Raw genomic sequence first — 60,948 nt, forward strand, 5'->3', positions numbered from 1 at the left:
TCTGTACCCAAGTGTGAATGTGTGTGCATAAAACTTCTCAAAACGGTGCTGAGTCTAGCTACCGCCAATGCGCTCTGGCGTTTTCTGTTGTATTTCATTTTTTTGAAATGCAGATTGCGACCCACTTTAAGTTGTTTTTGTGACCCACTGACGGGTTGCCATTCACCGTTCACGCAGCACATCTCCTGCCCCTACCGGGAAAGTGCGCGCTGTGCCACGCTCCGAGGACACGCAGATCAATAACAAAGCACCCTTTCCTCCAGCAGCTCACAGCCTCGTATGGAAAACAGGCTCACAGACGGACAGTAAGGAAGGTGCTGTCGGGGAGGAGGAGGTCTGTCCCAAGAGTCTCGGGGACTGCGAGGCGGTGGGAGAGCCCACCGTTCTTGGAGGGAATCGTGGACAGTATCACAGAGGAGGGAGCATTTGGGACGGGCCTCTGTGGCTGAGGTTGAAGCTGGAGGAGGGCTGTGCAGCGTGGAGGGGTCCGAGGCGTGGCAGAAACTGGCAAGTCCTGTTTGGTGGGGGCATGGGGTGCCCGGGAAGGAGAGGGCCGCTGGGAGGGAGGTGAGGAGGCGGCCCCAGGAGAGGCTATCCTAAGGGCCAAGACAAGAAACGAAAGGGGGAAGGAAGTGCAGGCACCGTGGCGGGCGTGGGAGGTGGGAGAGGGACAGGTCAAGGTGGCAGAGATGTCCAGCCTCGGAGACTGCTGGGCGGCGGTGCCGAAGGACAGAGATGGGGCGGCCGGAGCGAAAGCAGGCTTGGTGGGAGACATGGGGTGTGGGACAAGTCGAGGCGAAGAGGCTCTGAGGCAGCCAGGTGGAGGGGTCCGGGGGCAGCTAGCCGCAGGTCTGGGCCTCTCCTTCCTGGCCACGCCCACGTTTGTCCTCTTGCCTGGTGCCCCACACTCCGTAATGAGAAGACCCAGGAGTGTGGGGGTGGAAAGGAGGCAATAGGGCCACCCCGGGGGGTGGCCAAAACCCAGCAGGGCTTTGGGTGAAGGAGGTCAGGTGAGAGGCATAGGGCTGCGTGGGGCCAGGAGGTCATTCCCGCCCTCCTCCCGCCTTCAGCACATGGCACTCACAGACCCAGCCCTGAGGAGCCCCCCCGGAGAGGGGGACCCGAGGTGTAGAGCGATTTCCAGATATGGGAATTGTGGAAGAACAAAGGGGGATTGAGAGGAACCAGCCTTCCCGCCTTCCTGGAGATGGCCGGTCCCGCGAGACACCCCGAGAAGTGTAGCCCACTTTGCGGCAGGAAGATGAAGCGAGGGAATTTCAAGCGTCAAGCTCCGGGGGGGTCCCTAAAGCCAGAGTCAACTGTTTCCAGAGTCCCCGGTCCCGAGTTGTGATGGAGAAGGAAGAGGAATTCTGGGTTTAAAAGATGAAACTGATTGATGGTGACGGAAGTCAGGACAATGGTTAAGTCCAGGTGGGGGCTGGATATTGACTGACCGGGAGGGCCACACGGGAACCTTCTGGAGGGCTGGAAACAGTTACGTCTTGTTCCGGGTGGTGGCCATCTGGGTACCTACTCACGGAGAAACTCATCGAGCCGTGCGCTTCGGACGAGGGCCATGTAGTCACTCTCCTGTACATATGTCACACTTCAGAATATTTTTCTTTATCACAAGAGGTGAGAGATGAGAAGTAGGTGGTAAGATGGAAGGAGAGGCAGGGGTGAGGGGGGGCGAACGAAGGGAACGCAGCGCTTCCTGCACCGGGACTCCCGCACTCCTCCCCGCGGCCCTGCGAGGAGGCTGCTACCCCCACTCCCCAGCTCAGGCACTGGCTCCGAAGGCCGCCTGCCTGGCCCAAGGTCACACGGCAGCGCCAGGCTCCAACTCTGATGGCAGAGCCCGGGCCTCCCGCTCCACCGCTCCTCCTTTGCATAAGTTATTTATGGAATTCAGACTCTGCAAGACTAGATAAACGCGGAGGTCTCCTCCGGCTCTGAGGTCCTGCTTGTCTGCGATTAAATGAGAGGCGGGAGTGAGGGGCCGGGCTCCCCTCCCAGGAGGAGCAGGAGGCCAGGTGCGCAGATGGAGGGCTGGCCTCCCTCCCTCTGCACCCCTCCCACCCCGCGCTTATCTGCCGGTGAGGAGGCCGGAGTTTATCAGCGCTACACTCGATTACGCTGCCCATCTGTCTCCGCAGCTCAGGGGGACCTGACGCTGAAGCAGCGAAGGCCAGGCCATCCATCACCACCGCCGCTGCTCCTTCCGGACCCTTGGCTCCAGCTCCGGAGGCTGGGTGGAGGCCGCGCCGGAGGGAAGGGGAGAGAGGGGAGGGCAGGGCGAGAGTCCACGTGCAGCCCGCTGGCTCCGTTTGTCCGTTTGCGGTGCCGGCCCAGCCACACTCACGCAGGAGCAATGTCTTCCCTCTGGGGTCCCCCAAGTCGGGGGCGGGGGGTCGCTGTAGCCCCAAATCAAGGAATGGTGTGTGCGGGGGCCCATCAGGTGGCTGTAGGGGCGGAGGAGCTGAGGACCCAGGTCATCTCTGAAGGCACACGGGGCCAGCCCCGTGCTCTGCTCCCGTAAGGCCGGCCTGGGTCCGCCAGGCGGCAAGCTTTGGCTGGGCTGGTGGCCCAGGTTGTGGAGTCCGAGGCCTAGGTTTGAATCCCAACCCCGCCATGTGGACGTTTGCTCAACCTCTGACGAGTCATGTGACCCGTCGGAGCCTCAGTTGCTTCCCTTGCAGGATGAGACTACAAAATCCCTCCTCTGCCCACGCGCGGGCTTGATGGGGGGGGGGGCTCCCCACTGGCGTCCATCTACAAGGCCCCTCCGCGTGCTCGGCCCTGCGCCTGGTGCCGTGGGGGCACAGAAAGCGTGTGCCGCATGGCCCCCGCCACGAGGAGCTCGAAATCCAGGTGGGGAAAATGTCCACGCAGTCGTGTGAACTCCTGCTCACCCCGGAGATCACAGATAGAAGACAATTAGCTTTCTCCGCAGCTCCCGGCAGAAACTGCTAATCAGCCTGCACGGGTGGGCAGGTGCAAGACAGCCTGAGACGGCGATGGCAGGTGAGTGGGCAGCTCTGCCTTCCTCCCTGGAAGGGGCTGTGCGCTCAGCCGCGAGGGGGAGGACTCGTCTGGGCCTTTGCCAAGCCTTGGGATCAGAGGTGCGGCCGAACGTGAGTCATTGAGCCACCGCCTCCCTCTGGGCGCCGCACGCCCGCCCTGGGCTCCTGGCGGGGGAGCAGGTGCACTGCCTCACCCACCCAGCCAGAGGGGCTGCTGCGTGGGGTGGAGGAAAAGGTTTTGAATTCAGTCTTAAGTGGTTCCTTCATCCCCGCCACGCAGCTGAGCCTCCGCAGAACGGAGGCGTTAGAGCCAAGGTGGTGGAGGAGAGACCCCTGCGGCTCAGATCGCGTCTGAAGGCCAAGGGGGAGGCCCGGCCCGGCCCGGCCCGGCCTGGCGGGAGACCCCTCTCCACTCACTGCAGGCTTCTCTGCCCTTTGGGACTGTCCTGCGCTCTTCTAATCGTTTCGCAGTTTTCAGCCCTGCCGGAGTGGAGGAGGTTAATGTCGTGACGTGTTATCTATTTCTGTTCCTCGCTCCCCCATGCCACCCGGAGGCAACGCTGGGCCACGGTGGGCAAGCCCAGTAGGGGCTCGTGGAGGACCTGGATGCACTTTCTGTTCCCCCTGAGAAGTCCTACCGCTGGAGAGCCTCCCAGCCCTGGGGGAGGACCGGAGCCGAGAGGCAACTGACATTTATTGAGCTCTTTCTGGGTGCGCCCCACTCGGCTCCCTTAATCCTAACGGCAACCTCATGTTAGACGGAAGGAACAGAGGCTCTGAGAAGCCGATCCGTTTTCCCAGCGTGCTCTGGCGGGAGGTGGGAAGTCAGAGTAGGATCTCTTCGCCTGTGGGCTCTGCTCTCTCGTGCCGGGTCGAGGCAGGAGGCAAGGGCCTCTGGGATGTGTACGTGTGACAGGACCACCGGCCTAGGTCCCGTTCGGTGACAGGGCCGTCCTGGGACTCAGCTCGTTCCTGCCTCCTCTCCACCCACACAGTACACCGCAGAGTCCCCTGCCCTCTTCCTGCCCACCAGTCACTAGCTTGGGCGGCCGGGTTCCCTGGGCTCCCGCTGCACGTGTATGCGGGCGTGCGTGCGTGTGCGCACGTGTGTTTGTTTGCTCTGAGTTTTACGTGTCAGTGCACACACACCCCCACGCAAAACCTCTGTGCATTTTAAGTCACGGTTGTTTTCCCACCTTCAGAAATAGCTGCAGAGGAAGGTGGGAGGTAGTCAAATGTAAACAGGCATACCACTCTCCTGCTCAGGGGAGGGACGGCGCCTCCAGCCGCTCCCCTCCCCAGCATCCTGGAAGCAGGGGGAGGTGGGCGAAGAGCCCCTCTGGCCAGGTGAGCGGCACCTGCCTGGAAGGTGGTAGAACGCATCGCCCGGGACACGAGAATGGGCACCCGGCCCGCGGCCGGACCTGAGGACAAAGAAACGTGATGTAAATGGCACAACCCCAGAACTTGGGTGGATTCCCGTCTCCTGCCGCCTACCAGCTACGTGTCTTCAGCGAAGTTCTTTAACCTCGAAGAACCTCAATTTTTTCACGCGCAAACTGGGGGTATTATATTGGTGCTTATCTTGTCGGCTCGTTTTGACGGTTAAGTGAAATAAGATACTCAGAGTCTGTGGAGTCCTGGCAAATCTCAGGTGACGAGTAAGTGTTGGTGTGCTTCCCTCATAACCCACGGTTGGAAAACTACCCAGATCAGACTTCTACTCGTGAGGGGACCGGGCCCAGGAAGGCCCCCTTGTTTTTCCCCCATGTTCGTTGTAAACCAAGGCTGGATTTGCCTCCAGGGTGATTCAGCCTGGCCTTGGGGTCTGTGGGAGCCTGGATTACCCATACCTAGGAGGTGGGAAACAGTGGCTTAGATTCTAGGCTGTGTGGGGTGGGGGGCAGGGTGAGCGACCTCCTGGGGGAAGGGGCTCTGGGGCCACAGAGATTGATTCGTAGAGTACACATTCACCGGGCACCTGCTGTGTGCTCTAAGCCCAATGATGACCAAGACAGGTCCCCAGCTGGGGAGATATTTCCATGTGGTGTGGTCCAGGCTATGACAGAAGGGAGCATGGGGCACTGTAAGAGCGTAAGGTGGGCCCCTTAGCCAGCCGGGAGTTGGGGAGGGGGATGGGAGAAGCTTCTGTAGGAGGTGACTGACCTTAAGTAGAGGCTTGGAGAACCACTAGGACTTGTCTAGGAGGCCATGAGGAGACACGAGAAGGGGGGGCACGTCAGGGTAGCTTCAACTCAAAAGTGTTGCTGTGCATAGTTGGTAAGTGGGAGGCAGGAGGCAAGGGCCTCTGGGATGTATACGTGTGACAGGACGTCATAGAAGGAGAGGCAAACAGCAAGAGGACAGCAAGAGAAGCCAGGAGATCGGCAAGGGACAGGTCCTGTAAGGTCTTACCTGCAGGGTTGAGGAGCTCAGACCCAGGCTCCCTAACCCCACCACCTTCCTCCAGGGAGCTCAGTCAGGCTGTTGGCAGGTCCTGCCTCCGGGCGGGAAAGTTGGCAAAAACCAAAGCCATACACTAGGAGAGCCTATGCCGACCCCAGGCTGGAGCACCAACTTCCCCAGCCTGTCTGGGTATAGGGTCAGAGACCATTGCCTTTCTACTTCCAGAGTCCTGAGAGCCCACGCTGGAATTTCGAATCTGTACTATTTCCACAACCACCGCCGTCCCCTCCACACACACACACACACACACACACACACACACACACACACACTGCTCAGAGGGATGCCTGGAAACTTTACCCAGTGAGCCAAAGAGGGCAGGGGAGATGTGAGAAGGTAAGAGAATCTACTCCACATCTCTCGGCTCAGAAGGACTGTGGAGATGACGGTCATTCTAGCATCTCCTCTCCTCCACACACGTGCACGTACACCCCTTCCCGAGTTCTCCCGGAAGCTTCCCAGTTCAATCTCTCCCCCCTTCCCTGAAGACTCACAGTTGCTCCCTCCCCCAGCGGATGGTAGAAAAGGACACCCAAGCCTCAGGGCTGTAGGACGGAACCCAGGAGCCCTGGCTGTCCCCGTCTCTCCGTTCCTTTGCCCTCTGGAGTCAAGCAGGGGTGACACGGGAGGAGGGAGTAGATTCTGCTTCTCTGCCACCTCCTGACTGTGCATCCTTTTCTTCCAGGGCTGCCCCGATGGGGCGTGGCAAGGAATGAGCAGGCCCCGCCCCAGCGGACGAGGATGGAGAGCCGTACCCAGGAGGGCAAGAAGCGATGCCCACCCATCCCCACGTAGAATGACCGTCCCGGGAGGGCGGTTCCCCAGGCCCTGGCAAGGCTGCTGACCCTCGGCCTGCGAACCGCTAAGAGTAGGACTCCAGACTCTCCTTGCGGATGGTTCCCTACCCTGCGGCTCCATCATGAGGCTCCTCGTGGCCCCCCTTTTGCTGGCGTGGGTGGCCGGTGCCGCCGCCGCCGTGCCCGTGGTACCCTGGCGTGTGCCCTGCCCCCCTCAGTGCGCCTGCCAGATCCGGCCCTGGTATACGCCCCGGTCATCCTACCGTGAGGCCACCACCGTGGACTGCAATGACCTGTTCCTGACGGCGGTGCCCCCCGGGCTGCCCGCGGGCACGCAGACCTTACTGCTGCAGAGCAACAGCATCGTCCGCGTGGACCAGAGTGAGCTCAACTACCTGGCCAACCTCACAGAGCTGGACCTGTCCCAGAACAGCTTTTCGGACGCTCGGGACTGTGATTTGCGCGCCCTGCCCCAGCTGCTGAGCCTGCACCTGGAGGAGAACCAGCTGAGCCGGCTGGAGGACCACAGCTTTGCGGGGCTCGCCAGCCTGCAGGAGCTCTATCTCAACCACAACCAGCTCTACCGCATCGCCCCCAGGGCCTTTGCCGGCCTCGGCAACCTGCTGAGGCTGCACCTCAACTCCAACCTGCTGAGGGCCGTTGACGGCCGCTGGTTTGAGATGCTGCCCAACCTGGAGATCCTCATGATTGGCGGCAACAAGGTAGACGCCATCCTGGACATGAACTTCCGGCCCCTGGCCAACCTGCGCAGCCTGGTGCTGGCAGGCATGAACCTTCGGGAGATCTCCGACTACGCCCTGGAGGGGCTGCAAAGCCTGGAGAGCCTCTCCTTCTATGACAACCAGCTGGCCCAGGTGCCCAGGCGGGCCTTGGAGCAGGTGCCCGGGCTCAAGTTCTTAGACCTGAACAAGAACCCGCTCCAGCGGGTGGGGCCTGGGGACTTTGCCAACATGCTGCACCTCAAGGAGCTGGGTCTCAACAACATGGAGGAGCTGGTTTCCATCGACAAGTTCGCCCTGGTCAACCTCCCCGAGCTGACCAAGCTGGACATCACCAACAACCCCCGGCTGTCCTTCATCCACCCCCGCGCCTTCCACCACCTGCCCCAGATGGAGACCCTCATGCTCAACAACAACGCTCTCAGTGCCTTGCACCAGCAGACGGTGGAGTCCCTGCCCAACCTGCAGGAGGTGGGTCTCCATGGCAACCCCATCCGCTGTGATTGCGTCATCCGCTGGGCCAATGCCACGGGCACCCGCGTCCGCTTCATCGAGCCGCAGTCCACCCTGTGCGCCGAGCCGCCCGACCTCCAGCGCCGCCCAGTCCGCGAGGTGCCCTTCCGGGAGATGACGGACCACTGCCTGCCCCTCATCTCCCCCCGCAGCTTCCCCCCCAGCCTCCAGGTGGCCAGCGGAGAGAGCCTGGTGCTACACTGCCGGGCACTGGCTGAACCGGAACCCGAGATCTACTGGGTCACGCCAGCCGGGGTTCGACTGACGCCTGCCCGTGCTGGCAGGAAGTACCGGGTGTACCCCGAGGGGACCCTGGAGCTGCGGAGGGTGACGGCAGAAGAGACAGGCCTGTACACCTGTGTGGCCCAGAACCTGGTGGGGGCTGACAGTAAGACGGTTAACGTGGTCGTCGGCCGGGCCCCCCCGCAGCCGGGCCGGGACAAGGGATGGGGGCTGGAGCTCCGGGTGCAGGAGACCCACCCTTACCACATCCTGCTGTCTTGGGTCCCCCCACCCAACACAGTCTCTACCAACCTCACCTGGTCCAGCGCCTCCTCCCCCCGGGGCCAGGGGGCCCCTGCTCTGGCCCGCCTGCCGAGGGGAACCCACAGCTACAACATCACCCGCCTCCTTCAGGCCACGGAGTACTGGGCCTGCCTGCAAGTGGCCTTTGCCGATGCCCACACCCAGCTGGCATGTGTATGGACCAGGACTAAAGAGGCCGCTCCTTGCCGCAGAGCCTTAGGGGACCGACCAGGGCTCATAGCCATCCTGGCTCTGGCTGTCCTCCTGCTGGCAGCCGGGCTAGCCGCCCACCTTGGCGGTGGTCAGCCCAGGCAGGGGGCGGGTGGGCGGCCTCTCCTTCCGGCCTGGGCTTTCTGGGGCTGGGGGAGTGCCCCCTCCGTTCGAGTGGTATCCGTGCCCCTTGTGTTGCCCTGGAACCCTGGAAGGAAGCTGTCCCGGTCTTCGGAAGGGGAAACACCATCACCACTATTGCTACAAAATTCCTGAAGCTCGGCCCGCTCTCAGCAGTAGACAAATAACGAGGACTACTTTTTACCAAAAGGGAAGCGATCTGGGCCAGATGCCCTGCCAGGAAAGTGACATGGACCCGCGTGCTTGAGGCCTGGCAGCTGGACCAAGACAGACGGGCTTTGTAGCCTCAGGGGGGCGCTCCCACCGCCTCCAAAAAGTTGCCCTTACCTTCCGGGAGCCTGTCCGCTGACATTCTGACGAGCATCTCCAAGGGACAGGAGGGACTCTGGCCAGAGCCTCCTCCCACCCCCCCTAGTTGTCTGTGTGCCCAGAGGCTCCCGGGCTTCTGCTTGGATGTCCCCTGCCTGTGTCCCCAGGCCCTTGGCCCACAGGATGCGCCCCCTCCTCTTCTCTTTCTTTGCACAGTCTCAGTTGCTTGCTCTTTCCCCTCCTGGGCAAGGGCTGAGGGAGGCCTCTCCTCCCCACCATGGGGTGACCGCTCCCAAAGTGGGTCCCTGGTCGGATCTGAAGGACATCTGGGGAGAGGGATGCCCAGGAACTCCTGATCTTGGCAGCCGGTTTGGCACTCTGAGGTTGACTTTCTATAGGCAATTTTGTACCTTTGTGGAGAAACGTGTCACCTCCCCACAACCCAGTTCACTCTTTTCTCCTGTTTTGTAAAAAATAAAAATAAACAAGAATAACAATAGTAAGGGGGGAAAGGAAACCAAGGGAGGATAATCTTTGAATACTAAGTGTAACTGAAAAGCTCTGTGCTCTGGAATCTCTTCATACGCAGGGGGGTGGTTGGAGGGAGGGGCTGGGAAGGGACTGGAGGGGAGAGGGAGATGGTGACAGAGGGCACAGGTGTTCCCTGTAGGTCTGAATTCGGGCCTGCTGGGGTGGGGGTGGGGGGTGGTTGGGGGAGGCTGACAGGAGAGGGAGGAACCACAGGAGGCAAGGAGAGGGTGGGAGAGAAAAATGGAGGAAAGCACAGAGAGAGAGAGGGAGAGAGAGTGGAAATTTCCATCACCAAACATTGTCACCCCTTCTCTTTCCCTGATAAGCAATTAACATGCCAGTGCATAGGAAGCACTTGCCGGCCTATTTCTAATTAAACAAACCCAAGAGGCAGAGTCATGCAGAGAATTGCAAATCATCAAGACAGCAAGAACTTTGGCTCACTGGGGCAGAAGGGGGAGTGGGGTGATAGGGGATTTGGGGAGGGGAAGGCTGTGGGAGAAAGAAATTGCCGCATGGATCTTTCCGGTCCATTTCGGTATCATTTGCCATGAGCCTGGTTTGGTTTGCGGTATTTTTTGGTGGGTTTTTTTTGGTTTTTGGTTTTTTTTGCTTTTTTGGTTTTTAAGACAGATTGACTTGTTAGGACCAAATGCGAAGAGGGGTCTCTGTCGGAAAGGCAATAGAGCCCAGGGGAGGGGGCTGCCGTGCCCGGTCAAGGGGGCCGCTCCAGGGCAGAGGCCGCTGGCCACAGCTTTGGTTTTGGAAACGGGCTGAGACGGCCCTGGGTTTCCTGGGACTGAAGAAGCAGCATCGGAACCTGAGCCCCCCTGTGCTACAGACCCAGAGGGCAGACTCATCGCGGGTTGGCTCCCAGCCGCCATGGGGATTGCAAACGTATACGCAGGTGGAAGCCAGGCCAGGAGACGGAGCATCGGGCCCCACGGAACCTAGAAGGAGGACACTCACCCCAAGCCAGAGGGCAGCGCTCCTCTCTGAGTCTCGGGACCACACTTGGAGAACCACGGAGTCCGGCCTGCGGGGGCTAGAAGGTTTCGCTCCCTCCGCTGCCGGCCCCAGTGTGTTTATGGGTAGCGGTAAAGGTTCTGGGACCAGGAGAGTCAGAAAAGAGGCAGGAGGATGGTGCCTCTGGCCCCCTCCCCTCCACTGGTGGTCTGCTCAGCCCCCATCACGAAATGACCACCCTCTGCCCTGATTTGTGCATGTTTTTTCCCACGGGCCAGTTATGTGCTATTTAGGGGAGGGGCTGGGAAAGCAGAGATCTGACACACTGGCTCCCCTTCCCCTTTGGGCACCCATGGCCGACACTGCCAACGCCTCACAGTGTCCCTACCTGAGGAGCTCTGGGGTCACCTCAGCTACTCCGGGCAGCCCTACCCACTGGCTGGAAATGGCCTGTGGGATCTAGCTGGTTCTCTCCATCGGTGAGGGTTGATCCAGAGCTCTGTGGGGAAGACGTGGGGCAGGGTCCGTGCTGAGCGTGGAAAACGGGAGTTGGAAATCATCACCCGTCCTTTCCTCTAGGACAGCAGGCGCTCACTGCCTTCCTTGACAGGCCCACACGGCAAGGAGAGTCAAGGTGCTGTTCCCTTGAATAAGCCCCCAGAGCCCTGTGAGGCCTGGGGAGCTCTGCAGCCCCGTCCCATTGCTACCTCTGCTGCCACCCCTAGAACATTCCTGTGAGCCCTGGGCCTGGTCATAGCAACTCAAAAGAGTGGCCATCCGCACAGCTGGGGGCCCAGGGCCTTGGAGCCTGCTGGTTCAAAGTACCTGTAAACGTGCCTGAGGTTGGAAGACGGGGGGCGGGGGGGGGGGAGGCTGGGAGGTGGAAGAACCCGCTTTGCTTTCGCATGGACTCCGCAGTTACAGACGGGAACCCTGCGGGAATCATACAAGCCGTGGGTCCCCAGGAAAGGGGATTCGAGTCAGGCTCCTGGTCTCAGGCATCCAGGCTCTCGCGGCAAAGCCGCCTCCCCGTTGCCACGGGGCTTATACTGCTTGCACCCTTGACAATGAATCCCTCCTTCTTGGGGGGAGAAACAGTCACAGGGGTTTAACCTGTCTCTCCTCTGAATCCCAGTCCTAAACGTGGTGGCCATCCCAGAGAAATTAGGCGAGGTGGAAGAGGATGGAGCGAGTGACCTCCTTTCTGTCACAGAGATGCCACTAGAGGGACATCCGTAGCCAGTTGGGGACAGGGAGGAAGAGGCACCTTGCGGGTTGCTGTGTCCTAGAAGAGCTAGAAACCGAGCAAATGAGAGTGAGCAGCCTCTCCCCTGGCACAGAGAGCCAGGTGCATGGCTTGGGTGTGTTTTGCCTGGCGGGGTGGACAGCGCGACCGTGTCCTGGAGGTCTATTTAGACAGCCTAACTGGCCGTCCCGGCTTCTACACTAGACCGAGCCTGTGGGCAACTGAACATGCTGGGTCTAAAACCAACAAAACAGCTATTAAGCCTGGTCTCTCCTATACATTTAAGATTGCTCTTTTTTTTTTAACCCTAAATAGAAAGCAATATTTATTTCCCCTTAAATTTTAAGGTGTTACGTAGGGCCATCTATTGAGACGATTTCAAAACCCAGCCCAGCTGTTGAGCGTAGTAGCTCTCCCTCCCTAGGGCATGCCACTCAGAGGTCCCCTTGCCTTCCATGTGCTCGTCCACGGAGCCAGGACACGGTTCTGTGGCTCACCACGGCAGCCTTCCCATCTCCTTGACAGGCTCTATCAGTCAATACGTCTGGGATGGCCACTCGGCCAACTGCAGACAGCTTAAGCATGCTATCTTGCAGCCCACATTTCTGCATTCTCCTCCAGATGGACTTCGTGGGAGGCTGCGTGAAATGCAGAGATAGCGAGCTGGAGGCATTCCTCAGAGCTCTCGGTCCGGTCCCGGCATCAGAGAAGTAAACACGGTTGGCTGAGCTAGGGTAGGTGACCAAGTAGAATTTTATTGGTCTCAGCATTGAAAGTCCTTTGTTTCAGGAACTCTCCCAGTCCTGGACAAACTGGGATGGTTGGTCACCCTACTTGAGCAGCCTCTTTCTAATGGCGCCCTCTTCCTTCCTTCCCTCCCCACCCTCCCTCCCAATTAACAGTTAATGAACGTAATGGTCTGCGCGGCTGTAGGAAATAGGGACGCAGATACAGACCTCTGAGCCCGTGGACCTGGCTTTTCTAGTGAGAAGGGAGAGTTGATGAGCAGGACACATAAGTAAGAATATGTAGTCTTGTAGGATGGTAACGAGTACTATGGAGAAAAAATAAGTCAGGGAAGAGGAGGAGCAGATGTGTAGAGCCTTACACGGGGTGTTCAGGGAAGGCCTCACTGAGTTGACATCTGAGCAAAGCCTTGGGGGGAGCGAACCAGGCAGTTACCTGGGGGAAGAGAGATCCAGACAGAGAGAATAGCAAAGGTGAAGGCCAAGAGCAAGGAGGTCAGTGTGGCCACAGCAAGAGAGGAAAGGGAAGGGCAACCGTGACGGGGGTTTGTGTCGGGCCTTGTCAGCCACTGGAAGGACTTGGGCTTTTCCTCCAGTTAGAGGGGGAGCCACAGCAGGGTCCTGGGAAGACGTGGCATGGTTCAATTTGAGGGGATGCCTCCTGGTTGAGAACAGCGTGGGGGCAGGGCTGGCAGAGGGCAGAAGCAGAGAGGCCAGGTGGGCGTCTGCAATAATCACCTCCGGGTACTTATCACTTCTAGAACATTGCCAGGGATGGGCACTAAGCGCACCTCTGTATTTTCTAAATCTATCCCCTTCCCCATTTTGAAAATCAAAGCCACATTGACTGTTCCACAAACTCCCTGCTGCTCTGCTTTTCCAGGTGATTCTTCAAAGGGGGCTCCACCATCATGTTTGCAAGTTCTGTCCGTGCCCTTGCCAGTAATGGCCAATGGAGGTCATTTAAGGGAGTGAGGAATGACCTTGACTGGCCTTCAGTTCCATCTTGTGTTCGTCAGTCGCTCGGGGAGAGGCCACAGTGACTGCCGGAGCCCCTACCCTGCCCTTTCCTCTGTCAACCACTGACAACGCCTTGGCTGTTCCAGGCCCAACGTCTACATTCCTTCTTGCTGGTTTTACCCAAAGAACCCTCGTGTGTTCCTCAAAGGTTTCCCAAATGTCAAATCAATGTATCTTTAGCCTTCCCAATACAATTTTTTTTTAATATTTATTTGTTTGGGGAGAGCTCAAGTGGGGAAGTGGCAGAGAGAGGGGGACAGAAGATCCGAAGCAGGGTCTGCGTGGACAGCCTGACAGCAGCGAGCCCAATACGGGGCTCGAACTCACAGACCACAAAATCATGACCCGAGCCAAAGTGGGACGCTTACGTGACTGAGCCCCGCAGGTGCCCCTGACCTTCCCAGTACAATTCTGACGCATTTGCACAGTCCTTTTGCACTTGCCCATTAATTAAAAGCCTCTCCTGTATTTTTTGTAGTAACGGTGATGATTGAACACCTACCACGTGTGGCCACTCTCACAGATGTGTCACACACGCCGCTTCACTTCAACCCACAGCTGCCTTATACAGCGGATGCCACTAGCCCCATTTGATAAATTTGGACGTCAGAGCTCAGAGAGGTTAAATGACTTCCCCAAGGTCACGCAGCTAGTGGGTGGCAGAGTCAGGCTTCAAACACCGTCTGATTCCAAGGGCTCAGGTTTAACCACCCTGCTCTAGTATATTCAAATTCATATACTTCAGAAGTATGTCAGTAGTTTCTCGAGAACACGCGAACTTCTAAAATCTGCATGCCTTAGAGAGCTCCTGCACAGCCACGTTTATTTTTAGACGCTGCCCTCTTTTTTTTTCTTTCTTACGCTCAAGATAATTTGTGACTCCATTGTCAAGACTGCCGTTGTGAAACCTCTTGAACTATATTCTCTTGAGAATCACAGTTTTGATTCTGTTCTCTGAATTTTTGAAACATCCTTTGTAGAAGTCTGGGCGGGGGCGGGGGGGGGTCTGATTTTGTCCCCTCAACCTTCCCTTCCTTAGATACTGTGAACTCTACAAGTACGTGGTGGCTTCCTCCAGAGTTTCTGATCCCTCCCCTCACCGACCAGTTCTTCTGTGTCGGTCAGAATTACGTCCGGAGCAGCCTTTGCCAATGGGTTTCCATTGCTTCTGAGCTCAGACATCAGCTGGGCAAGTCAGGAGCTCCTCAGAGACTCGACACTGAGCCCAGCAAAGCACTAAACAAGTGTCTAGGCGGCAGGAGTAGCTGTCGCTGACTTCTCCTGGCCTTTGTGCCATTATACAACATTGATTAGAAAATGTGGTCCCGAGGCGCCTAGGTGGCTCAGTGTGTTAAGCGTCCAACTTCGGCCCAGGTCATGATCATACGGTCTGTGAGTTCGGGCCCCGCGTTGGGCTCTGTGCTGACAGCTCAGAGCCTGGAGCCTGCTTCGAATTCTGTGTCTCTCTTCTCTCTCTCTCTCTCTCTCTCTCTCCCCTAACCCCTGCTCATGCTCTGTCTCTCTGTCTCTCAAAAACAAATATTTTTTTAAAACAAAGAAAGAAATATGGTTCACATGGCCTCCTTCTGGCCAGGTGGCCCGGATCACTCTCATACCACAATGCTGAGCCATCCTCCTTGGTATCTTCATCTACAAGCTGGTTATGCTGCCGTGAAAAATGGCAGCTCCCTCGGCAACAAGAGGACAGGAGCAGGTTTGACGGAGTGGGAAGGACCTCTACTTCATCCCTTCACTGCCACTGTCAGAAATCAAAAACGGCCAGGCTGTCGGCCTGTACGGAGGGAAGAAGGAACCCATGTTCAACATCATGGTAAGAATAATGTATGGCCCATTGTGGTCCATTACTAAGTTCCTGGATATCTACCTTCTCATCTGCCCTTAGTAATTACTCAATGAGTTAGGCAGCACAGACAGGATTATTACCCCCATTTTACAGGTAAGGAGACTAAGGCCTGGGAACTTTAGATGAATTACCCAGCATCACACAACCAATAAGGGTAGAGCTGGAGTTTGAGTGCTGGTCTTCTAATTCCAAATGCCCATGCCCTGTCCACTTACCCCCACTACCTTCTACATGACAAACCAAGGAATAGAGGGGTGCATTCCTCTCAGGGGTGTGGGATGCTAGATAGCGGTAATCAGGCACCAATGACAGAGGATAAAAACGAGATGGTATCACTTGTGCTGACAAGGATGAAAGGAATGGGTGTGTGGTGGGCGGGAGCAAGAGCCCCAGGACTTGTGGGAGTGATGATCGAGGCAGAGGAGCCACGGGCTGAGAGGGTGAGCTGTGGCAAGTGCCGTAGTTCCAGAGCTCAATGGCCACCGGCCACCACTTGGTTTAGTCCCAATTCTCGCGGCTGAAGCCAGGCACAGAGTCCTCCGATTCAGGAGCCTGCCTTCCAATGGCTTCGACGTCATTATCTCCATTCGTGTCACAGTGAGGGGTGGAAGGGAACTAGCACTCTGGTGTCCTGGTTCAGGGCAGGGCTGGACTATCACTGGAAGATGGAAAGCCATCCTCCTCAGGGCCCTCCACCGGAGCCAGTGGTTCAAAGATGCTCTTGGAGGGTCCGTGCGCCTCTATGAGCTCCCGACAATTTTTTCTGTGTATATGATCATGAGATTTGCTGGAGAGAGGGCACCTTGGATTTCATAAGATTCTGAAATGGGTCCAAAACCCAGAAAAAACAAGAATCGCCACATTAGAGGGTCCCAGGACCCACTCCCAAGTACACAGCCTCGAGAGTACGGTTGGGAGTTGTTGCCAAGGGCAACAGAGACACCCACAACAGTTGGACGGTCTGTCGGGGAGGGTCAGGTCGGTGAACACCCACCATCTCTGCACCTAACTGGGATTCAGATTTACACAAACAGACATTTCCTTTCAAATGAGGAAAATGAATTCCCGGTGCTTCCATTTGCAAAGCAAGGGCTCCTGTATCTGCCCCTAACCTTCGATCCAAACGCCAGGCTTTCAGATCGCCAACATCTACGGGCTTCCTGGAACTCTTGCCCCACCCCCATGTCCACTCCACGGCTTTTCCAACCCTAAGAGCCACATTAGAGATCACTCAGCCGGTCAACAGCATCTTTCTGGCCACCAAGTGCCCCAGGAGGGCACAGGATTCACCCAAGTGCCAGGGGAAACCCAGCCTCCAGCCCTTCCCCTCTTTAATCTTAGGCAGATTTGAGTCATCCCTCCTGTTCTGCTTCTCCTTCCACAGTTCCTCAACTTCTCTGACAACCCCTCTCCGCCCCACGTGCACACACACCAGCTGTGCGCACACGTGCACATGCATGTGCGTGCACACACACAATTCTGTAAATGTCGTCTGCAGCTCGGCTCCAGTCCCCCATTCTGCACACCATCTGCTAGAAGCTATTTTAAGCACCTAATAAAACTGTTTTAGAACGAATCCCAGGGTGTTCTGCCCTGTGCTCCCCTAGGGCGAGAGCTGTCGGGCTCCAGATGGAGCTACATATTGGCACCAAGAGAAGGAGAAAGAATCGACCCAGGGCTAGCAGGAGACCCCAGTCACTTCCCCACAAACCGTGTTGGCGTGTCTTAGCTTTGACCACGGAGGACCCTACGTAAAGGGGAGGACATTCAGGTCTGCGCGGGGAACACACCTGGATTCAAATCTCTGCTTTGATCCTTACTATCCCCGGGACTTGGGCTAGCGACTACACCCGTCGGTCTCATCTGTGAATGAGGGCTGCCGTACCTAACTCCAGTTCTCCCAGAGAACTGCAGCATTCTCCACAGCCACCTGGAGGGCGTTCAAAACACACATTGCTGGGCTCAACCCCAGAGGACCCAATCCCGTGAGTCTGGAATACAGCTTGAAAAATCTGCATTTCTAACACAGGTTCCTAGGTGGTGCCGCTGATTCGGGACCAGGCTCTAAGAAGCTGCGACCCTAACTCCTGAGCTGCGGTGAGGATTAATGAGAAAATATATGTAAAGCACCTGGCACTTAGCAACGTGGTGGTTCTCAACCTTGGCCGTGCATTAGAATCACCCGGGGAGCTTTAAAACCTGATGCCCAACTCCACAGACCAATTAAATCAGAGTCTCTGGGGGTGAGGTACAGCCATTACTACTGTTTTTAAAAGCTCCCCAGGTGACTTAAATGCACAGTCAAGGTTGAGAGTCACTGTAGTAAGAGCTCAAGACATTTAAAACAACTTTTATGCCTAAGCCAGCTGCCCCTCTTTTCAGGACCTCTCTTCTTTCCCCAGGGCCCCAGTCGCCCACTCTGGTTCCCGGGGGAAGGACGGTGGGGAAACTTAACCTTGGCTCTGGCTTCTACAGTGGCCACATGCAAAGGCCCATTTGGAAGATGCGAACTTTGTCCATGCCTTCAGTGAAGTTCGTCAGACATTCACTCAGTCGTCAACTGAGGTGCTATGACTGTATTTCTGCAGCTCCTGGGAGGACACGGGGATGAAGAAAATCCAGCCCTGTCCGGAGTTTGTACCGTAATACAAAAGACACAGACCTATGGACTCTCGGATCTGGAAGAGTCCTCCAGCCCCACCCCTCACCCGTCACCAAAGTTCTCTCCGCAACCACCCACCATCTCATCCCAGCTTAAATACCTTAAGTGGCCGCCGAGAGCTCATTACCTCATAAGGCAGCCCATCTGGTTTAGCAGCTACTTGTTCAAAAATTCTTCCTTAGACTGAACCGAAATGCCGGGTCTGTGATTCCTTCTCATTAGCTCCAAACCTTGGAAGCGACTCAGCCCAGGCTTCCCCCACGGTGACGGCACCGTAGATTCCTTCTGCAGTGGGAGGAACCCAGAACCGGCAAATCGAGAGTGCATTCGACATCGCCATCAAAGGCCGGTACAGAGGTCCTTACCTGAGTGCTGTCTGGCTCTCACAGGTTGTGTGGGGACACAAGAGTCAACATAACGCCAAGTACTCCCCGAGGAACCGACCACGCTCTGACCTTTACCCCCACTCGGTTCTTTCCCGCTTAGCCACAGCCTCAGTCTCACCCAGCCCCCGTGTCAGAGGTCTTTGTCCGTGTCTGCTGATGGCGGGTGGTCATCACCACACAAAACAAATGTGACTCAAACCCGCTGTGAAATGAAATTGGGTATCTCGGCCCCCAACGTCAGAGGAGTGTTTAAATCACCCACAGAGCCACGGAAAAAATCAGGCTCATGGGGCTCAGTAAATAACTGAGGATGAGAAAAATCAACAAGGACCATGACATAATAGCTCCCTCCAAAGTAAAGGAGCTGGATAGAAAAAATAATCGAGAGAGGCCCATGGGAAATGGATGAAACGCTACGATGTTTTCACCAAACAAAACCTGCATTAAGATCCCACTGGGCAGGGGGCGCCTGGGTGGCTCTGTTGGGCATCCGACTTCAGCTCGGGTCATGATCTCACGGTCTGTGGGTTGGAGCCCTGCTCCGGGCTCTGTGCTGACAGCTCCGGCCCTGGAACCTGCTTCGGATTCTGTGTCTCCCTCTCTCTCTGCCCCTCCTCCACTCACACTCTGTCTCAAAAATAAATATTAAAAAAAAATTTTGTAATAAAAAAAAATCCTGCTGCAAAGTCAAAGAAGAGATGAAGAATGTTTCCCTCCAGGAACCTACCACGTGATTAGGGAGGCAAGTCTTACCCAATGAAACCATTTCTATACTATGCCGGTAAAATGAGACCGCAATGATCTAGAGTGAGATGAAGGGGAAACACAGGTTAAGAGCTCGGAAGAGGAGAACCAACAGAGACCAGAAAGGCTAGTGAGGCTTCGCCAAGAGGGAGCCTGTTTTTAAGAAAGACACCATGTTCCTCCTTGCTGACCCCTCTGCGGACACCCACCACATCCCGGTCGAGAGAAGCCCCAAAGCTTAGGAAAACCGAGCACCCAGCACTCTGAGAACTCAACCGCAGTGTTCGTGGTCGAGATCCCACAACACGAACATGCAATGGATCAGGCCAAGTGGCAGAGGCAGGCTTGGAGCTGGAGGAACCCCCTAGGAGAAGGGCGCACTTGAGAAAGCACTCCAGCGCCTGGGTGACTGAGGCCCAGCCCATCGGGGCCCCGGCAGGCCCAAGCTGGGACCCCCAGTGGGTCCAGCTGCTTCAGCTTGAGGTGACATGAGGAAGGTCAACATCACATTCGAGCTGAAGGGAAATCCACGCCCCCTTCCCTCCATGCTGGTTCTTCCCCTTATGGATCAAAGGGGCTTCCCACCCATCATCACATCCATCCCTGCCTCCAGCTGGACCTCAGCTAGTTTTCTGGAGAGAAACCAGGTGAGAGGCAGAGGGAGGGAGAGACACGGCGAGGGGAGTGTGGGACCGAAGGGAACATCATGTTTCCCACCTCTCAGCCTTCCCCTATTTTTGCAGAGAAGAAACAGGCTGAGATTAACACAGAGGGGAAAGTAAGTTGCAGATACGTACCGGAGGAGAGAGGGAGTGTTCGTGGGGAGGAGACGTGGTTGGGAAAATGGCAACTGTGATCCTTGGCCACCAGGGTACCTGTAAGTGCTCAGCTCCTCCTCCTCATCCTCCAGCGGCCTCTGTGCTCACCGGGCACCAGTGAGGCCCGAGGGGATGTCTGGGAGTCAAATGTCCTTACCTGGGGCAGCCCAGGCCAGGGGAGTCAGAATCTGGGTTGACCTTCTCTCACTTCCTGCGGCCCTCAGAAAGCGGGAAGTCCTAACGCCCCCACCACCCACCCTTGTTCCTGCTTGGCTTTTAAAAAAAAAATTTTATGTAAGTCATCTGACTTCTTTAATTTTTAATTGTGGTTAAAAAACACATAACAGGGGTGCCTGGATGGCTCCGTCAGTTAAAGGTCTGACTCTTGATTTCAGCTCAGGTCATGATCTCACGGTTTCTGGGTTCAAGCCCCAAGAGATTCTCTCTCTCTCTCTCTCTCTCCCTCTCTTTCTCTCCCCTCCCCTGCTCATGCTTGCTCTCTCTCTCTCAAAATAAACTTGAAAAACAAACAAAAACGCGTAACACAAAATTTACTATCATAACCACTTCTGATGGTGCAGATCAGAGGCATAAAGCGTATCCACCTTGTTGTGCGACCAGCAGCCAGAATTTTCTCCTCTTGCAAACCTGAAGCTCTACCTGTTAAGCAACATGTGCCCACCGTCCCCTCCTGCAGCCCCGGTAACCGCCACGCTGCTTTCCGTTTCTGTGAATTTGACTTCAGGTAGGTGGAATCCTACAGTCTTTTTGTGACGGGCTTGTTTCACTTAGCACAACATCCTCAGGGTTCATCCACGTTGTGGCGGAATTTCCTTCCTACGGAAGGCCGCGTAATACTTCCTTGTGTGTATACAGCACATTTAATTGTACATTTCGCCACTGGTGGGCACCCGATGTGCCTAAACCCTTCGGCGCTCGTGCACAATGCTGCTGGGAACGTGGTGTGTATCTTTTTGAGACCCGGCTCTCACTTCTTTTGGGTCTACACCCAGAAGGGGCATGACCGGATCACATTACATTTCTGTTTTTAATTTTTTGAGGAACTGCATACTGTTTTCCACAGCGGCTGCACCATTTCACATCCCCCGCCCCCCCCACCAACGGTGCACCAAGCTCCCGGGTTTTCCACGCTACCTTGTTTTTAGGTCACTGAGCACAAGGGACTCCCCGCACCTCCGGACTTGAAGTGAGAACCTCAGTCCAGTTCGAACGAGTGGGGTCCCACCTTGGCCTGCCTTCTTCCTCGGAGCCCCCACGTCCCCTGTGGGGCAGTCTCATGGCCGTGACGAGGCCTGATGAGCGCTGTCCTCCAGCAGGCCTGAGAGGAGCAAAGAAAACAAGGACTTTGAAGGCAGTGAGTTAAAGCAATGCCCAAGAATAGTCGTGCTCTCATAGCAGCTCCCGCCGCAGGAGCATGCCGCCGTGAGACAGGTGTGGGGGAAAGGGAACAGGGGCCACCACCCTCTCCTGAACTGGCTGCATGGGGCAAGTGGCCAGAGCCCAGGGCAAGGGGATGGAAGCAGAGAGGCTGGCCGGGGAGAACAGGCGTGGGAGTCGAGGCCACAGTCAACTCTCCCCTGAACCTCCATGACAGTCCCCAGCCTGGCCTCTCTGACGCCCTTCTTGCATGTGGTAGAGAATCAGCAGTTAAAACGCTCCTTCTAAAATTCAATCCAATCCAGAGGCGCCCAGGGGGCTCAGTCGGTTGAGGTTCCAACTTCCGCTCAGGTACAGCTCGTGGGTTCGAGCCCCGCGTCGGGCTCTGTGCTGACAGCTCAGAGCCTGGAGCCTGCCTCGGATCCTGTGTCTCTGTTTCTCTGCCCCTACCCTGCTTGTGCTCTCTCTCTCTCTCTCTCAAAAATAAATAAACATTAAAAAAATTGTCTTTTAATTCAATCCAATCCTATCACTCCCCTGCTGAAAATGTGTCACGACTCCCCATAGCCTTCAGACTAAACTCCTGGACACACAATCACAACACTTCATGACCCAGCCTTGCCTACCTCTCCATACGTCTGCTGTGTCACTCCCTCCTTGTCTGAGATCCAGCCACACAAATGAGTTTCACTGGCTAGAATATACCACACTAGCCGTCTATCTTGAGACATTGCTTACTCTCAACTTGGAACATTCTCCTCGCAACATCGTCCTTCCTCTCTTCACCCAGCTGGTTCTATTCATCCCTAGGGTCTTAGCTTATATGTCACTTCCTCCAGGAAGCCTTCCACGGTCTCCCTGATTCTGAGTCGGAGCCTCTTCTCAGCATTACCACGGGGATCACGAGAGGCTTCTCGCACGGGTGTTTGCCCTCCTGGTGATTCGTTCGTGTCCCTAAAACACTAGGTTCTGGGAGCAAAGCGGAGTCTTGTTCGCTTTGTATCCCTGGCACCTAGAACACAGCCTGGCTCAGTGTAGGTGTGTGTTACAAGTTTTTGACGCGCGAATGAACGTGTGAGTAAATGCATGAAGGCCTGAATCACGGGGCTGATGAGACACGGGAGCAGTGGGGGGGCTGGCCGACATCCATCTCCCTGCCACCCACATAAAGTGTTCTGGGGCGCCTGGGTGGCGCAGTCGGTTAAGCGTCCGACTTCAGCCAGGTCACGATCTCGCGGTCCGTGAGTTCGAGCCCCGCGTCAGGCTCTGGGCTGATGGCTCAGAGCCTGGAGCCTGCTTCCGATTCTGTGTCTCCCTCTCTCTCTGCCCCTCCCCCGTTCATGCTCTGTCTCTCTCTGTCCAAAAAATAAATAAATAAAGTGTTCTAACATGCAACCACTAATGTCAAGTTTAAAATTAGCCAGATCTGGAGCACCTGGGTGGCTCAGTCTGTTAAGCGTCTGACTTTGGCTCAGGTCATGATCTTGTGGTTCGTGGGTTCAAGCCCCGTGTCCGGCTCTGTGCTGACAGCTCAGAGCCTGGAGCAGGCTTCGGATTCTGTGTCTCCCCCTCTCTCTGCCCCTCCCCCACTTGTGCTCTATCTGTCTGTCTCTCTCTCAAAGATAAATATTCAAAAATAATAACAAAAATAAAATTAGCCGGATCTTTTGACTTCTTTCTTGTCTTCTGGCCTTTAGTGCCTCCCCAAAGTTACGGGAAATGAGGGTAGGTGAAAAAGGGTGGGGACCATGCAAACGACACCTGAACGCTGGGGTTCCTTCCGAATCTGATCCAAAGCTCTGGAACGTAGGCATATTTGAACTTCCCTGGCTGTCCCCTGTCCTGTGACACTGAGGAATGACAAGGCCTCCCTGCCTTCCCAGCTTCCACCCAGTGATCATGTCCTTCACCGCCCTCCCCCCTTCCTCGGCTCTCCGGCCCCCTGCTAGGAGACAGCTGTGATCTATGGCCAGTTGCCCAGGGAGCCAGACTGGCCAAGGGGACCTACAAGCCAGGTGTGACAGTGACGCATCTCTCAGAGCTGGGCTGTAATTGACCATTCCCTGCGGAGTGTAGAGACTTAGCAAGACAAAAGTCTCCCCTGTAGCATCCTGAATCCTTTTCCTGCAACTGATAAACAGCAGGTCCCCAAAGCGGGAACATTTGGGAGGGAAGAGCAATGATTTGGGGGAGAGGTGTACAGAAGGGGACCCATCCCCAAGTTCTGGTTCTCTCCCCAGCTGCACATTCTGGGAGCAGAATTCTAGGGAATTTTATGTAAATACTGCTGTTATCACACTAATAACCGCATGCAGAACCCCAAAGAGCTTCCATATGCATTAGCCCTGTCACTCCCATGCCGTCGCTGAGGGGGTGGGAGCAGCAGGCAGGGTCTCCTTACAATGATGGCTACCATTCTTCAGCAGGTGTCCCCTGCAAGACAAGAGGTTCGCACACATTATCTTTGATCTTCCCAGAAATCCCAGGAGAGGAAGAAGGGTTTTTTTAATGTTTATTTCTGAGAGAGAGAGAGAGCAAGAGGGAGAGGAGCAGAGAGAGTGGGAGACAGAGAATCCCAAGCAGGCTCTCAGTGCAGAGCCTGACGTGGGGCTCGAACTCATGAACCGTGAGATCATGACCTGAGCCGAAATCCAGAGTCAGTTGCTGAACCGACTTAGCCACCCAGGCACCCTGAGATGAAGAGTTTTAACCTCATTTTAGAGACCAAGGTCTGGAAATTAATGTGACTTAACCAAGATCAGGTCCAGGATTCAAACCAGAACCTGTCTGGTCCCAGAGCCATCCCCTCGTGCGGCAAGTGGGTGAGATGTGGCCCTTTGTCACATAGCGAACCGAGGGCCATGTTGGGACAGAAGACCAAGACACCTGCCCTCTCTCAGCAGCCATGCTGTGGCGGGGGGGGGGGGGGCGGGGGCAGAGCCCCGTGCTGCCCTTCCTCTTTGCCCCTGGGTGCAGCGGGCTCCCCACTCTCACCCATTTCCAGAACTGGCAGAGAGAGCGTCCAAGACCTCTCATGCCCATTCCCTTCTGTACATCAGGAGCCACATTACATCTTAATCAGGAGGAAACCCGAGGCAGTTCGCATGGGGTCGCATGCAAGGAACACGTCCATGGAGAGTGACGACCACTCCACCCGCACGGGCCCCGGAGGACACTGCCCAGGCTCAGGGCAAGAGACAGTGTGCCAAACCCTTGCAGCCTCGGACGGGTTGCCAGAACTGGGCTCCTGGACCTCCTGGCTCCCGCCCCAGGGCAGCCTCCTCAGTTATCTCTTTGCATAGGGGGCTGGAGGTCCGTGGGGGAAGGTCCAGAGGTTACATCGCAGGCCGAGCTCAGCTTAGTCTGGAAGATGCTTTCTCCAGTGAAATGAGATTCCATCACATCCAAAGTGAGAGTGGAAAGGCCCAGATAGACGAAGCTCTGAGACTTGTGCTCAACAGCTGTTTTCTAGATTACTCTGCTACATCACACACACACACACACACACACACACACACACACACACAGCACAGCTCTGCTCCAGAAGACAATGTTGCCAAGCATCACCCCACAAACCAGGAGAGGCGCTCCAGCTCCCCTCCCTCCCCCTCTGCCCAGTACTTAGACTCAGAAACCAGAATCACAGGTGACTCAGACCAGACCAGACCCCAGAAGCCTGTGGCTCTTGCCGTCTCATATTATTTCCTGCTTTGAGCTAAGTTCCAGAGTCATGCAGCCAAGCAGTCTAGAGCAGTGGAAGATTTCTCTTGCCAAAAAAGCAAACGTGAGGTGAGATGGCATTAATCATGCACGTATAGCGTCCAGACAGGAGGCAGTGATCTGGAAACTGCGCTGGTCGGACCTCACCTTGCCCGGCCTGAGCACCACATGCTAATAGCATGGAAAAACTGGGGCCCCGTCAGCGAAGGCACCAGAAGTGGGTCTAGCCGAGACCCTTCCACACTGCAGCCTGCAAGAGCCAGCTGCAGATGGCTTTAGGATGATCATATGGAAGAGGGAAGAGTGTGGTTTCCAGACGTCTACAGGGGACGCTCAGAACAGGGCACGTGAGCTACAGGGAGGTAGGCTTCAACTTGGCATAAAGAAATTCTCTAACAGCCAAAGCTGGCTAAGTTATATCCATCTCATACGTAAGATATCATTTATATCTGTATCTATATCTAGAGCATGAGTTATCTCTTGAGGTGCTGACAGCTCTGTCACAGTATATATTCCAACAGTACAGCATAGTGTTTATGAACGGAAGCCACCAAGTCAGATACATCTGGCTTCAATTCCTGACTCTTATCATTTACTAACTGGGTGACTTTGAAGTAGTCACTTGAAACTGTTTCTTCATTCGTACATAGGCATAATTACCTCCTCAGGTTTTGAGGCTTATATGAGGTTAACGCATATAGAGTACCTCACGAGGGTAAGTAAGCGCCTAATAAATTGTCGCTAAAACGACTCTTAGGTACAATGACAAGCAGACATGAAGCGGCTACCGGTTGAGGGATATCAACAAAGAGCGTCTCAGAATGGTTGGGGATAGGGCCGGATCATCTCTGAGATCCCTTCTAACACAGAGGAAACCCAGATTTATTCACTTGTGTTCTTTTCTGTTCTTTTTTTCTCGTTCAGCAAACGAAACTACTCTGTGACGGAACCTACACTAGCCCCTGAACAAACAAGGACTGAGAGACTGCCTCGCTCTTCCCTTCCCCCGATACCTCTTCAATCATCCCTTGCCTGAAAGCCCTCCTCAGCGGATCAGAAAGATGAGATATTGGCAGTAAACACGCACACACGCGCGCACACACGCACGCACACACCGCCATGCCCTCATCAACGCGACGATCACTGAACGCTGTGCAAAGCATAAATGTTTCAGGACTTGGCTGTTCACTCCTGCAGCCAGCTTAGGCCAAAGGTCTGCAGACCTCCATCATTACAAAAGTGACCCTGGTTAGCAGGGACCCTCGTTCTACTAGGAATAATTGTCTGTTCCAGGAGAACAAATCATAACATCTCCATGGATGGAATCTGAAATAACCGACGTGGCCTAAAGCAGCTGACTGGCCACCTGGTTATTCTACCAATAGAATAGTAGATTCTGTTGGTTATTCTACCAAGTCAGGAGCTCAGGGCTGATTTCTGCTTTTGGAATGGTGGGCATTTAACATCGGCAGGTTAGTCTTGGTGAGACTGAGGTTAATCCTTTGCCAAGCCCTCAACTTGGCACCGTGGCCACTCAGTTCACAAGCCCACTGAGCAAACTCTGGGGTTGCTGAGGGAAAATTCTAATGAACATCCATGAAGTAGACCATCTTGTCTACCTGATTACCGATAGGACCTTGGTAAATATCCAGTGGAACACAGATATTCTCATTCTGTGCCCATTCCAGGAGACCCATCCACATATCTTTTTCTAAACTTCACTGTCACCAATTCTTGAATCTTATCTTACCCTTTGCAAGCTCTTGACTATCTGGCCAAACCATTAGCAAAGCACATGAATCAGTGAGAACCTTACCTCTGGCCGTCTCTCCTCCTCCCAAGCAAATTAGTCAAGTCGTACTGCTCAAAGTACTCCCCCCAGGAGGATATCTGTTCTCAATTTCAGGGGTCCTTCCGAACGAGCTATTATGCTAAGGTGGCTTCCTTTGGGTGGATATAAATACAGCATGAAGAGTTTTGCAAAGCAATCTTGATTATTCTTCTCCTTGGTCAACTTTCCATGAATCCATGGGTGTAGATTGAGGAAGAGGTGGCAAAGCCACAAGGGTGGGCCCTCTCAGAGTTTGAATGACTTGTTACTAGAACGTGAGCCATTAGTATCTGCTTGGCCAGGTTCCATTGATATCATTTGCACTTCATGATGAAGTGCTACTGGGCATGCCTGAATTTTTGACTTGGTCAACATGATGAGTCGCTTTGGCTACAAGCTCATGTGTGGTCCAGTGGTCAGGGCTTTTGTCTATCAGGGCCAGAACAAAGCCAAAACTATCACTCAGAAGAATAGTGACTTGAGAAAGAGAGAGTATGTTTACTCCCGATGCCTCAGGACCTCCACTGGGATGCTCCTACTGAGTTTGCCACATGTGACATTGGCATCATAAAATTGGTCTCCAGGGGCACCTGGGTGGCTCAGTCAGTTGAGTGTCGGACTCTTGGTTTGGGCTCAGATCATGATCTCACGACTCATGAGTTCTAGCCGCACATCTGAAAGCCGGGGAGCCTGCTTGGGATTCTCTGTCTCCCTCTCCTTCTGTCTCTCCCCCACACTCTCGCTCTCTCTGTCTCAAAAATAAATAAATATTTTTTTAAAAATTGGTCTCCAAAATCCAAAGGGACCAGCTTCCGGCCAAGATGAAGTAATAAGGATAGGACTTACCCTCCCACCTAAAACAACCAAAAACCAGACAAAATATATGAAGCAACCATTTATGGGACATGGCATGCTAGGCAATGTAGCACAGTGATCCTTTCGAGGTGAGAAATAAACAAGACCATCCCGATGATTGTCTAGGCTCGCTATCTTCAGAGAGTTTCCAGGCTACAGGTAGGGAGGGGATGCCAGGTGGAACAGGGCAGGTAGAATTTGCCTGAAAGAAGAGTAGAGAAAAAGTTGCACAGAACTCTGGAGATCCACAAAGAGAATCTCCCTCCATCCCTCAGCTGAGTACTCATCAGCCTGTACAGGTGAGGAATCCATGCGAAGCTGGGTAAAAGAGTAAACTGAAAAGGTTAAGGTGAAGAGTGCTCACCACTCACGCACGCTGGGAATAGTGTCTGCTCCCACAGCCCACACTGGAAACCCCATGCCTTGTGGGGCAGCGAACGGGGCGCATAGAAGAGTCTTGTCTCACTCGAGGGGAATAATTAGCTCTAGATTATTGCTTCTCAACTTCCTCAATTGACATTTGGGGCCAGATTGTTCTTTAATGTATAACAATTGCAAACCTCAATACGCCTTACAACAGAGCTCCACGATATGTGAAGCAAAAATTGATAGAACCACAAGGAGAAACTGACACACTCACAATTACAGTCAGAGATTTCCACCCCCCCCCTCAATAATTACTAGAACAAGTAGTCGGAAAATGAGCAAGGATATAGACGATCTGAACAACACTGTCGCTCCGCTCGACCTACTCACCATGACAGCACACTCTACCCAACAATAGCAAGAGTACACATTCTTTCAAGGAAACACGAAACTTTTATCAAGAAAGATCATCTTCTGGGCCATAAGTAACATTCAATGAGTTTTAAAGGATTTGAGTCATACCAAGTATGCTCTCTGACCACAAGAGAAATAAATTGGAAATCAATGCAGAGAGATAACTAGAAAATCCCTAAAACTCTGTGGGCTAAATAACACACCTCTACACAATCCATGGAGCAGAACAAAGGAAAATTAGGAAGCATTTTGAGTCGGATGAAAATACAAATACGACATCAAAATCGTTGGTTTTGGGGTAGTGATACTTACATGACTTTTATTATTAATCATAATAGCTCAACTTTATTGAGTGAATATTATTATGTGCCAGGCATATGTAAGTACTTTACATGTATTATCTCATTTAATCCCTAGAAAAGTTTCACATGAATAAGGTACTATTATTATTCTCATTTTGTACCTGACGAAATAGAGACTTGGAGAAACAAACAAAAATCATGGCAGTACTTAAGGGGAATTTAGAGCACTAAACACATAGTTTAGAATAGAAGCAAGGTTTCAAATCGCCTCTCTAGGCTTACGTCTATCACTGCCCTGATCTGTGTGTGTCTCCCCAACAAGGGTGTAAGCGCTCTGAGGACTGTGCACATACCTCGTCCATTCTTAGGAGTCCAAAGGCCTCCAGAAACATGACTTGACTTAACCAAAATTCCGCCATTATTGGTTTTCCTGTTCTAGGAGGTAGGGAATGCCCTCTACTCCATTCCATCTGGAACAAACAAAATTCTGGCCCCATAATGTAAACCAGATCCACCTCTGCAGAACTGGAGATGGGCCCATTCCCAAGCCCAGTCTGTGAGGGAAGACAGAACCGGCCAACCAGACACTTGAAAATCCAAGCTCTTTCCTACCATCGGGCTTTGCCCTTTCTAGTCCCTCTTGCCCCAGTTCTTCATGTGACCAGCCCCTTCTCATCCTTTTGGTGTCAGCTCAGATAACCCCTGGGAGGCCTTCTGAGATATAATGTGCACCTGAGGCTCCAGTAAGCCCGTTACCTGTGACCCAGATTTCATCTGGATGACTACCCCTCCCCCAGTGGACAGCCCTGGTGAAGCTGTCACTCAAGGTGCCCTGCCTTCCTCAGCCCAAGAGTGAACACCTCTGTCTCTGGACTGTGACTCCTGGGCAGAATGTCACAAAAACAGAACACGGTCTAGAGACATTTCTCCCAAAGGCCACCCTCTGAAGAGACCATCTGTGGGTGCCTGCCTCCGCTCATCCTTTTTCACTTTTATTCTTTCCTTTGGTCCCTTATGAACTCCCCTTATCCTTTCAGAAACTTCCTTTCGTTGAGTCAGTTTCTACTGCTCGAGGGCAAGAACTCTGATACTCATTTCCTACCCTCAGTCACTATTTACTCCATCCATAGCATTTTTCAAAACCCAAAATAATTTTAATTTTGTTGACGTTTATCATCCACCGCTGCCACTAGAATGTAAGCCCCATGTGAACAGGGACCTTCCCTGCCTCGCTCCCCGCTGTCCCCCAGCACCCAGCCCCAGGCTGGCATGCCGCCACAGGGGCTCCAGAGGGAGGCAGGACCACACTGTGGCCTGGGTCGCGCTGTGAGGTCTGCTTTACTGGAGCGCTGGGCTGTGGGAAAGAGCAGGAAGGAGAGGGCAGTGAGAGCCCATGAAGGAGCCTCCACTTTTCCCGGGAGAGCAAATCCAGCTTCGGCATTCCCAGCAACAGATTCCAAGACCCGATCTCTCCTCTGCTCCCCCTTTGATCTCTACCAATCCTTTGTAAATCTCAAGCAGTGTCTTGTAAATCTTTAATTACAAGAAAATTGCAACCCAACCAGCGAATACATGAACAGTGTTGATAAATATTTAAAATTGCTACAGCAGCAGATCTGAAGGGATTAAGAAAAGATATATTGGAGTGACAGTTATTAAACACTACATCCCAGTAAATGTTACAGAGCAGATAAATAATGCAAACCCCTGACAGGCTCTCCCTTGCTGACAAGACAGGGGAGATCAGCGAGGGGATATGGAGTCAAGGCGGGGGCATGGGGGGGCAGGGAGTGAGTCCTCACTGCCTGTGGCTGGGGTGTCCGGGTGTGGACAGCTATGGACTTAGCTTGGAGGCTTGCCCTGCCTCACACTCCCTCAGCACCACTGTGTCCCCTGCTGGAAGGCAGGGGAGAGAAGTCTCTAGAATGGCTGTATTTGGGGAGCTCCAGCTGCTGAGCCCTCCTTCAGCGCTGTCCCTCGAGCAGCCACAGCCCGGACCCTTCCCAGGGCTCTGGAACTGGGCCATTTAAGCCATTACCACCATACAACCTTTCACAAGGGAATGGGCATCCTTCCTTCACTCAACTCTCCTCACTCACTGATGCACCGTTCACCTGTCCCCTCCCTCATGCCCTGATGGACTCATTCACTGATCCATACCTTCACTAGAGAGTGCATTCTTTCACACACTGATTCAATTACTTATGCTTGTACTGATTTACTTATTATTTGCTCACTCACTGGTCAAATGTTTATTGAGCACTTGTTATATAGCAGGGGAGATACAAAGCTGAGCGAGACCCAGCACTTGGCCTCAAGATCTGAGAGCCTCGGGGCGCCTGCATGGCTGAGTCGGTTGAGCATCCGACTTCAGCTCAGGTCACGATCTCACAGTCTGTGAGTTCGAGCCCCGCATTGGGTTCTGTGCTGACAGCTTGGAGCCTGGAGCCTGCTTCAGATTCTGTGTCTCCCTTTCTCTCTGCCCCTCCCCTGCTCATGCTCTGTCTCTCTCTGTCTCAACAATAAATAAAAACATTTAAAAAAATTAAAAAAACAAAATAAAGATCGAGAGCCTCGTCCGGGGCGGGCGGTGGGGACCAGAAAGATAAAAATATTACATAAAGGGACCCTCGGCACTTGGAGATTCCAGATTTGCAGTTTGACTCTTCGATAAGCAACCACAGGGGTCTGTGACTGTCAGAGATGCGTACTGTTGTTGAGACACAGATTTAACCACACCGAGGCTGGCATGTGGGAATGAGGAAGGCTGGAGAAGACAGGGAAGGCTTCCTGTAGGAGGTGATGTCGGGGCACCAAGTGTATGCCAGGCAATTTGTTTGTTGACTTGTAACAATTCCCCAACTCACCTTAAAGATGTAGGAAAACAGAGATCAGCTTTCCAAGGTCACAGTGGTAGTGGCAGAATAGAATCAGAACCAGAGACTGACTCCGAAATCAGTGTGATTTCTACTACACAAGACTGCTTCCCAGGGGGCCTGGCCTGGCCAGCCACCTATCTACAGTGAAGAAGAGAAGGAAAATCTCTCCCCTAAAAATAGTGAGACAGGGTTATCTTGTTTATTTATTTGAGATCTTGAGTCTACAATTCAGTAAGCCTAGACAACTGTATACAACCAGGTAACAAACACCTCAATTTAAGACATAGAACATTCCTATCACCCCATGAAGATTCCAGCAGAGGCCACCACTGTTCTAATTTGTCATAAATGTCATCAGTTCTGGGGCATCACGCAAATGGACCTAAGGGTATAAACGGTTTCTTCCTCTTTTAAAAAAACATTAAAAAAAATTTTTTTAATGTTTAATTATTTTTGAGAGAGAGGCAGACAGAGCACAAGCAGGGGAGGGGCAGGGAGAGAGGGAGATACAGAATCTGAAACGGGCTTCAGGCTCTGAGCCGTCAGCACAGAACCTGACAAACTGTGAAATCATGACCTGAGCTGAAGTCGGACGCTTAAATGACTGGGCCACCCAGGCACCAGCCCCCCCGCTAAAATTTTTTTAAGTAATCTCTACCCCCAGTGTGAGACTGGAACTCACAACCCTGAGATCAAGAGTCACATGCTCTCCTGACTGAGCTAGGCCGGGGCCTCTGTTTCTTCCTCTTACCATAACAAGAGAAGGTTTTAAAAGGGGACTTTTGTGGGGTGCCTGGCTGGCTCAGTCGGTAGAGTGTGCAACTCTTGATATCAGGGTTATGAGTTCCAGTGCCACGATGAGGGTGGAGATTACTTAAAGATAAAATAAGAAATAAAAGGGGATTTTTGTAAGAAGTTAAAGGCAATCCTCAGGAATGTCCAACACAATGACATGACATATCCCCAAGTTTTAACTGAACCGTAGAAAAGGCAAGCCTGGATGGCACTGCCCAGGCCTCCCAAATCCCTAGTTCCATTTGCTTGCCCCAACCCTCTAGGGGGTGGGTGATAACCACAGAAGCTCAGGGGCCCCAACTTCTGGGTCTGAGGAGCCTCTGACCCTTCTGGACCTGTCTCCTTACCTCCTCTCAAGGTGTGAGCACCAGGGGCATACTGAGCCTATGCTAGTCATCTACTCTCTTGCTGCCGTGGACCTCAGGAGTTACCCTAACCTCCTGAGTAAGGAAGACTCCTTTCTATCTGGCCTCTAGATTCCTTCCCAGCATTTGAGGCTGTCCTGTACTTTCCTGGCCACACCTTCCTCATGTCTCCAGGAGGCAGGAATCTAGGCTTGTTCGGGGAGCCCAACCGTCTCCTTTGAGGTCCTGGGCCGCCATCTTGGTTCTGGTTTTCTAGGAGCTGGGAACCTCTAGAGTGGACACAATCTCTGCAGGGCTTCTGCCTTCACACCGGATTCTCTGTGAGCCAGCACCTGCCCCATGCCTCTCGTCTCCCTCAAAGCTGGCTTCCCTTTCCGGAGCCCCACCACATCTCTGTTTGCCACGTAAAAAGTGCCTCTTTTCTCATTTAAAGAGCAAGGACAATGGAAATGGCTTGACTCACAGAATGAACAAGTTAGCTCGGGGAACCAGACTTGTCGGTTGAGGGTATGATATCCAGGTGTTCCCTGGGGAGGAGCAGAACATTCCCCAGGGCTGCTCAATTATATTTTCACTGTCTGGGAAAATTGCTTTTATACATGACAACTGGATAGCAAAATTTCCTGACACAGGGTGACTGGGGAAGGGAGGTGGATTCTGCACACAGTGGAGACCCCTGCCACAAATATCTGCCACAATGGAGACCCCTGACGGGACCAGAACTGGATCAGAAGCAGGAATGGGGGCGATGACCTCAGGGCCCCCTGGCTGATCCAGTGCCTTCCCCTAAAAAGGCTGTGGCTGAGCCAGAGCTGCTGGGAATGACTGACTGAATCTTTTTAATTGATGTCCTGAACATCTCAGCAGTAATTATCTGTGGCTCAGTACTAATGGGCCCTGTGGCATCCTTCCAACGCACCCCTCACAAAAGACTCAGGCTCTGTCTCACCAATTATCTGCCTTGTGCTGCTCATCTCAGAAGGAAGGAGGGGCTGGGGCAGGATGGTGTCCCTGTTCCAGAGTCTGTCCATCAGTCAGTCAACAACCTTAAAGAGCCCTTCAGAGGCAAATGCCTCTTTCATTCACTCTGATTCACTCTCTTGTACTATTTCCTAATTGTCTCTGTCTCTGTCTTTCTCCCTGACATCATCATTTATCCAACAAAGATGTAATGAACTTGAGAGGCAATCTAGTACAAGAAAGAATACCAGCTCTGGAGCCAGATTTTCTCGGTTTGAACCCCAGTTCTTCCACTTACTAACTCTGTATCTTGGACAAACTATACTTTGGATACCTTGTCTGTGAACTGGAAATAATCAAATACTCACTCATAAGCTAAATATGCAACCTGCTGGGGCGCCTGGGCGGCTCAGTCGGTTGGGCATCCGACCTGGACTCAGATCATGATCTCCCAGTCCATGGGTTCAAGCCCCGAGTCAGGCTCTGTGCTGACAGCTCAGAGCCTGGAGCCTGCTTCGGATTCTGTGTCTCCCTCTCTCTCTTCCCCTCCCCCCCTTCTCTCCCCCAACCCCTCAAAACTACACAAACATTAAAAAAAATTTTTAGGGGTGCCTGGGTAGCTCAGTTAAATGTCCAGCTTCAGCTGGGGTCATGATCTCACAGTTTGTGAGCTCAAGCCCAGCATTAGGTTCTGTGCTGACAGCTCAGAGCCTGGAGCCTGCTTCGGATTCTGTGTCTCCCTCTCTCTCTGCCCCTCTCCCGCTTGCTCGCTCGCTCTCTCTCTCTCTCTCTCTCTCTCAAAAATAAATAAACATTTTTAAAAATTTAGAAAAAAAATGCAACCAGCTTTGGAGGATTTCTGGCACCTAGTGCTGTAGATGTATTTGCTATTAAAATAATTATTGCTATGATTAAAACACAGTGCTAGACAGAGATAAACAGTGATCAACAAAGAAATTCCAAAAAAAGAAAAAAGAAAGAAATTCCACCCACCCTCATGGATCTTACACCTTCAGAGGAGGCCTGCATCTCACAATTGTGACAAGCGGGAGGAAGTAGAAGCCAGGGCCTAGGAGGGACATGATGGAGAGGGGCACCCCTGCGGACTAGGACCTCAGGGAAGGTGCCCGTAAGGAAGCTTAGGGGTTGAATTCCAAAGGCCGGGTGGCAAAGGCAGCAGAAAGTGAGGCCATCTCAGCAACTGAAAGGCTTGTGTTAATGAAGTTCGTGGAGAGCCTCAAAGTTCAGGGCAGGGAGGGCAAGAAATGAAGGACCCAGGGGAGCCAGCAGTCAGCAGACCACTGGTGTGGCCCACGTCATAGTACACACAGCACCAGAGGCACGGCTCTGAGAGAAATAATTAATAAGCTGGACTTCATTAACATTACAGACTTGTGCCGCGTGAAAGACACTGTAGAGCGGGTGAAAAGACAAGGCACAGACTGGGAAGAGATATCTGCAAAAGACACGTCTGGTAAAGGACGGCTGTCCAAAATACACAAAGAACTCGGGGCGCCAGGGTGGCTCAGTCGGTTAAGCATCTGACTCTTGATTTCAGCTCAGGTCATGATCTCACGGGTCGTGGGTCCGAGCCCTGCATCAGGCTCTATCTACTCTGACAGTGCAGAGCCTGCTTGGGATCCTCTTTCTTCCTCGCTCGCTGCCCCTCCCCCGCCTGTGTTCTCTCTCTCTCTCTCTCTCTCTCTCTCTCTCTCTCTGTCAAAAAATAAACTTCAAAAAAATAATAAAAAAATAAAACACACAAAGAACTCTTAACACTCAATAGTAAGAAGACAAACACCTGATGAAAAGATGGGCAGAAGATCTAAACGGACACCTCACCGAAAAAGATACGCAGACGGCAAGTAAGTATGGGAAAAGAGGCCCCACATCACAGGTCACCAGGGAAATGCTACCCACCTAGCAGAAACGGCCCAAATCCACAACAGTGACAACACCAGGTGCTGCTGGGAATGTCATCCGTTGCTGGGGGCGAGGGGGGGGATGCAAAAAAGTACAGCCACTTTGGAAGACAGCTTGGCGGTTTCTTACCAAAGTAAACATACTCTTATCATACGATCCAGCAATCTACCGAAAGGAGTCCAAAACTTAATGTTTGCACAAAAACCTGCACACGGATGTTTATAGCTGCTGTATTTACCACTGCCGAAACTTGGAAGCAAATAAGATGTCCTTCAGGAGGTGAATAAATACGTTGTAGTACATTCGGACGATGGAATATTATTTTGTGCTAAAAAAAAAAAAATGAGCTATCAAAGCATGACACGACATGAAGGAGGAACCTTAAATGCACGTTACTAAGTGAAAGAAGCGGATCTGAAAAGGCTGCATGCCGCACGGTTCCAGCTATATGACATTCTGGAAACGGCAAAATTAGGAGCTAGTTAAACGTGGTGGCCAGAGGGTAGGGAATAAAAGGGACAAAGAGGATTTTTAGGACAAAACTCCTCTGCGTGAGCCTATGATGGTGGACCCAGATCGTTACACACTTGTCCAAACCCACAGAAGGACAACACTGGGAGTGAACCCTCATGTCAACTATGGACTGTGGGTGATTAGGATGTGTCAGTGTGGGTTCATCAATTGTAGAAAATGTACCCCTCTGGGGGGGGATGGTGATAATGGGGGAGGCTGTGCATGTGTGGGGAAGGAATATATGGGAAATCTCTGTACTTACCGTTCAATTCTGCTGTGAACCTAAAATCGCTCTAAAAAAAATAAACCGTATTAAAAAAAGAAAAAAAGGAAAGAAAGAAAAAGTCAACCAAGGCAGCATCGGTGGGGAGGGAGAGGGAGAGGGACACAGGCTGCATGTGAGGATGAACTGGGGGTGAGAGAGAGAGGAGGGATGAAGGTGATTCCCTGTTGGGCCCCAGGCCCTGGGTAGGGTGAGGGGACTCACGGAGGGTCTGCTGGAGAAACCCGTCTGTATGCGGGATGGGATCGTTTGGGCCTTAGACACACTGGCTTTGGAAAGCCTGAAACAGCCAGGGGAGGGGGAGGTGTCCGGCAGGCATCTAAATTCATGGCTGTAAAGTTCAGAGATGGGGCAGAGCTCTGGGAAGCACCTGCATGTTTAAGCTGCTGGTTTAAGCCAGGAGATGGAGAGGCCTGCCCAGGACAACGTGAAGAGACCGAAAAGTAGGCCCAGTCTCTGCAAGGGTTATACATGCCTCCTCACATGCACCTCAGCCGCCAAAGTTGAGCCTTCTTACCAATCCCCATCGAAATGTAGGCAGCTGGCGCTCCCCCCTTTTGGGAGAAGGGGACCTGGTCAGAGACTTCAGGGCCCAAAGTCAGGTAGGGATGGGGAGCACCGGAGGCAGCCAGGGGTACAGGGAGGACAAACAGGAGAGGAAAGAGGTACAGGAGAGAAGGGAAAGGAGGGGTAAGGTGAGAAGGAAGGAGAGGCAAGGCCTGGGGGAAGCCAACACAGCAGGAATATTGCTGACTTTTTTTAATTTTTTAAAAACGTTCTGGAAACTAGCATTTACCTACAATGGGAAGGTTGCTTCTTATCAGATAGATGGAGGGTCCCTGGGTGGCTCAGTTGGTTGGGCTCCCAACGCTTGATTTCAGCTCAGGTCACGATCTCCTGGTTTGTGAGTTCAAGCCCCACATCAGCGCAGAGCCTGCTTGGCGTTCTGTCTCCCTCTCTCTCTGCCCCTCCCCAGCTTGCTCTCAATCTCTCTCTCAAAATACATAAAAATAAACTTTAAAAAATGTTTTTAATATATTTTTAATGTGTATTTATTTTTGAGAGAAAGACAGAGCTCAAGGAGACAGGGGGAGACACAGAATCCAAAGCAGGCTCCAGGCTCTGTCTGAGCTGTCAGCACAGAGCCCAGCACAGGGCTTGAACTCACAAAATGTGAGATCGTGATCTGAGCTGACGTCGGACACTTACCCGACTGAGTCACCCAGGCCCAGCCTCCCCGCTGCCAAATCTTAACAGATAAATGAACACAGGTGTGAGTGTAAGTGTAGGTACAAACACGGACAGCGATGGGGCAGACATGGGTGTGGACATGAGTGTAGGTACAGGTGGAGACGTGTGGATGCAGTACATATCTCTACATGGAAAAGAGAAATGGGACAAAGGGTTATAAATAGGCAAACCGCCCCTCTACCGCCCTAAGGAATTTGTTTGTATTTCCTTGTGCCATGCGTGGCCATGTGATTTCATCTCACTGTAATCTTAATGAAGCTGGAATTCTACATTCTGCCTCCCAACACAGACACGCGCACTTGAGAGGCAAGGCCCTCTGTCACGCCTGCCTTGGAAGATGAGGGAGGCCACTGATTTAGGCTCTCGCTCTTTAGAGTTGATGACCAGCTGAGGAAAGCAAAGCCGCGCCCCATCCGGTAAAGTCCTAGACCGCAGACAGCAGACTCCTTACTAGTCGTCTCCTCTTGGCCATCCCCTCCCCCCAGCCCTCCTCCTACCCCAACCCGGGCCCCGCTTTTGGCATTGTTCTTACACCTGCTGCGAGTGTCCAGATCCTTCTTCCTCTGAGGGCCCCGCTGCCCCTCTCTGGCTCTAGTCACTGACTCCTTGGCTCTGCGCCGCCACTCCTGCCCCAGCACTGAGATGCCTCCACCTTCTCTCAGTAGAGGCCCCTCTCCCACGTTTCCCTGGTCCGCGGTGGCTGGCAGGTTCTCACACAGCTAACAGTTCTTGTGCAATCCCTGCTATTCCCTTCCGACCTGAGGGGCTGGGACACCAGGGACCAGCCACTCTACAATGTACGACATAGGTGCTTTTCCACGCCATGTACGATCTGGTTGGTATCAGTTTCATGCATGCATTATATCCCACCTCCAAGATCTCCTCTACTAACCAATGCCTACAGTTGAAAATGTTGGGCAATTTCCCTTTTTTTTTTTAAAGGTGCTCTTTTTCTTTTTTTAAGGGAGGGTTTTCCCCCCTCCAAGTGTTCCCCTGGAGTACATTCCTCCCGAATCTTGGAGCAGTTGAGTCTTAGAACTGTCTGCTCTGCAGAGAGCCTGGGAAAACGGTGTTTCCCTGTGTCCTGCCTTCCTGACCCATCTCCCCAGAGTCCCAGGAGAAGCAATGGGGAGGAGCCCAATCCGAGGGGCGCACGGGTCACTATCACCGGATTTGCCACCTTGCTTTGCAGCACACCTTGGCTGCCCCCCGCCTCTGGTACCCCGCGAGTACCCTAAGTAAGGGCTGGGTTGTGTTCTCTTCATTTCTCCATGCTCAGCACTTGGCTCGGCACCTGGCACATTACAGTAGGAATACACAGAGCAAACACTGAGTGAGTCCTTGCATGTGCCAAGGACTTTACACGTATTAATAACCTAAGAGGTGAAAGCCTCTAGTGTGCCCATTTACAGATGCTGAGACATTACAGATGCCCAGGAGGTTAATCAACATGTCCATGGTCATGCAGGTAAGAGAGACCCAACTCACCTTCAGGCTCACGGACTTCTGACATATTCATATTGCAGCAGACCTCTGGATTCAGCTCCAGGTCTGGGAGGCCCGGCTTGGGGGAAATGCTTTTTCCTCCTCTGCCTCTGCTGAGCCACAGGAGGCCTCAAAGGAGGTAAAATAATGACCATAAATACCCGTTATTACAGTAAGACTCACGTGTGCCTGCATATACTTCTGAAACTACTTTATTACCAAATATCCTCTTGGGGGCTGTGAAGAAGGCGGGGCAGGCACCTTCCCATTTCTGAGAAAGAAACTGAGACCTTGAGAGAAGTGATTCATCCAAGGTCACAGCACGGGAAGCCGGGAATGGCATCTGTGAGACGAAAGGCTTTCAGGACAACAGGAAACGAGCTTGTCTTTACTATGTGTTTGGAGAACAACCTTCCCTTCTGCCACTTCCCAGTGGTCCCAGGCATCTGTGGCTGGAGAGGTCTCTGCTCAGGGGCTGCCCGTGCACCAATCTGCTCTCGTCTTGGAGGCAAAAGCCGGCTTTGTAGCACTTTGCACGGTGCAGGGATGGCACAGGGCTCCTCGACCTCGGTAGCTGCACGCTCCAAAGCCAGCTTTATGATGGAGGACCAGCCGTTCTTTTCCACATAAAACACCTTTATGGACTTGGAAGCGCCAGGCTCCCAAGTTGGCTTGCTCAGCTGGACCTGTTTGAGTAAGCGATGTCCGCCAGTCACAGAGAAATGGGCCCCTCCATCCGGAAAGGGCCCTAAACCAAAGCCTGGAAGTCTAGGCTGAGCTGGGAGGGGACACCAAGCAAGACAGATAGTCCCTGCCCTCTCAGGAGACGTGTGCACTTTGGATGTCTGTACAGTTATGCAGGTGCACACTTGATAAGCTGCCACCAGATATGTGAGCACACAGGAGACTCCTAGGGGATCACCTGCCCAGTGGCCCCTTTTCTAGAAACTACACACCCATGTGGTCACAGCAAGAGTCCCAGGGATTCCTGCTCCCACTCCAGCCAGGCAAATGGACCAGAAGACTGCCTGAGCTGAGCCAGTCAGAGTTCTTCCTTGAATTAGGAACCAAGAGATCCCAGTGAGGTCTGGCTTTCTCATAAATAAGAGGGACGTACACATCAGAACTTAGTGGTGGCCATTTTCTTCCATATAGGCAAAAATACAGAGGAAGCTAGTCTAGAGCAAAAGAAAAGAATAAGTCAGGTCTGGGGGCATCTGGGTGGCTCAGTCAGTTAAGGATCCGACTCTTGATCTCGAGGTTCACGAGATCGAGGCCCACATCACGCTCTGTGCTGACAGCACGGGACCTGCTTGGGATTCTCTCTCTCCCTCTCTCTCTGCCCCTCCCCTGCTTGCATGTGCTCACACACTCTCTCTCAAAATAAATAAATAAAAGAAGAAGAAGAAGAAGAAGAAGAAGAAGAAGAAGAAGAAGAAGAAGGAGGAGGAGGAGGAGGAGGAGGAGGAGTCAGATCTGAAAAGAGAAGGCCCAGTGCATCTATGCCCTTGGGTTTCATGATACCCTCAGATTCTTCTACCCAAGTCCCGATTTTTGCTTAGAAGTGATTTCTGTTACTTGCAACCAACAAATAGTTACTGGGGTGTAATTCAGTTGTTCTCAGCCTGGGGTGGCTTTGTTCCCCAGGGGACATTTGGCAATATCTGGAAACATTTTTGGTTATCATAATTAGGGGTCCAGGAGTGCTACTGGCATGTAGTGGGTAGAGCTTGTGGGTGCTGTTACACATCCTGCAATGCTCAGGACAGCCCCCAACAACAAAGAATTATCCAGTCCACATGTCAGTAGGGCCGCAGTGAAGACACCCTGTATAACTGAAGCTACTATGTGTGTCTAAGGCGGGAACATCCTCAATATAAAAGTAGAGTCTATGTGTCACTTCTCCAGTTAGCAAATTTTATTTTATGTTAAATGATAATATTCAGTGGTGAGAATTCTTTTACTTTAATAGTGGGAGGAAAGCCTATTAGTACCACCTCTCTGAAGAATCATTTAACACTAGAAGGGGCCTTAAAACGTCCACTCTTAGGTCCAATCATTGGCTTTTAGAATGTATCCTTGGTAGAAAAATCTTCATTCCGAGATATACAAAGATTTATGCAGAAGGATGCTCATTGCAGCTTCATTTGTAATGGTGAGGAGCTGAAACAACTTGAATATCCGACCACTACATGTTGGTTACATAAATTATGATACATTCATATCACGGAACAATATATACAGCACTTAAAATTATGTTTGTGGAAGTTATTTAATAACACAGAGAAATGCTCATTTGGTCAGCTGAAAAAACAGGATACAGAAATTCTGAAATATATATAAGCCCAGAAAAAAGGCAGCAGGGAAATTTATCAAAACGTTGACCGTGGCCATCTCGAGGGAGTAGGCTCACAGCTAGTTTCTGTTACCCAGTTTTTGAAACTATTCTCTAACTCTTCTATAATGAACGTGTATTACTTTTATAATCAGGGAAAAAATGAACACTCAAAAGGAATCCTAGAAGCAGAATTGAAGACAGTATAGATTTATTCATTCATCCAAAAATAAATACAGTAGTCCCCTGCCCCTCGTCCACGGGAAGTATGTTCCAGGACCCCCAGGCGATGCCTGAAACCTCAGAGAGTACCGAGCCCTATCCATCCTGTTTTTTCCTATAGATACATGCCTTGATAAAGTAATTTATAAGTTAGGCACAGTGAGAGATTAATAATAACTGAGCAAAATCGAGCAATGATAATATACTGTAATAAGTTTTGTGAATGTGGTTTCTCTCTCTCAAAATCTCTTACTGAACTGTACTCATCTTTCTTGTGATGATTTGACATGGTCTATGTGATGAGATGAAGTGAGGTGAATGACGTAGGCACTGTGACGTAGCGTTAGGCTGCTACTGACCTGATGACAGGTCGGAAGGAGGATCATCTACTTCGACTGCAGTTGACCACAAGTAACCACAGAAAGTGAGACCACGGGTAAGGGGGGTACTGCTGTGTGGACATTAAGGGTCTACCAAGTACCAGACATCATGGACAAAAGACAAGGCCCCTGCCCTCATAGGGTTTCCAGTTGAGAAGGGGAAGCACTTTGGAATTTCCAACCACTTTCAAATTTATAATCCCAGAAATCGTTTGAAAAGCTGTTACTGTGAATAAATAGCTACCATTTGTTGAAGCTTATTGTTTAAATACTAATGTAATTTAAAATCTGGATCACATGATCTCTGCACAACACCTCAAAGAAATATGGTGAAGTCTCGGTCAAGGTTGTATGGCTGTGGGCAGTGGCCAGGATCCAAACCAGACTACTCTGAGAACCAATTACCTATCTACTCTGGTCCCTGCCTCAGTGGCTGAGGATCTGTGAGCATGAGGAGTAGATAGCATAGGTTCATTCCAGAACCATGTGAGGTGACAAATGGGGGTCACCGGGGAAGACTTTAGGGTTCACAGAGCCAGATGGTAGAAAGGAGCACGCAGGGGGCAAAGTAGGTCACAGACTGGGCAACCAACTAGAGGGCCAATGGCTAGTTGTAGCTTCAGGGAAGGTGGTGGGCTCAGGGGCCAAGGGCATTGTCACCATTGTGCTCTGAGCTCCTTCCAGGAAGGGAGAACGAGAGGCAATTAAGGAAGGAAGAGAAAGAAAAGTAAAAAACATTTCAGGAACCAGGATTCGAAAGAAGAGGACGTTGCTGCAGTCTGGCCAACTGCAGCTGTCGCTGCAAAGAACATTCCTTCCCGAGAAGTAAGTCACTAGAGAAGGTTCAAAAAAGGGAGAAGCAGGACAGAGGAGACTGTTCATGCTGCAGACCACAGCCCGGGGAACTTTGAAGACGGAAGGAAAGCGGGGACCTCATGAGTAGGGCAGGACTACTGAGTTTGCTTCCTGCTGGAGGAGACCAACAGACAGGCCCCTGCTTCCCTGGTGACCAAGAGCCCCAGGACAGGTGGGTGTGGAGGGGACAGGAAGCACCAGAAGGGATACTGGAGACTGTTACGAACTCGGGTTCGCTGGATTAACTTTGCCAACTGAAATGAGCGGCAAGCCTGGGTGCCTGCGGTGGAACCTCCTGGGCAGCGTGTGCCCAGGAGGGAGGGAATGGTTTCTGCCCTTGAACCACTGGCTGACTCAAAGCCCAGGTCGCTGCGGTCGGCAGTGACGTCCTGGCCCCTCAGTGGCAGAGGCGGGAGCTCATCAGTGGAGAAACACCAGGGCGGCCTGAGCTGATGTCCACTCACAATCTGGCTGTTGGCTTTAGTCCAGACATGGTGATCTGAGGGGGCAGAGAAACTTCTGGGGGAGAGCACTGGGCTGGGAACGTAGAGGCCTGAGCTCCAGTCCCAGGACCAGACACCTGTCCTGTCCTCCACTGCGGCGTGAGAAGGACAGGGCCTACTCCTCCCCTCCTGGAGAAGCCCACCCTCTCAGGGCCTCAGCGTCCCCTTCTGCACAGAGGAGGTGGTGACAGCGCCTACGTTCAGGGTTGTGGCTGGAGGTCAGGCAGATGGCACACACAGGCGCCCGAGGAGCAGCTCTGTGCAGGGAAGCGCTCAGGGTGCAGCCGCTGCTGTTTGTCAGCTAATTTGAGATCATAGATGTGGAAGGGATTTGAGGAACACAAAGCACTTCAGGTTCAGGTCAAAGGTATCGTTCCCATTCTTTCTTCCCGCTTCGTCCTCAAAACTCCCTTTCCACGCCAGGCAGCTGCCGTACTCAGCTACTAAATGTGTCCAGTCCCCCACCAGGGGCTCCTCTGAGGCTCCCCCAGCCTCCCCCACCCCCTTCCCCTGGCTGCCGCACTCCTGCCTGGCCGCGAAGCCCCACCCTGCGTCCCCGGCCCTTGCTGCCTTCCCTGACAACCCCCCCACACCGGGCTGGGGGGCCCCCTCTGGGCTTCACCCAAACGCGTGCTGAGCTGCGCCTCCTGCCGTGGTCTGTGTTTCCAGTTCTTATTCTGTTTCGTCCCTTTCTTAGGCTCTTGGCTTTGCCACCCCACCTCCTCCCCACAACTTGGAGCTCCCTGTGCAGACAGGCATCTACTTTGTCTTTGACCCCGACCTCTAGTGAAGTCTAGGCAGGCTACCGGGAAGCCCACACGGTGCGAATGGATGGGTCCACCAGATAATGTGTGTGAAATCACTTTTGACCATCTTCAGAAGGGTCACTATCAAGTGTTCATGCCGCAGATATTCATTGATCACCTACCACTCTTTGTAGGGCCTCTACCAGGTGCCATGGGCAGTCCCTGTCCCGGAGCGCTTTGCGGGGTAATGAGGGAGAAGCCCTAGTATGACTTCGTTTCCTACAAACTGCAAGAACATAAACATACTAACACAAGGAGAGGCTATAAGAGAGGCCCAGGCAAGGCGCTGTGGAAGTACAGTCAGGAACCCCTCGCCCTGGGGGCTTCAAGGAGGCTTCCGAAAGGAGGGGGCGGCTTGAGAGCTGCCTTGGCAAAGGCCTTGGCAGAGCCCCTGGCAGGACACGGCAGCCCCCTTTGCTGCCAGGGGGTGCCCTTGCCCCGAGGCCTCTGCAGCGCCCCCTCTGGCCAGCAGAGGCAGAGGGTAGAGAAGCCGCGTGGTGCAAGGCTTTGGAGCCCCATGAACCACTTGCTTGCTGTGTCACTGGATGTACTTACTTTATCCACGCCTCAGTTTCCTCATGTATAAAATGAGCTCAGTGGTAGTGATTGACGCAGTGGTGACATTTCAATGAAATAACACATACAGAGACCAAGGAACATTAAAAAAAAATCTCTCAGTAAATGTAAACTCCTTTCACCTCTGGGATCCACCGACCTGCATGCTTCTGGGACAGGGGTGGGCACTCTCAGCCTCGCGTCACTCAGACAGCCTGCCCCTGGGGTCTCCAGGGCTGGCCTGGGTTCCCAGAAAAATGATGCGGGTTAGTGAACCCCAGACCTCCTAAATTTTACAGGTACGGTTAAGAATCTCTCTCATCAGGCTGGGTTAAGAATCAGTCTGTAATCAAGTTGCAGATATCTGAGATAAGAGAATGTCCCACTTTAGACTCTGAATCTGTCAACACAAAACGGCAGGAATATTTACCCCTGATGAGGAAACCAGGCCCAGAGGAGGGAGAAGATTTGGCCAAGGTCACATAGGGAGCCAGTGGCGGAGCCCAGACCTACTCTACTTTTGCCTCTGCTGCACAGAGTTACCACCTAATAGGCTGGATGTCAAGGGCTGAAGACCCCTGCCATCAGAAGTCACAGCCAGAGCCACCCTATCTTATTCATGTATTGGTTAGGACTGGGGGCGACCCTTCTGGGAGATGATCAGAAATGCCTAAAACCCTCAGTGAACAGATCAGCTCTCAGCTCTGCAATCCACAAGCTCTGAGACCTTGAGCATGACCTTCTCCCTCTCCCGGTCTGCTCTCCCTCACAGTGGAATAAAGAAGTTGTCCTTGAGGTCTCCAATACCCCTTCTCCCTGATTCTCAGGAGCTCCCAGGCATTCAGCAGAGGGAGTTAAGGCCAAATCTCAAGCCAGGACCTCCCTGCCTTTCCTAGGACACAGGCCCCACGATATCTGGCTGGTAGCACTGCTCTCTGCCCTGCCCTCTCCCCTCTGCCTCCTGCTTCCCAAACAGATCTGCCCCTCATCCATCTGCCCCTGGTTGTCAGCACAGCAGCTGGCTGGAGAGGAGGAAGAGGCTGTGTTCATGGCAGCTTTGCCCCATATCCACCAAGTGTGTTGACCCAGAGCCTCTACCCCTCCCCTACCCACTCTGCCACTGTATCCTCTCCAGTGTCCCCTCTCCGGTGTCTCCCCCATGCCCCAACCGCAGGAGCCTAACAGATGCCAAGGTAAACAGCCAGAAGCTACTTACAGCTGGACCCTCTGCTGGGGGGGGTGTGAGCCCTCTGACCTGGGCATCTCAGGGGGACACAACTTGGGCTTCTACTCACTGGGTCTCCTACCGGTCCCATCTGTCCTGTCAATCCCTATGTGTGAGGTTGGGAGGGGCGGTCACAGATAACCTTGCCTGACACATTAAGGCTGCAGAAGCCTGGGAAGTTTCAATGGCTTGCTCAAGTTCACATGCAGAAGCAGGGAGAGGAAGTAGCAAGCTCTACCGACTGAACCAGCCAGGAACCGCTGAATCTTTCGTTAAAAGAACAGGACATAGATGGGGATGGGTGTCCAGCTACATGCTCAATCTGTACCAGAGACCGCCCTCCGCAAAGAGCTGAGACAGATCAAATCTCCTTCCCTGGAGCTCTGGCTCTCCAGGGGAGCTAGAAGCAGAAAAAGACTCAGAAAACTATAAAAAGTAGATGAGTAAAGAGGAGAGTCAGAAGTAGAAGAGTGGACGAGGAACACGGGCCAAGGAGAGCCCCGGTTCCAGGCCACACTTGGTTCCCTGGTGTCTTTCCTCCCCACTAGCCTCAGGGACAAGTTGACCAGTGTCCTCAGCTCTGAGTCATTGCTGCAAGGCCCCTGCCTCTGTGCACCTGACTCAACCGAAGACTCTTGCTGTGACTTCTCTCCATCTCCGCTCCCAGTAACTTACAGCCCTCGCTGACCACCCACCTTCCTTCTTGGGCCCTGAGCCTTTGCCACTGCTGCTCTGTCTGGACTGTCCTTGGGTCGCATTTCTGTCACTCACATCCAAAACAGCCTAACAGAAGAGAATGCTCATCTAGGAGGGCAGAATAGATAGTCGTTAAGTAGGTGGACTCTGGAGGCAAACTGCCCAGATTTGAATCTCTGTCCCCATTTGCTAGCTGCGTGACACCCGGCAAGTCATTTCTCTGTGCCCCAGCTTATTCATTTGTCAAATCGGGTCATGACCGGGCCTATTTTACAGGGTTGTTGTTGATGAACTAATATGAGCAAATATCTGATTAGAAGAGCACACTATGCAAGCACAGGCCATTATCACTGCCATGACCACTTCCCCACTGGACCAGCTGGCCAGGGCTCCTTTCCAAAGGGTGGTAGGCACACTCATTCAGCCCACTGGCCACGCCTGCTTCCACAACCCGGTAGCATTCCCTTGTGCACGGTTCTCCAGGCCACATATGAGAGTGGGGGCATGGAGCCTCGATGGGGAGGGGTGTGGAGGGAGCAAGTGGAGAGAGTCAGGGAATGAGGGGGTCAGCACATGGCACTCCTTGGATGCCCTCCTCCTCGGTGCAGTACCAGGAAAGGGGTGCCCGCCAGCTCTGCAGAGGCCAGGGCTGAGCTCGGGGCCCAGAGCTGCTGGCAGGAGGCCTCCCCGCTCTGACTGCAGGCTTCCTGTCCTCACAGCACCCGCTTCCTCCTAAAAAGCCTTAGGTCAAATACACCTTACCGCCAAGCTCTTTCCAAAGCTCCCATTTGGCCCCTGGAAGGAATTCACAAATTTTCCTGGCCTTATTGTGCAAATAGAGCCTTTATCCCCCATCCTTTACCTTAGAAAGCTTTCTTGACCTGAACAAAAACATTTTCATCTGCCCTGATGAGGAAGGTAGGGAGGCCCTCTGGGGGATGGGGGACAGGGACAAACGTTCTGCTACAGCACGAAGGAGTAGCGCTTAAGGCATGAGGAACATGCTGCTCTTCACAGCGAACTGACACAAACCAGCCCTCTCTCCTGTCTGGGAGTCAGTAAATATTTGCTGAATGAATGACTGTTAACAGCACGTGATTCGGTCTCTCCTACTCTGGTTAAGTTATAAAGTCCATGCAGCCAAATCAGCGTGAAACCCACTTTACGTGCTTGGGCCCCAGGCCAAGGTGAAAACACTGTTTGAAAAGTGGATTGTCCATTCGTGACCATTCGCCCTCTGTATATTTGGTGGGGGGTCCACTTGGTTTGGTGCTAGGACCGGAGGGTTGGGCCCCTCTCCTCCCTCTGCAGTTCTCTGGTTCCCAGACAAACCGGGGTTAGGCTGCCTGTCCTTTGTGAAACGGCACTGGGACCCACAGGCAGCCCCAGTGAATGACTGCCAGGTGGAAACTCATGGCTTTCTTGCTGAGCCCAAAAATGTGCAGAGAAGAAGGGGCGATGCCTGCAGGACAGATCCTGGCCTCTTCTGGGCCCTGCTCTACTCACTGCAGGTATTTTAAGTCTCTCCCCTAATGCTGTGATTGGCATGTCTGTCCTTGGTTTTGAATTCTGCAGGGGAGTCACACACAGACGTTGGTCACTACCTGCCCACCAAGCATGTGGAGAGATTCTTGGGACGATCGTTTCTGAGTAAATTGCCTAAGTGCAGCAGGGTCCGCCATGGGAGCTGGGGGAGCATAGAGCAGGGACACGAGGTGGGAATAAGGGACTTGTGCATTAATCACAAAGCAATCAGTGGATGACAAGGGGCCCTGGAGCCACAGGGTTGGTCCAGCTGGACTCAGCGGAGGGAAAGGTCACACATGCCGGGAAACTCCCATCCATCACCAAGACATCCACTTACCTGACTTCATGTGCCCAGGCCTCCTATATTCCAGCTTGGCAGAGATGCTGCACTGGCCTGACTCATCGTCCTTGACCCATAGCATCAAGGGCCATCCCAGCGTCCACAAGCCCTGCCACACCTGGCCCAGGCCATGGAATCTTCCAGGCCAATGCACAGGAGGAGCTCCGACTGGTTAACCTTCAGGAAGCCAGGGATCAGGTTTGGCCTTCCTCAGCTCCTGAGGCCTGCGTACTTCTCCCAGTTATCAGGGTCTGAGGAGAGAGGGAGTAAGTGCTCACTGCTCTCCCACCAACCTACTTGTCTGACCCTCCCTGGCTTCTTCCTTCTCTGGTCAAATCAACCCCCCCCACACACCCCCCACACCCCCCACACCCCCCCCCTCCCGCCTCAATCCCCACTGAGCAGAGAGTCCCCTGCCCGAGGGAGCTCCCGGCTCACCTGCCCCTGCTCCTCTTTGGCTGCGCCCTAACCCTTGGATCGATTTGTCTCTGACATTATTTTCATTACAAGTGTGCTATGCCTTCCAGGTCATTTCCATTTTAACGGGAGCAATGCCTTGGCCCACGTGTAACACAGGATTTTAGCAGTGGTGATGGGATTGGGGGAGGGAAAAGAGTCTTTTCTTTTTTTTTTTTAACATTTATTTATTTTTGACAGAGAGACAGAGCATGAGTGGGGGAGGGGCAGAGAGAGAGAGAGAGACACAGAATCCGAAGCAGGCTCCAGGCCCCTCACTGTCAGCACAGAGCCTGATGCAGGGCCTGAACCCATGAACCGTGAGATCATGACCTGAGCCGAAGTCAGACGCTTAACCGGCTGAGCCACCAAGGCGCACCGGGAGGGAAAAGAGTTTTCACCAGAAGGACCGTTCCATGGCTCAAATCCACAGCTCCGAATTCAGACCCTAGATTTAAATCCTGGCACAACTTCCTGGCTGTACAACCTTGGGCAAGACATTTAACCTGTCTTTGCTCATCATCAAGAACAAGAATAAACACACCCACCTTACAGATGTCAGAAGATTTAAAACATATATATTTTAAGATCCTGGTTACAAGGTTGAAACGACCCTCCTTAGCGTGGTAAGGCTGGTGCCTCTGACACTGGAAAGAGGGTGAGGGGAAGGATACCAAACTGTCCTCAGCAGCTGAACCCCAGTAGGACAGGTGATTTTAAAGGCACCTGGCTCCAAATACCCACAGCACCAGGCACTGTGCTCCCCTGGAGTTCCTCCGTTACAGCCAGACCTCTGGGTAAGCATTGTTTCCCTCCTCCCCAGATCCTCTCATGACATGTGCAAGTCCCGGGGACATCAAGGTCCCTAATACTGCAATGTGAAAAGTTTAATGAGAAGATTTTGTTTGTTGATTTGTTTGTGAAAACACAGGGCAACCCTGGGGCTCCAAAAGCAGAAGGAAGCACGGATTGTCCCAGTGGCGGAAGGCAAGGTGTATGCTTACCCATGACCTCGTTCCACTCCTACAACATCTCTCAGCGGTAGTTGCTGAGGACGGACAATTGCGCTAAAGGTCAAATCAAGACCCTTGTGCAAATATAAAAGTAACACATGTCAGTGATTTCATTTCACTCAACAATTAATGAGGGAACTAGTAAGAGGTCACAGGTGCTCGGAGAATCCAGAGCAGATACATACATAAGCCGCCATCAGGAAACTGCACCTAAGGCACCAAAGACACAAACTTATTGATATCTGCAGGGCAATAATCGGTTGCATTTCCTCTGGACACAATTTATATTTCTTTGGGCAAAATCATTTGCATTCTTATCGGTTTTCTACAGTTTTGCTCAAAGACAAAGGAAGACAAAGATAATCCAGAGGGAACCAGACAGGACAGCCAACAACAATCTTTTCTGCCCATTTCAAAGGCTCTCACAACTTTTCCTAACATGACAATCACCCTCCTTTCATGACGGAGCAGAAAAGACAGAGATGGGCATAGAGAGCGGGAAGGGGGACCCTGTCCAGGGCCAGTCGCATCTGAGGGCGGAGGAAGTCCGTGACAACGATATCACATCTGGGATGACTTTCGAAAAACAAGAATGAGGTCATTTTCCCCACAAAGTTCTAGAATGCCCTTCAAAGGGCAGTCCTTCATTGCAGAGCACATCCTTCATACATTTATGGCATTCATATGTCCTCTCCTTTCTGAAAACATGGTGGTCATAGACAGTAGTTACTAGTTGTTGCTTTTTAAATGTACTCGTTTGATGAAATAAAGGCCGGAAACCCTAGGTTGAGTCTCCATCTCATAAATACAGATTCGGCTTTTGCTGTTCTTGGGTTTTGTTATTGTTTATCTTATTCATCTGTGATAGCCTAAAATCTAGAAGCCCCGATCCCATTCACAATTCTGAAATTTTGCGTAACAGGTAAAGTGGCTGAGGGCCGTGCTGAGCACCGCCTCCCAAGTCTCCCAGCTGATCAGAGTTCCCCTGGTCCTAGTGGAGGATGAGCACCTAACCTGGACAAGGCCTCCAGATGTGAGGCTGAAGAGAGACGGGAGAAGAAAATGAGACTTACGGACTGAGTCCTGGGGATGCCAGAGGGAGGCTGAGACAGGAGAGCCAGGACCTTCTCTGGGGCGAGTCTCCAGATTATTCCATGCATTGTGCTCCATGGCTTGTGGAAAGCCTTCACCCACACGGTCCTCCCCGTCTGTGGCACAGAAGATTCTGAGGTTCATTAAAACCTGGTCTATGCTGGCACATGGACCAGAAGGGCAAGGAACAGGGCTGGGGACCACCTCCCTTCCCGAGAGCCTGCCCCAATGCCGGATGTAGGGATGTAAGCAAAGCCCAGAAGGAGAAGGGTTATGGACTTGAGAAGCCAAAGACGGATTAGTTCTGAAGAATGGGAACAGAGATTTCCCAGCAATGTTAGATAGTAACATTTGCAGCCTGGCTTTTCAACTCCTCCACATCAGGAGTTTGGTTGCCAGAGCCCTGCTTCCTCCCCCACATTTGACTATCCCACTGCTGCAAGTCAGAAACCAGCAAAGGCACTGCTTTTAAAGGCACAGGCTGCCCAACCAGAGAGCAAGACCCCTTCCCAGAGAGCATGGAGGGCACAGGCACTGGCAACTGGGAGCTCCATTACAAACCAGATGGACGTCCCATCGTGGCCCTAAAGGGGAAGGTGGGTGGAGTCCGATGGAGGACCTACGGGCCCCAGCATTCTAAGCGTTAAGTACTGCTATCCTGAGTACCTGCTTTCTGCTGGATTAACGCCAAGAAAATGAGCAGAGGGAAGGAGACAGCTCCTGATGGGTTTTAAAGAAAAGTGCATTTAAGCTTAAAGTCAGTGTAGCAGAACAGCTGGGCTGGAAAATTGGCTGTTTAGCTCTGCAGTTGGTGTCAGGGACCCACTGGCTGCGAGACAGTAAGAGCAGCTTGCATGTGTAAACTTCAGGTACTGAGAACCGAGACAAAGGGCCTCTAGTGTGCAGGGACTCCAGGGACAGCTCTTCCCCATTCCTATACATCAGGGGGAAGGACAGGGCCTGAGCTGGTCGCACTCCAGGCACTGGCCAAGCTCTAGAGTTTCCATGTTCCCAGCTCTGCCTTCGAGGAATCACAACCCCAGGATCCCAGAATCTCAGATCCAGAAAAGACCAAAGATGGCACAGGAATCCTTGCTTCAGCTTCTGGGGGTCCCACTGCCCCTAGAAATGCCCGCTCGTCCTCTGCCCAGCCTGCCCTGCGGCTGTCTGCAGCTGGGATGGGGAGGAAATTCTTTTTTGTGTAGACTGAAACCTGTATCTCTTCTGTCACCAGCACGGTGGACATACACTGTGGCACCTTTGATGGGAGTGGCCTCTCAAAGACGACCTGACTCACAAGTCAAGACGATCCAAATTCACTTGCAGGCATTTTTTTTTCTTGGCCTACCTAATGTTTTTTTTTTTTCTTTCTTTAATGTGTATGTATTTATTTATTTATTGAGAGAGAGCGAGAGAGATTCCCAAGCAGGCTCCACAGCAGCACCGAGCAGGACGCAGGGCTCAGTCTCACCACTGTGAGATCATGACCTGAGCTGAAATCAAGAGTCAGATGCTCAACCGACTCAGCCATCCATCGGCCAAACAAATGTTAGAACTGCTTTTACATCCCATATCTACAATAGAGAGATTTCCTTTAAAAATCTGGCCTGGTGGATTCTCTGGAAATATTAGAAAGGCTGGCAACAAGGAGCCCGAGCTACCACATGAAAACACCCTTTGTGTAGGCCCGGCTGTCCAGACGGCTCCAGCCCCGGCACTCCCTTCTGTCCCCTGACCCGGCTGCCGTCCTGGTCTGCGACAACCGATTGGTCTCTAAAGGTATGAGTCTGAGAGGCCAGACTCTGTCCACGCTCCAGGTTTTAGCAGCGATTAGAAAGGAAGATTGCCTTGGTCTAGCGCTCATTCCCTTCCTTTATAATATAGCCTCTTCCCTTACAGAGTTCTGCTCACCCCCAGGGATCTCCTTCCTTTTGTTCTGTTATCTTCATCTAGTGACCTTCATTAACATAAAAATAACCAGAGGAGCAAAGCAATTTGTTTAACCCTCCTTTTTCCTGTGACCATGCATATAAGTCAGTGGTTCTAACAGGTGTCAGGACCACCTACCTGTACTGTACCTTCTGGGGTTTCTGGAAGGTATAATTAGTACCTTAACGACAGGGCTTGGGGGCCAGAGATGTTAAATATCCTGCTATGCAAGGGACAATCCATAAAACAAAACAGAACAGAACAAAACTTGGCCTTGTGGAATGCTTCCAATGCTGACTGAAATGGAACCCTGGCGAAGTCTTCCCTGTCCTTCATTTAGCTTCTCTGTGCTTCTGTGCGGGGGTAGTCCAACACCACACTTCTCTCACAGGGTTGTTGTGGAGATCACATGACATAAAACCAAACGGATAGATGACCCAATACGAAGCACACGGCAAACGTCAGCCATGACAACCCATCTAGACAAGGGGATGGTCAGGGGCGCCTGGGTGGCTCAGTCGAGAAAGCATCCGACTTGATTTCAGCTCAAGTCATGATCCCTGGGTCACGGGACCGAGCCCCGTGTCGGGGCTCCACACAGTGTGGAGCCTGCTTAAGATTCTCTCTCCCTCTGCCCTTCTCCCCTGCTCTCTCTCCCTCTCTCTCAAATTAGAGAAAGAAAAAAAAAAAAGAGTAAGCAGTGGGTACCCTGGATATCACTGCTCCCCTGAAATCCATGACATTTTGAGGAAGGCTCTAGTGGCTGGTAGCCTCAACTTTTCCTAGCTGTTCCCCTCCTCAGATGGAGAAAGGGCTTCCCCCCCCCCCCCCAGAACACAGCCTCTTGTGATGAGTACCCATCCATCACTAGATTCTCACCTCAAAGGGATTTAGGGAAATGGCTTCTGAGGCTCAACAGTAAGGCAAAGGGATCAGAACTGGATCCCAGCCCCCACTGCTGGAAGGAAGGCTGGCCATGACTAGGGGAAACAGGAGGGAGGCTGCACATCAAAGGGAAAAACAGCAGTTCAGTTCATTGGAACAAACCAGGAAGAAAGGACCAGCAACAATTTATTACTGAGAGAATAATTTGTAACTAGGTTAGATAGTCTGAAGAGACAGACAATGGATGGTAGAAATGGACAAAATAAAACAACGTTAATAGAACTCTCTTGATGGCTGATGTAGAGTAAGAGCACCAATTACCCTAAACTTCTTACTTCAGATTTCCCTTCTGCACTTTGAGGAATCTTGCAAATGATTCCTTCAGGCACCAAGAGCAAGAATATTTAAATAAAGACTTGAACCTAAGGGGTTATCCTCAGGCAGATTCAATTAAGGGCAAAGGAACATTCCTCTTACATTTACGAGTTACTGGTGCCCTCTGGTGGACAGTGCAGGTTATGTCTGTTGGTTAGAAGCTGGAGATTTGAGGCTCCTATTTGAGGAAGCCGCCTCCCCAGCTCTGATGCAAGCAAGTGGAAGGAAGTCTCAGGTGCTAAGCACCTCACGTGCATTAGCTCATTTGTCCATCAGCTCTGTTTTCCAGATCAGTGAGCTGAGGCTTAGAGACATTAAGTGAACTGCCGAAGGTCACCCAGCAAGTAGCTAACTGGCAATTCTGATTCAGTGCCAAGGATTCCAGAAATCCCAATGGTTACAAGTGTTTCAAACACACACACACACACACACACACACACACACACAGAGAGAGAGAGAGAGAGAGAGAGAGAAGAAAGTGGATGTAATTTTTGCCAATATGCATCCCATATTTAGGTAGCAGCTTTACCCAGTTTTGAGCAGTATAAAGCTGGAGTTTTTGAGTTAAAATTTCCCAATTTAGGGCCCAGGAAGTCTCACATTTCTTTAACTTGATTCGAATGCATGGTTTATTTCCCACCAGTGACTCTTTTAAAGGTTAACGATGAAGGGAAGAGTCCCAGAGTGCGAGGAGGCAAGATGGGGTTACCCAGACCAAATGCATTCGTTAGTTATAGTTTAAACTGTAGTCAAAACCTCCTGGGTTTGCACGTAAGATTTTACACGCGTGTATATCCTTTCTCTCAAGAGGCGATCCAGAGCACCCACCCCTTGACCCCAAGCAAATTACGAACTACGACTCTATGAACTGTTTCATGGTAAACATCCCCCTGCCTGCATCCATATACTCTTTTGCTTTCCTCTGTTTCTTTAAGGCTTAAAGGATACCTGCGTGGCTCAGTCGGTTAAGTGTCTGACTTCGGCTCATGATCTCATGGTTCGTGAGTTCGAGCCCCTCATCAGGCTCTATGCTGACAGCTCAGAGCCTGGAGCCTGCTTCAGATTCTGTGTCTCCCTCTCTCTCTGCCCCTCCCCTGCTCACACTATCTCAAAAATAAATAGATGATTGACAGATACCTGGCTTTCCCCCAAGGAACCTTGGCAGTCATTTCTCCAAACCTCATGCACCTTCAGTAGAGGAGACGGGCCTCCCTGACCGCATCCAGACTACTATCCCTCCACACAGAAATCTCTGCTCTTTTGAGACTTAGACCTCCTTTATAGTGCCATCTGCTTACCTTCCAGATATTTTGCTCACTCATTATCGATTTTGGGTTCCCACAATCCTGCCAACATCCTGGGTGATATCGACGCCACAGGAATGACCCATCCGACACCCCCAGCCTCACAGGACCCTTCCTCATTGACCAACATCAAAAAACTCCTCTTCCATGATGCTTGAACTGCTCACTCCATGCCACGCCTGGGACCTACCCTCCCCTGGGATTGTCCACCTTTGTGCCAGTCCGGTCAGACTAAGTCAGCAGCACGCCCCCCAAGTCTTGTTTCTCTGCCCACTGCAGGACAGCCGCAGCTCTGCTCCCTGTTCTCGTCAATCTTGGAGCCAGACTGCAGGGCAGCCTTCATTCTGGGGTGCACTAGCCTCATGCTGAGGGAAGAAGCCCTGACTGACCCTCGCAATGTCCCCCGAACCTCTGCTCAGAAGCAGTACACTTCATTCCCGCCCACATTTCATGGACAGGCCTGGTGCCACCAGGGCACGGAGCACTACCCACCCTCTCTGGAGCGTGGTGGAGAGAAGTGGCAGATGATTTGATGACACCATCTATCACAATCTTGGAAGTCTTGATTAGAACATCGGTCTAGGGGTGCCTGGGTGGCTTGGTAGGTTAAGTGTCCGACTTCAGCTCAGGTCATGATCTCACGGTTCGTGAATTTGAGCCCTGCGTTAGGCTCTGTGCTGACAGCTCGGAGTCTGGAGCCTGCTTCCGATTCTATGCCTTCTTTTCTCTCTGCTTCTCCCCTGCTCACGCTCTGCCTGTCTCTCTCTCAAAAATAAACCTTAAAAAATAAAAAAGAACATCAGTCTATCTCGGAACACAGCGGCCTGTCGTTCCTGCTCTCAGTCCACTCCTACCATACCATCTTTCAACTTCGTTCAGCCTGTCCATTTCCTATCAGCCCCTCCCAGAAATAATGATGATAGATAACATTTATTGAACGCTTCGTAGGTGCTGACTTAACATCTATTATCCCATGACGAAGCTGAGACTTAGAGAAGTCAAATAATAACTTGTCTTCACTTTCTCCTTCCTATCTTCGAGGGTAGAAACATCACTTCAACTGTTAGGGGAACGGGAGAACCAGGGAGAATTGAGAGCCCAGGCTGGGGACATGAATGCATCGTAACAGCAATCTGCAAGTTGTATGATTTTTCTCCTGAAGTGCTCAGTGGCTGGGCTTACTGGCTCTCAGCCAGAGGTAATTCTCTCAAGTGACACGTGGCAGTGCCTGTGGACAGTTTTTCTTGGGGAAGGGGCACTACTGGCATCTAGTGAATAGAGGCCAGGGATGCTACAATGCCCAGGACACCGGTCCCCACAACAGAAAATCTCCCAGTTCCAAATGTCCATCGTGCTAAGGCTGAGGAGCCCTGGTCCAGAGACCCGCTAGTGTCAGGCAATCACCTAGCAAGTTTCTCTAGTCTGTTCTCTCCTCTTCCCCGGACTTCCTCTATTCTCTTCAAACCCTTCCGCCAACTGCCTCCCCCGCGGGACTGCACTCTCCTTCCCTGCTTTCAACCACACTAAACTTTCCAGTCTGCCAGATACCATGAGCTCCAAGGCCCTTGCCTGTTTGCTCTTACCTCCATGCTCCCCCATCTCCCAACCCCCGTCCTTCCCTGAGCTCTCGGCTTCTCGACTCTTCAAGGAGGCTGTTACTGAACTCTCGACTAGATCAGGCCCCTCTTCTGTATTTCCCACAGCAGCACGTGTGCCCCCAACAGACCACGCGTGACACTAACCCTACGTGTTGCCTAGCCCGTTTCCCGAAGCCACGAGAGCAAGGACCACGTTCCTCAGTTTCAGCACAGTGTCCCCGGGACCTACAAAGTACAAGATAAGTGACAGGTGCTTAATATTTACAGCCCAGGTATCTCCATTTCCCTTTGGATCTCTCATACGCACAAAGTCAACACGTCCAAAACTCATCACTTTTTCCTACCTCACCACCACCACAAACCTCCCCTTTTACCATATTCTTGATCTCCGTGAGTGGCACCGCCATCCACCAACTGCCCAAGCCATCCCTGACTCCTCCCTTTTTCCCCTCACAGCCCCAGGCATTCATTCAGGAAGTGCAGTCCCTTCCGCCTGGGTTTCTGTCAACTCCACGTACTTCTTCTTTTGGGCTTTTGTCTCAGACACAATAGTTTTAACCATTGACTCGATTCTGTCAGTTAGGTTCATTCCCTCAGACAGGTTACTTACTTCCTCTAAGCCTTAAATACCCGATGGGACTAGTAAATGCCCAGTCAGCACCCACTAAACGCTCAGTAAGTGCTATCTACTGTTCTTCTTGCCAGGTCCACTGCCATCACCTTCAGTCTATTCTCAACAATGTACCCAAAGCTCCCCAAAATGCAAATGAGATGTCACACCCCCGCTTAAAATCCTTAAATGGCTCTCCACTGCCTTCAGGATAAGGTTCAACCTTCCTGGCTTGGCATAGCCCACCCGCATCACACCCCAGGGCCGTCTCTCGGCACTTCTCCCATCACACCCTTGGCTCCGGTCACGGTCACGTGGAACCACCAAAGCCACTTCCTTCACTGCCACTGCCTGGCCCGTGTGCAAACTGCCCCCATCCCTACCTCCAGCGCAGACCGCAGGCAACTGAGGGAGCTTCCTGATTCACTGTGCTATTCCCAGTGCCAAGCAGGATCTGGCTCAGATTAACATCAAGTAAGTATTTATTGACCGAATTGAACTCCCATGCTTTATTTTGAAGAGGAAACAAAGCAAAAAGAAAGTATTAACCACATGAGTTCAGGGTTGGGAAGGTATGTAGTGAGATTACCCCTGCATCCCCAAACCCATAATGACCTGCAATCTTTCTAATAGCACTGATTTTTGTGATACCTTTAGAGTGTGGATTTGTGCAAAGTCTAGCAAACAGGGGTGCCTGCGTGGCTCAGTCAGTTATGCATCTGCCTCGATCTCAGCTCAGGTCGTGATCTCACGGCTCTCGAGTTGGAGGCCCCCATCGGGTTCTGCGCTGATGACACAAGAGCCTGCTTTCGATGCGGTGTCTCCTTCTCTCTGCCCCTCCCCGACTTGTGCTTTCTCCAAAAAATTAACTTAAAAAAAAAAATTCTAGCAATCAAGCACCAACTAGGCATTTGTCTGCGAATGGCAATTTGAATCAGTGACTAGTTTCAGCTCGCCTTACTCTAGCCCCAGACTACATTCAACAATGATTCAGCTTGCAGCACCAGGTTAAGTAGGATGCAAAAATCCAGGAAACAAAATATGTTGTGCAGTTGGAATCCATACAAAGTACCTTAAAGGGGTCACAAAAGGTGGAAAGGGTTGTGGACACGGAAACTGGCTTCATCCTTGGCTCTGATGCTCCTTTTTTTTTCATTTTTAAATGCTATCCCCAGTATTTCCAGTATCACCCCACACCCCCAGGAGCTCCTCATACAGGTACATATTACAGAACTCTAGATAAGATAGCCTACGAAGTGTGCCCCCAACAGCTGTGCAGCATACACCAATCCGTGTCTGTTTTGCAGTGGCCCTGAGCTCAGGACAACTGACCCGAGTTTCACTCACCTTAACGGTCCCAGCTGGGAGGACATGACCTTCTGAGAACGTGGGCTAGCAAGCTCTCTGGTGGACAGGTTTTCGTGATATCCCTCAAAAGAACATAACAGGAGGGCCACAGACCAGTGGTTTCAATGAAGCTACTGAAAATGAACGTAAAATGTTGTGCTTTTTTATAAGAATTTCCTAAGTTTCATTAGCTTTTCAAGGAGGGCTAGAATCCCCCCAATCTAAAAACCTCAGCAAACGTTAGGCATGGAAGTGATAAATGAATGTGTACTTTGTGACAAACCCTCGCTACCTCTTGAACTAGCCCCAATCCGAAACACAAAATAGAAGCCTGCACCTAGCATGTCTCCGTCAACTCAGTAGAGGCAAATCTGTCACCTCACCATTTGAAATCTCTCCAGTAGCAAAGACGGACAAGGTGATATAGTCGTGGGCTCAGAAGAGTTAGGTACAGACTGGTGCCTAGAAGGCAGGCTTGTCTCAAATCACCCTAGACATGCAGGTATGATACATTCTCTAATTCTCAAGGGCTATAGTTGGGGAAATTCCACTTGACCTAACTAGCTCAAGGTTCAAAGCAACTTTGCAAAATCTTTTCAGTTTCAGAAAGAAACTGAAGGACTGGGGCGCCTGGGTGGCTCAGTCGGTTAGACGTCCGACTTCAGCTCAGGTCACGATCTCGCGGTATGTGAGTTCGAGCCCCACGTCGGGCTCTGTGCTGACAGCTCAGAGCCTGGAGCCTATTTCGGATTCTGTGTCTCCCTCTCTCTCTGACCTTCCCCCGTTCATGCTCTGTCTCAAAAATGAATAAATGTTAAAAAAAAAATTTTTTTTTTAAAAGAAACTGAAGGACTGGGAACCTAAAACTGAAATACAATACTCTAATAGGTGAATGGTGGAAACTATCAAAGTCACTACTGATTAAGTACGGCAACTTCTATAGCAAATTCTATTCTCTCCGTCCCCAAATCAGACAGAAGACTGCATATAAAAACAAAAAGTGAGATTCTGTTATATACAAATTTCCCCAATAATGACACCACAACGGCAAAACGAAAAATATTTAATACACAAAAAGGCACAACAGAATCAACAGGGATTAAAAGCATTACATAGTGCAAAAACCAAAAAGATACAGAGCTATTTTATTGGCGCTTAAAAGGACTAGATGAGAACACATGAAGCTGTCTGTCTCCTTTCCCCATTTACTAAGCTGGCCACATTCAGTTACTTAAAGTTGCTTTTTTCCTTCCACGCGATGCAAGCACATTGGCTACACTCCTGTCGGTTATGCTACCTGATGAGATATGTTATTTGGAAAACTGCATGTTTTCGGTGTATTGGCAGTGCATTTTAGGCCACCTACTCAAGTGCACGTAGAAAATTTTCGTGGATCAAGACCATAGCGTGGCAGTTGTATCTACTATCCAAATTTACACACACTTCTCTCAGAACCTAGAGATGGCCTCTTTTCTAGTCAAGAGCTTCATAGCAAGGAAAGAATAGATGGGCTAGAGGCATGGGTATAAGGAAGCAACATAGGCTCTGCTAGGCAGGCATAGAGAGGAGCTTGTGCTCGGCTTCCAGAACATGAGGTATTCTGAATACATACCCCAGAGCTTGGTATAACAATTCTGAACATCTTATTTAAAGCAATTTACAGGTTAGGTTGCTCCCGCATCCTTTATCTCCATAACAAACTGAGGTAGAAAAAGGGTAGTACAAGTATTCATTTTACAGATGGGAAAAACTGAGGCTTAAGAAGGTCAAGACCAGGACCACAGAGGGTGGAATGATCTCACTCCTCATCTCTACCCAAAAGGCACGTAATAGTGCCTACAGACTAAG

General features: G+C 52.1%; 1 protein-coding gene and 1 long non-coding RNA gene across 2 annotated transcripts; one reads left to right on the forward strand and one right to left on the reverse strand.

The window, feature by feature from the left end:
* The first annotated feature begins 6,408 nt into the window (after window positions 1-6,408).
* LRRN2 (leucine rich repeat neuronal 2) lies at window positions 6,409-8,550 on the forward strand. Its single transcript, XM_047077307.1, has one exon. It carries the CDS (start codon window positions 6,409-6,411, stop codon window positions 8,548-8,550), a length of 2,142 nt encoding a protein of 713 aa, XP_046933263.1.
* An 18,988-nt stretch (window positions 8,551-27,538) lies between these two features.
* LOC124509986 (uncharacterized) lies at window positions 27,539-59,771 on the reverse strand. Its single transcript, XR_006961555.1, has 3 exons — window positions 57,288-59,771; window positions 48,489-48,742; window positions 27,539-27,713 (listed from the first exon to the last, which is right to left on the reverse strand). It is a non-coding gene; the product is annotated as an uncharacterized LOC124509986 (long non-coding RNA).
* Window positions 59,772-60,948: the final 1,177 nt, after the last annotated feature.

The sequence above is a fragment of the Lynx rufus genome, unplaced genomic scaffold, assembly GCF_022079265.1.
Source record: "Lynx rufus isolate CCGP_SWC_20201006 ecotype Redwood Valley unplaced genomic scaffold, mLynRuf1.p SCAF_15, whole genome shotgun sequence".
NCBI classification, from domain to species: domain Eukaryota; kingdom Metazoa; phylum Chordata; class Mammalia; order Carnivora; family Felidae; genus Lynx; species Lynx rufus.

What these genes read in the sequence shown, in the direction of transcription:
- LRRN2 (XM_047077307.1), top strand. Translation starts at nt 6,409, where the DNA reads ATGAGGCTCCTCGTGGCCCCCCTTTTGCTGGCGTGGGTGGCCGGTGCC.